This window comes from Nilaparvata lugens, chromosome X, assembly GCF_014356525.2.
Source record: "Nilaparvata lugens isolate BPH chromosome X, ASM1435652v1, whole genome shotgun sequence".
Taxonomy (NCBI): Eukaryota; Metazoa; Arthropoda; class Insecta; order Hemiptera; family Delphacidae; genus Nilaparvata; species Nilaparvata lugens.
In genome coordinates, this window is record NC_052518.1 from 80,050,189 (window position 1) to 80,122,277 (window position 72,089).

Genomic DNA, 72,089 nt, shown 5'->3' on the forward strand with positions numbered 1-72,089 from the left:
TAGACTGGCTAGTTTCCATGTGTAAACTGGTTGGCTTTACTCAAAGTTTGTAGGTTTAGAATATTTTGTTTAATTGTGGCTCTCTTTTCTGACCCTAGAATTGATTTCTCTCTCCTTTTTAATTCATTGTACTTTGCTCCAGCATCTCTTGTATCTCTTTGCGACATATTATTTCTTGAACCGTCTCTTTTTATAATCACTTCTTCACCTTGAGTATGTGCAAAACAAAATATTTTAGAGGGAAAATTTAGCCAACAAATTTTTGTATTGAAGTCTGGGGATTCATTTGATTGTATGAGTGAGCTTGATGCTTACAAATACTTGGCGCTTATGCAGACCAAACGACTTAATCACAAAGACATATGTGAGAGATTAACTAACTTGTATGTGGAGCAGTGCTTAACTCGACAATTGATGGAGGAAACACTCTCAAAGAAACAACACCTATGCTATTCCTGTTCTCACATACACGTTTAGTGTTGTAAAATGGTCTGCTACAGAGCTGGAAAACCCATAAGCTTCATACCAAATTCTGAATGTATCACCAAAAATCAGCAGTATTGCAACCGGTTTTTCAAAGAACTAAGGGTGGAAGGGGTATTGCTGACATCCACAGTAGCTGCCAGAGGCAGGTTCAATCTCTCAGGAACTTCTTTCTCATACACAACTCATTGCTGCATCAGGTTGTTGTAGCTGCTGATGATTGCTAAACGCCTGTTGATCTTTGCCATTCTGAAGTGGTGGATCTTGGATTGGATGGAGACTACATTGCTACCATTTGCCAGAGGTGGCTAGAGAAGTCTCTGCACGGACGTGCTGCCCTTGATTTGAATAATCCATATGTCAGGAATCTACCAATGCTTGGCTCATTTGGGGGGGCATCTTTGCAGAGACTGACGGATTCATGGGGTCATCCATGATCATTGTCTTGCTACCAGGAACTATCCAAAATATATAGTTCGAGAACATTATACATGCTGCAGATGCCACCTGGCATCTGAAACAGTCCAGCATGTGACAAGTGCATGACAGGCTTTGGTAGCAGCTGACTATCTTCACTGGCATAAGCAGTGTTATACATCAGAGCTTAGCATGCCTGCACAACCTGTTGTCAAGCTCAGTCCCATATTTTCAATAAACTCCTAGTGCAGTTTTAGAGAATGCTACTCACAAGCTGTACTGGGATCAGTTAGTTTCCACAGACAAAACAATAGCCCACAACAGACCGAACACCATATTCATAGATAAGCAAAAACAGTCTACCTCCCTCATAGACACTGGCTTTCCAAATACACACAATTGAAACAGTAAAATGAAGAGAAAGTTGTCGAACCTTTGGCAGATAAGATAAAGCAGCTGTGGAGGTAGGAAAATGTAACAATTGTGCCATTATTGATGTCAGTGACAGGGGTCCAAGGTTAAGGTTCTAATAAGGTTAAGTAAGGCTAGTAAGGTTAATAAGGTCAAGGATCTAAGAAAGTTTATATCTGAGGATCTGGCTGGAAAGTTGAAAAAGTTGGGACTGTGAGCATGGGAGTTGAATCTAATGCAAAAAGTAATCATACTTCACACAACATTAATTGTTATAAATTTTTTTAATATTCCACAAAAGAAAAAAGGTGTCATTCTGCTTAATAGCCAAGTAAAGTGGGAGTTGTGCAATGCAGTGAGGAAATCTGATCTAGGATATACCTCACTTAATCTCTCTGAACAGCTCAATGACAATCTAAAAGCAGATAGGCAACATGAGAGTGAGATCCTTCAGCACTGGAGGGTAAAAAAGCTGCATGGAAGGCATTCTTACATTTTTGGACAGCCTGGGGTAGATGAAGATGCCTTAAACCCATGACTGAGAAACATAGATCTGTTTATAGAGGCTGCTTCATAATGGCTATTCAAGATCGAATGATAGCTACAAAGAACTATATATTGAAGCTGCCTTTGAATGATGACGTTTGCAGAAGATGTGGCATGATTCCCAAAAAATTGTAGCCCATTACTGTTTCAAGTGATCAGACAAATGGTTTCAGCAAATCTCAACCATCTTGTTACCTCAGTGAGTGCGAAATATGGAATCTAGAAGGCAGTTGTACTCAGCATGGTATCAATTATATTAGATCCTTCTTAAATATGACAGATTGAAGATTTACCAAAGTCTTGCCAATGGCTGACTTAGGTTATTCCTATTTATTTCCACTCCTTGGAAGAATATTCTTTTGAATCCGTTGATCAGCTGACTTACTGGATTCAATATATAATTATGTGCATGTACATTGACAGATACAACATAGTTGTTTTTGAGATTCAACCAAGCTGAAGTAGACTGTTCGTTTTGCTTTCAGAGGCTCTCTCACTTGGTAACACCTATGTGTCATGTACCATAGTTTATTTCTCAGCATCTGCGAATGGGTGTGCCATTTCATGTTTGTGTGTCAAAATGCAGTCCAAGATATATATATATATATATATATATATATATATATATATATATATATATTCAACTGTATCTGAGTGTTCTATCTTCTAACAGTTACGTGGATTGAGATTAGAGAAGCTTCTAAAGTTATGACTTTTCATTCTATTGTTTGAGTCAAGGATCTTTAAATTCATTTTTGGGTATTAAAATTCTACCGGTATTGTTTTTGTTTTTGCTCTGTTGATAAGTATATAGTTGTGTAAGTATTTTGTTATTATGTCAAATATTTTTGTAAATTTTCAGCTGCAGTTGTTGAACTATTACTTGCAAATAGCATAATGGTATCATTCACATAGTTGTATACTTCACCCTTAAAATTTCAGTTTCTAAGATCACTTATACAGTGTGGGTGAAATTCAGAGAATGGCTTAATATCTCATACACAAAGGCTATTTGATGGTGGGAGTGATTGGGGATCCTACTCTAATTGAAAATACTACTCTACTATGACTTTAAAAATCTGGTCTGCCATCTTGGATCCACCATTTTGAATGTAACATTATTTTTTTTAACTAGGAAGGAGGTCATGTGATACATGATTTCAAAACGAAATTTCATGAATAAATGAATGGCAAAAACCTCACATTCATATCTCAATTGTTTATTGTTTTCGAAGGATCTCCTACACAAAGGCTATTTGATGGTGGATCAACCAAAGCTTATTGTGTTCCCAAGTAGTATGTTAGTTAGGCAAACCAATACCTATGTCGAATGAAAAAGACTATGAAATTGTCAAAAAACCACAGATTTATTGATACTTAGAAAGACCGGTTTCAGTTATTACACCATTGTCAATCTCTGATAAACTAAAACTAAATACAAGAGCAGCAGAATTTATACTAGTAGGCGAGTACTGCTATTGGTCAAGGGCATGAACGCCTGCCATTGGCCCAGCTAGACAGTCTCCTCCTACTCAAAATGGTGGCTTAAGCAACAGAATCGCCATGATAAGAAAATTAAATTTAAGTACAAAATAAGAGCCAAGAAAACAAGTGTGAAAGATAATAAAACAAATATGTAAATGGAAAAACTATTGACCAATGTATGCTTACAATTCTATGATAAAACTAAATTCGTAGTGTTGTATTGGTTAAAATGAATCTGGTCATTTAAACTATATATTCCCCATTTTGTTTATTCCAATCTCTGATGTGTTCTTCAATTCTACTTTTGAAACTTCTACCAGTTTGACCCACATAACAAGCATTATAATCAACACATTTAAGTTTGTCTTTTCTCCAGTTAAATAGACTATTTAAAATCGGTTTGGTCTTGAAAGCAACATGGAATCCATTCCTCTTCAATTCCCTACCTATCTTATCAGATACAAGGCCTGAATATGGGATTGTTATCCAAGTCTTTTCCTCACAGTTTGAGCCTACAGAGCTAGAATTGATTGAAATTTGTCTATTAATTTTACTCAATAATCTGTCCACCATACTTTCTTCATACCCATTTGTGACAGCTATCTGTTTAATATTTTAGTGATCTCAATATCAAAATCATGATGGCTCATAGGTATTGTTAGTGCTCTACAGACCATGCTATTGAAAGCAGCAAGTTTGTGAAAAATAGGATGACAGGAATGAAGAGGAATGATAACATCAGTAAGGGGTTTTCTGAAAATAGAAAACTTGTGAAAACCTGTGCTATGATCTATTCTCAAATCTAAAAAATTCAATACACAATCCTGTTCTACCTCTATAGTGAATTTTATACTCTGATGTAATCCATTCAGATAGGAAATAAAATTGTCTGGTTGTCTGTTACTTCCTTTCCATAAGCAAATAATATCATCTACATAATCGAAACCAGTAGACAATTTTATCTTTAAAATTACTATTTTCAATATTTCTACTTTCTAACTTATCCATGAATAATTCAGCTACGAGTGGTGAAAAAAACTATGTCCTTTACAAGAACCAAGAGTTTTTCCATATACTAACATTCGATTCACCACCTGGTTGCAATCCTTGTCGCAATCCAGTGTGAAATGCTTGGCAGTCTCTTCAGACTGATTAGTCCTCGTGTTACACTTCTGGCCTTCTTTGTAGGTCCTTCCGCTGAGGAAGGGGCGGCCAAGTTGCCTCTAGGGCGCCCGGCCACCCTTGACTCAGCTCTTGACCCACATTTGTGCCTGGTTTTTTACCCATCACTGGTCTCTTGGGTTTTTTCTTTTTGCCCCTCCAAAATTTCACAGGATCAAAATCCTCACCTCTCCCAAGAAGTTTTGCTTGAATGGCCTCCCTTCTTTGAGTATTGGTGAGTTTTGGCCTCTCCACCCACAAACTCGTGACCTATGTGAGTTACACTCCTGGCCTTTTTGTAGGTCCTTCCGCTGAGAGAGGGGACGCTAAACTGCCTCACCACCTGGTTGCAATCCTTGTCGCAATCCAGTGTGAAATGCTTGGCAGTCTCTTCAGACTGATTATTCCTCATGTTACACTCCTGGCCTTCTTTGTAGGTCCTTCCGCTGAGGAAGGGGCGGCCAAGTTGCCTCTAGGGCGCCCGGTCACCCTATTCTCCGCCTCTTGACCCACATTTGTGCCTGAAGTTTCACCTATCTCTGGTCTCCTTGGTTTTTCTTTTTACCCCTCCGAGACTCTGCAGGGTCAAAAGTCTCACCTTTCCCGAGAAGTTTTGCTTGAATGGCTGCCCTTCTTTGAGCAGTGGTGAGTTTTGGTCTCTCCACCCACAAACTCGTGACCTGACTGTGGGTGGAACAGGGTGATTCACCCTAATTGGCAGTGCCTTAGGCTGGTATTGCCTTATGACTGCTCAAAGCATTAACAGAACTGAAATATTTGGGTGCTCCTAAGTTAATATACCTTACTTGAATTTGGCCTTTTTTTCAAATATAAGATTGTTTTAAAATGAATTCATAAATTAATGTATTAATAAATAGGAGTTTCATGTTTATATATATATTCGTGTATATATATTTTGTGGTACTGCATTAGGTCCTGGACCAACCTTACCTGCAATTAAAAGTATAAACAATGCCGGACAGTCGGTAGAACGCCGCAGGGTGTCAATCCAATTCCTAAGCAATCCACAAAAAATAAATCTGACAACTTTCGTCTGAATAGGTCGCAAATGAATATTACGAATAATTAAATTTATAATTTTCTAGGATACTATTTCAACGAAAGCCACCAGATTTTATTGTGAATCACCACAGGAATTCAGCAATTCGCTGAGGCAGATGATCTTGAAGTTTGCTATTAATTCTATCATAAGAAGAATCTAATAATAATTCAAATAATCTTTTACCTGAACCATGGAATTTTCCTGACTGAATAATTCGTAATAGAAATTTGAAATTTGTAAGGTTACGATTTCCAGTTATATCATTCGGTCGGGATCCAAGTGAAAAATTTGCTAAAATTACCACACTGAAACTGGTATTTAATAACCACCAATAAATCAACACAGTCATGAAATACTTCAACCTCGAATGATAACTTTGTTAAATCAAAGGGTTGACTTACTGTGAATTCGAACAGTATCAGTCGGATTGAATTAATACCAGATCAATATCATTGAGATATCCAAATAATTAATAGAATCAAATACTCTGTTGCAGAATAGATAGAATAAGATCATCACCCAATCAGCATGGCTGAAGGTGGGATACAAAACTCCACAATTCTTTATCAAGGATACAATGAAATTTATTAAACTGCAATTTGCAATCACTAAACTGTAATTCTTATCAATGATAAAAATAATTTTCGACTTACTGAACAAATTGAGCAAAGGGAAAATCATAAAATTCAGATTGTAACAAACAGGTACATTTATTACCTAAAAGCAAAATAAATGATGCCTCACACGAGGATAAATCAAAATTATTAAGATAATAAATATTCCAAGAGAATAGTTGGTACCATAGCTACCAACTGTTTAATTAAATTGAAATAAATTTCACAGCTATCAAATATATATATATTAAATGTTCAATAAAAATGAAAAATAAATTCCATTCAAGTTCAATTCTACATTTCCTTTCTCCAATTTTAGTCTAATTCTTTTTTGATTTCTAATTTTAAATCTCCTCTTTTCTATCAATTCATAAGCAACTCTGTACTCTGTGGTCACACAACCGTTGGATTCAAAACTGCAGTCTCCTTGGTTGAGAAAGGAGACACAGTCTCCGAAAATTACCCTCATTTCTAATGTAAGTTTTTAAGTGTTTTCAATCAGGAGACACGATATAAATAGATTGAAAACACTTAAAAACTTACATTTGAAACAGAAATTTTCGGAGACTGTGTCTCCTTTCTCAACCGAGCAAGCAGTGTGTGGTACAGTTTTAAATCCAACGGTCGTGACCACAGAGTACGCATGGAGAGTCAATTGTAGCAGCAGAAACCACTGATTAAGCGGTGCAGACGGTTGGAGAGAAAAAGGGTAAAGATTCAGGGGACATTATGGGGTATTTAGGGGGCGGTTACAAATGGGAGATTTAAGATCTGAGTGGGTTATGGATAAGGAAAGTTGTAGGTTATGAATTGATAGAAAAGAGGAGATTTAAAATTAGAAATCGAAAAAGAATTAGACTAAAATTGGAGAAAGGAATTGTAGAATTGAACTTGAATGAAATTTATTTTTCATTTTTATTGAACATTTAATATATATTTGATAGCTGTAAAATTTATTTCAATTTGATTAAAAAGTTGGTGTAGAGTTGATAGCTATGGTACTATTGCTGTCTGTTGAGACCAGGACTGGAAGCAGCTCCAAGCACCCAAATAAAAGCCAATTCTTTCATCTTGACATCTGTGGAGGGGTCTGTGGGAGGGAGAGTGGTAAGGATTTTGACTTTGAAGCATTGGTCAAAGTTCTTGTTGTGCTCAGAGCCAAGGGTAGGGATGGGTAGGGAAGTATTATTTTTAAAGGAAGCCCTGTGATTGTTGATCCGGAGGTTTAGGGCAGTGGTGGTTTCACCTATGTAGAAGACAGGACAGAAGTTGCAGGAAAGGAGGTAGATGCAATTTTTGGAGATACAATTACTGGATTGATGGATTTGGTGGGTGTAGTTGGTGATAGGACTGGTAAAGGAGATGGAAGAATCAGTGATAGGACAGGTTTTACAGCGGGGGCGTTTGCAAGGTAGGGTACCAGGTGGAGTTGGGATTTCATCAGAGATTTGTTTTTACTGAGAATTTTCTTGAGGTTGGGAGGTTGCTTATAAATGAGGGTGGGTGGTTGCTGGAAAAGGTGTTTGGTAGAGGGATTGGAGGAGACGACATGGAACAGATCTTTAAGGACAGGTTTGAGGTTTTCAATTCCAGGGAAGTAGGTGGTACAGAGCTTTGGAGTTTGTGGGATTTGGGAATTTCTTGTGGTTGGATTAGTGCCAGTTTTGGAGGAGATTTGTTTCTGTAATAACCTTTCAGGATAGTTACATTTCAGGAGGGATTGGTGGAGTTTTTTGAGGTACTGGTCAAGATGGTGGGGATCACTGCAAATTTTTTGGCCTCGGATTGAGAGGGAACGTGGGAGGGATCTTTTGATGTGGTAGGGATGGCAACTCTCAAAGTGTAGGAACTGTTGAGTGTGGGTAGATTTGGTGAAAGTATTGGTGGATAAGGTATTGGAGTTGGAAAGGATTACATTGACATCTAGGAAGTTGATGGAGGATTCAGATATATATATATATTGTAACAAATAAATGGAATGATGGGCGATTGACGCCTTCACCAAATGTAACAAATAAAAGAATGAAGAGAAATGACCAGTCTAACGAAAAGACTATAAGTGTTTTGTTATGTGTTATTTCATCATCTATTTATGTTCTTCACATTAATGTGATTTATTCAAATAATCAATTCGTTAGTAGGCCTACTGATCGATTGTATTCTTCTTAGTGGTTAGTGCCTCTACCAGTGTTTGGTAAAGCACACTACCAAAAATTATAGGATCTTTAAATTTGTGGATAATTGAATGAATTAATCCCCAGATTCCTCCAAATCGTATGGGTTTCGATCAATTCATTCAATTACCTCACAGGAACAGGAACGCCTCCACCAGTGTCTTTTTTTATATAAAGAAAAAACACAAAAACTTGGAAATTTTGATAATAAAAATTTTGACTCACACAAGGTGTTTGAATTTTTGAAATAGGATGAAAATAGAAGAAGTAAGAATTGGAAAAGTAATTTAGTTTTTATTGACACAAAGTTCTTATCAATTTTGAACAATATTTAAAAAGATACAAAAGGTTGAAAATCGGTAATACGGATAATTAAACAAAACAAATCCCACTTTAAACAATTACGCCCTTTCTTATGAAACCGTTGGCTTATATTTAATTATCTAAAATGAAATTGATTCCATTTAAGAATTTAAATTTATTAAAAAAAATATGTTGAGGAAAACGTTCTATTATTGTTGTTATTATTATTATTATTATTTGAGATATTACTGTTTGAAAGGAGGAGAATGAATTTTTGAAAGAAAATTAAAGAAAAAGAAACTTACAGAAAATATGGAACTAACTCTCCTGGGTAAACCTGGACTCATGGTCAATACCGCAGTTGAACGAGAAGCGAGTGAGTCTTTTTTAGGAATGAAAATTTTGTCAGCGCAACTGCTGAGTTCGTATTAAGTTCTTAGCCAATGGCGTGGAAGCTTTGCTAAGACATTTTTATTGAATAGAACGTTTTCCTCTCTTGCTCTGCAGTTTAAGATGAAAATGAATTTGTTTAAATTATACTATATTTTATAACATTTAAAATAATTGAAAGTACTGTATTTTATTAAAAAAAAAATTATAATTAAATTATTTTTGAGACACGGTTCTGTCACTATCATGACAATATATATATATATATATATATATATATATATATATATATATATTGTTATAATGGTGACCAGGACGCCAAGTCACTGACCATTAGTCAGGCCATCATTGTTGACCGTGACCTACGTGACTTCCACTCCTGGCCTTTTTGTAGGTCCTTCCACTGAGAGAGGAGACACCAAACTGCCTCTAGGACGCCCGGCCACCCTCAACTCAGCCTCTCAACCCACATTTATGCCTGGAGTTTCGCCCATCTCTGGTCTCTTGGGTTTTTATTTTTGCCCCTCCGAAACTGCCCTGATGGGGCAGATCCCGTGGGTTTGAAGGCAAGGCAACTTCTGGAGTTGCCTTGAGGTCCATTTTAGTCACCTTCTACGACAAGCATGGATACTGTGGGTGAATTCTGGTTTTAACATATTCTTGAGTACGATGATTGACTCAAAGCTCCCTCAACCCACAGGGGGCACCATATCCTGAACTGTTTCAAAGATATTTACTATATTAATCAATACTATGCAAATTAGAAATGAGATGGTTTATATCTTCAAAATAGTTTGAGATTGTCTTGAAATTCAGTATCAAAATTATATATCACATGACAACCTTCCTTTTTGAAAAAATAAAGTTACATTCAAAATGGAGGATCTAAGATGTTGGACCAGATTTATAAATTCACAGTAAAGTAGTATTTTCAATTTGAATAGGATCCTCAATCACACTCACCTTGAAATCACAATTTTTTATGACATACGAAGCTGTTCTCATACTTTTTTCTTCGTTTCTACTTTGAATGGTAGTAATTAATAATGTGAATATCTTCGAAAAGGTTTGAGATATTGATGTGCGGTTTTCGCCATTCTTTTTTTTTCTTGAAATTCCATATTGTAATCATACATGGCCACCTTCCTATTGAAAAGAATCAAGTTACATTCAAAATGGCGGATCCAAGATGGCAGACTTAGTGATCCAAAATTTTTAAAGTCATAGTAAAGTAGTATTTTCAATTTGATTAGGATCCCTAATCTCACCTACCAACAAATTACCTTTGTGTATGAGATAATAAGCCGTTCTTGGACATTTCACCCACCCTGTAATATAAATTAAAGATTATTTCTCCATCAACTCCAAATACTCTTATCTTGCTCAACTTCTCCATCTGGAATAGGACCGGAGTTGGAAAAGGAGTGGTGCTACTAGAGTCCAGTGGCACAAGACTACAGTTGCCACTGTATTACCAGATGGTGTGAGGGACATGGGTACTGAGCGGCCACTAGGACCCCATGAAGCCTCTGTATAAGTCATCCTGGACTTGCTCAGCCAATGCTGTAGCCACACACCAAACGTGAAAATTCTACTTTTCACAGGCATGTTTATAAAGATGTGTGTGACATAATGTATAATCACTACTGAATTTTCACATCCCAATTCTACCTATTTTGTGATGAATATTAATTATTACCTATAAAATCAAATAATTGGTGTGAAAAAGAAATAATATACTGTAATTGTTTCAGTTGCATGCAGAAGCCGGAGTGCAAGCACAAGCAGGAGTGCAGGGACAACCTGGAGTACAGGCACAAGCGGGAGTGCAGGCACAATCAGGAGTGCAGGCACAATCAGGAGTGCAGGCACAAGCAGGAGTGCAGGCACAAGCAGGAGTGCAGGCACAATCAGGAGTGCAGGCACAATCAGGAGTGCAGGCACAAGCAGGAGTGCAGGCACAAGCGGGAGTGCAGGCAGAATCAGGAGTGCAGGCAGAATCAGGAGTGCAGGCACAATTAGGAGTGCAGGCACAATCAGGAATGCAAGCACAATCAGGAGTGCAGGTACAAGCAGGAGTACATGCAGTAGTGGAAGTAGAGGCAGAAGAAGGAGAACTGGTGGAAGAAGGAGAACTATTGGAAGAAGGAGTACTGGTAGAAGAAGGAGAACTAGTAGAAGCAGAACTACAGGCAGTCGGACAACCGGTGGCTGGTGCTGCAGAAGATGGACCCGATGAGCCGGCCACACCAGATGAGCTGGTCGAACTATCGGCCAAGGTTATAGAGGCCTACCGCCGCAACCAAAGGGGCACCTGGCGCAGGCGTGGCGGTCGCCTGTGGACGCCGCCATCACCCAGAAGGTAATAGAAACTAATTTAGAAATTGTATTAGGACAACCATCAATGGGACACGTTTCATCTGCTGGAAAGGCAATTCTAAAATTATTGTGTGTTTTAGAAGATTATTACTCTCCTAGTAGCCAAATGCCTCGTCATCTAACTAGTGACACACATGAATGGATTAATGAGATTCTCACTGTCCTTATCTAGCAAAACCACTGCCAAGGGAACCACTGCTTATCCTATACTTGAAAAGGCAAGATCAGAATAATTATTTGAAGTTCGCTAACTGTTATCCAATCAGGAAATTAGTCAAGAAATCTTGTTGATTTGTTCACGTCAGCAGATTCTGGGTAGCTTGCATACTGAAATGCTTTCAACTCTAAATTCTGTCAATAGTTGTGGTGATGCTTGCTGGATGACAAATTTACAGATTCCGCTTACTCTCTAGCCCCTATATTTTTTACTGTTTGCACACACCAATATTTTTAGTTTTTAAAAAAAGTTGGTGGTAGACACACACTATGACAATTGAATACCAGAATTTCAACTTTTAAAGAAGAAGATTGATTGCCAATAACAATCATTTATCCTAGTTATTATGTACCTATTCATTAAAAAGTAATGTTTCAATAATTGATCAAACATCAATAATAATACTCGTACTCATTTCAGAATCCAGCAAACCTTATAATTCAGTTATTGACTGTGGTGATTATCTAAAAAGTTCAATTCAAGTCAATCTCCTATCTTCTGCACTTCTGAAAAGCGAGGTTTCAAACAAGATCACTCTTGAAAATAACACCCATATTGCATCTTTCTTTTTTTCACTTTCTGAGTAGTTGAAATTTTAAATTTTGTTTGTTATCCTTACTGAATAAAAATACTAGATATTGGGGATGTTTCACAGAGACAAGTTCTCACAGAGACAAGTAGGCTAGTGCTTTTGAACGATATTATTGTCACAGAGACAAAGTTTCATAGGAACATACAAGTACTTCTATAAATTTCAGTCTCACAGGAACAAGTTCCCACAGAGACAAGCAGTTTCATAGTGACAAGTCTCCGTCCAAGCTAGTAGCTCTATAAATGGCAGTCTCACAGAAGCAAGTTCTCACTCAGACAAGCAGTCTCACTGGAACAAGTTCAGTGTCGAGGAGACAAGTTGACAAATGTAGGAAGAAGTTAGGCGTGTTGCCTACATCTGAACTTGAAGGCATTCCACTATTTGTTCTAGTAAATTGAATGTCTGCTGTTTTTTAATCATGTAGGTATATGATTATGATTAAAGGTTTATCATTTAATATAGGGATGGGTTGGTGGGTTGATAACCTATTAGAATTGGATAGAAGATAGATAGAATTATGAAGATAACTTAAATAAATAAATTGAGTTCTATGTAAATGTAATATATTTCTACCAAAGTCCAAGAAGATAGATAGAATTATGAAGATAACTCAAATAAATAAATTGAGTTCTATGTAAATGTAATATATTTCTACCAAAGTCCAAGATAACTATTCAATATATCTTATAAGTATATATTAGACCTTCAACCCGAAAGAATAATCAATATGAATATGTAATGGAATATATAAAAGCCAAATATCCTACCACTGACCTATTCATCACCGCTTTTAAAAACCACATGGCCAAAACGGTTTTTCAAATTTGGTAAAAATGGTCAATTGATGCCTTGGACGTGTTCTAAGGAATGGTTTTTAAATTATACCAAAAATACGTCCGAAATAGACAAATTTCGAATTCCTAGCCAAAGGTTGAAATATGGATTTTTTGTTCAGTTGAGTGTCTGTAATGTAGAAATACATCTAGACTCAAGGCTGTAATGTAGTCTAATGTAGTCTTTACTGTACTGTAGTCTACTGTAATGAAGTCTTTGGAACCCAATCCAATGCTTTTGCAAGTTTGCACTTTATCAAAAAATAAGTTTCTACTTCCAAAAATGTCAACTGATTGTTCTTCTAATTATATTACATGTTACAAAAAAAAATCCTTTCCAGTTCAAAGTCCCCACAATTATAGTTACCTACTTTTGGTGAGTCTTTGAGTATTAAAAATGAAAAAAATACCTTATTCATTCTCATGGTTGAAAAATATTTCACATTACTCCATTTACACACAATACACTCCATTATTAAAACACAATTCTCACAGTTATCATAGAGACACAATAGCATAAGTTGATATCCCATGGCATAGGGCGTTTATGTCGCAACTCTTACTGTTATCTCAAGCCGATAGTTCATGTAATTCTTTCCCGTGAAGCTGTGTGACACTGGTAGTCTCTCATATTGTGCCGTTTATAGACTCTCACCCTCACAAAACAGTGAAATTCGACAATAATCAACAGTAATCGGCTTGAGATAACAGTATAAGTTGCGACATATATAAACGTCCTTTACCATGGGATATCTACTTCCGCTATTGTTTCTCTATGCAGTTATTCTCTCTCCACACTCTTTTACCGAAAAAATTTAATCAAACCCGAAAAGACTTGATAGCTCCAAGAAGCCACTCGAATAACAATCTTGAATAATTAATTGTTATGAATATTTTCGATAAACATCCAGATATCTCCATAGCAACCAATATCCACCTGAAAAATAATTATCCTATTATATTAAGCAAGCAATTTCAACTGATCTTAAAAACAGCTCTAACGATTTTCACGAAATTTGGAAAATAGTAGGTTTATGATATAAAATTCGATTGCACCAGGTCTCATCCTTGGGAAAACTCGCTGAACGACATTAAAAGGATAATTCATCCTTGGCTGAAACATCTGAGACTTTCATCATCTGTGGATAGTAAAAAGTGAGCGAGTGATTCTGTGGAAAATCAAAATATCGCATCCCCGAAATTCATAAGCTGACGTATAGACAGCTGTGAAATATAAACACGATCATCTTAGAGGATATTGTGTTCTGTCTTATCTAGAGTAAGTCACTCCACTTCTGTTTATCAATAAATAAAATTAACGAGCGAAGCTCGGTGCCCCGATATTTATATAATTATATGAGCTAATCATTGTCTTCTTTTTCCGAGCTGCGGTCGCGAATTGTTGATTCAAATTGATAATATAAACTTTAGGCAGTCACAGAGTAAAGCTGCGTTAACACCAAAGCTATTAACAAAATGTTATTAATAACTTAATCCACATAGATTCTATTAGATTGAGCATAACTTTTTATACACATGATGAACATATGTGTTTGTCAAGTTCCGTTCAATCTAAAAGAATCTATTAAGGATTAATTTATTAACATTTTGTTAATAACTTTGGTGTAAACGCAGCTTTAGATGCCAAGATATCATGGCGCTCCGAGTTACAAAGAATAATGTCAATTAATAACTTCATTTCCCTCATAAAATCTTTCCCATAAAAATTTTAACAGATTGATGTTCTACAAGCATTTCTACATGTTACAGAATAGAAATCTCAGTGAAAAACTAAAAGTGCCACTTGATAATCCCCAAATCATCTTTCTAATCGTAGCTCTGATTCGACTGAGCAATAACTTTCTGAACTTACTGAGTTAATAAAGTAACATTTAAAATTATCATAAGCGCAATGGGACAAGTGGATTCCATCAATTCAGAATAAGTATCATACCGGTATTCACTTTCACAGGATTGAAGTAGGGCAACATTTAGATTTGCACACCAATAGATTTTATTTGCAACGAAGTTAAGTTCATCACTTTCATATCAAAGTTCTAGTTTTTCCATTATGATGTAGTATATTGTCGACAACTGTAAAAGGATGTCTGGTAGCCCTGGTAATGTAATGTAATGTAATGAAATGTGATTGTATGGTTGATTTGAAGTCTCCAACCAGCCTGATCAGATTTCTTAGTGGAGCCATTGCCAAAAAGCCCTGATATAACAATGCCTTCATTTCTAGTAGATAGCATCTCTAGTTGATAGCTGAATATTTTCGTTACCGCATTGCGAAGGATGTTCAGTGAGGTCCACTGTTATCTGGACTACTATACTCTATCCAAAGAACCATGAGCGCTGGATGATTAAGCCGACCCTCCTACAACTCACACACACAAGCGCAGTTCCTGTTTGTGTGTGTGTGAGAAATGGGACGGTCTGCCCAAGAATAATATATAGGTATATACTATCCTTGCGGTCTGCCTACCTGCCAGCTAATGATTCTTCCATGAATCACCTTGTGCTGAAAAATATATTTTTCCAACTGTAAACTTTACTCAATTTGTACTCCAATTACTAAAACTGTAAATATTATTCCTTTCAAGATGAGTCCAAACACGATACACTTGTGACAACTTTAAGGCTGGTATTACACTATAATAGTTCTATGCCATATATCAAATATAGGTTGGAATATAATAAGTTATACTTTTTTTAAAATTAAAGACTTCTTTATTTTAACAGAAGTAAAATAAAAACAATGAGAAATATATTTTTCAGTGTGACTGTTCAATGACTTGAAATAATAAAATAAAACAATTTACAATATTTACAAACTTAAACAATTTTAGAACATAAAACTAACACAAAAATATTTACATAACCATTCTATATGTTACAAAGGCTTCTTAACAACTGTCCTAATTTTTTTTCTTGATTTTTATAGCACCTAGTTAAAGACTAATAAGATATTCTATTTTGACTTAAATTGATAAGAATATTGTTTGTGAAGGTAAAACCCATTGGTTAAGCCTTCTATATTGGTCAAGGATTAAATTAAAGATTATTTTTAGCATAAAAGGATACAGTATTCTGCCTTTGCACTTCCAATTGAACACTTTAGCACTAAACTAATTCATGTGGCTTTCTGGGTTGTAGTCTTCTCACTCGATGCACGTTGAGCAGCTGGATTGCTTCCACGTTCACATGCTGATGAAGTCTTTTCTCATGTTTTTCTGCAAATCTTTGGATTTGACTGATGACTGTTGCCACTCCCAGGTCGCGGTGATCAGAGTTCCTGATGTACCAAGGAGCGTCTACACAACTTCTGAGTACTTTATTCTGGAAGCGCTGGATGATGTCGATATTGGATGGTCGGGTGCAGCCCCACAGTTGAATTCCGTAGGTCCACACCGGCTTGAGAATCTGCTTGTAGAGAAGCAATTTGTTATAATTAGACAACTTTGATGTCCTCCCAAGTAGCCAGTACATTTTCTTGAATTTTATGCCAAGTTGTTCTCTTTTCTTATTCACATGCTCCTTCCACCTAAGCTTGGCATCCAGCGTCATGCCTAGATACTTTGCAGTGTTGGAGTAGGGTACAATATTCCCATTGAGTGTTAAGGGTATATTGTAAAATTGACTTGAACTGACTTTGCTTTATTCAATTTTATATGCCAGTGTTTTGTCCAAAGTAGTGGTGTTTTGAGAGAGGTGCCTATCCAATAGAAATCGAGGGGTGTGGCCTCCCCCCTCCACCCCCCCTGCCACAGTCGGCCATTTTGGCCCCGCCCCCAGCCAATAGGAATCAAGGGGCGTGGCCACGCCCCCCTCCACCCCCCCTGCCCTAGTCAGCCATTTTGACCCCGCCCCCCTCCACCCCCCCTGCCCTAGTCAGCCATTTTGGCCCCGCCCCCAGCCAATAGGAAGCAAGGGGCGTGTTCAAAATGGCGTCCCCCTTCCCTAGTGTAATTTTGTCCCCCACCACCCCAACCAATAGGAAGAGGCGACGGCCATCTTTGTTGTAGCAGGTGTCAAAAACATCTGTCATCTCCCACCAAAGTCCCCAACCAAGAGGTTCCCCTACCCAGGAAGTGCCCCCGACGGCGGCGGCCATCTTTGTTGTAGCAGGTGTTCTGACATCTGCCCCAGTTAACACCTGCTTAATTTGCATATTAAAAATATCCCCACATTTAAAATCTTTAAAATCTTTAAACTCTCAAACTACTACTAATCTATTTCCCAGTCATATTTTTTTCTTTTTTTCCTGCATCACTTGGTCGCCTATCACTGAACATTCTTTTCAAAAACAACTCTTGCACCTGATCAGAATTCAAATTATGTTGTACAGCTTCACTCATGTCAAAGATGTACCTCTTTTTTACATATTGTGCAATCAAATAGTATGAAAAGTTGAACAACTGTTCATTTAAATATTTCTGAAAATCTTCACCTTTCATAATCATCTGCATAATGTCATCTTTTAGCTTTTGGTGAGAAGCTAAATTTTTTCATCAAGTTTCTTTTGCACCTCAGCCAACATAATATTGAATGTTGATTCTAGATCAACTACTTTCAAATTATAATCTTGCCTGTTAATAAAGTTAAGTTTATTTTGTGCAAGTAGATTGTCTTTTAATTCTTTCAATTTAGTTTCTAGCAAATCTGTATCAACATGTTTTAAACAATTGTTTTTACTTTGTTGTTCACATAATGTCTTCAATTCGTCTGATTTCTGATCAAACAACGATCTACTAACATACTTTAGCTCAATATCATCACTAATTGATTTAGACAATGTTTTCAATTGTGAATCGAAATACTGTTTTTGTTGTGCTATCTCCTTCAATATATCAGACATTGAATGCAATTTACTTTCAAACACTTTTTTAGTAATTAAATCAGACTGTAGTTTTTGGAATATACTAGTTGATATTGCAAGTAATTTGCTGTCTAAATATTTCCTATCTACTAAATCAGATGATTCAGTTTGCAATTTAGTGAATATATTTGTTGATATTTCAAGCAATTTACTGTCCAAGTATTCTTTGTTAACTAGCGGTGATGATTGATCAGACTGTAGTTTTTGTATTATACTAGTTGAAACTTCCTTTAATTTACTATCCAAGTATTCTCTGTTAACTAGCGACGGCGACCACAATGGATCAGACTGTAGTTTAGTGAATATATTTGATGATATTTCAAGCAATTTACTGTCCAAGTATTCTCTGTTAACTAGCGGTGACAATGGATCAGACTGAAGTTTATTGAATATATTTGATGATATTTCAAGCAATTTACTGTCCAAGTATTCTCTGTTAACTAGCGGTGACAATGGATCAGACTGAAGTTTATTGAATATATTTGATGATAATTCAAGTAGTTTACTGTCTAAATATTCTCTACTTGCTGCCACTAATGATGATGATGTTGCTTCTGCTGCTGCTGCTGATTCACAACCACTGTTTAAAACTAATGGTGCTGTTGTATTAAACACATGATGTGTCCTACCAAATCGATCTATTGTACTACTCACTGCAGTGGTGGCGGCGCTACTGCCCGACATCTCTATTCTTGTCAAGTGTTAAACACATACTAACGACTAAAAGCAACATTGCCACCTAATATAATACCACTTTCTTTCAGTTCTTCAATAATAGAAGCTATTTCAACTGAATGTGATCTATTTCCCGCCTGCTGTGATGAAAGCAGAATATCTAATCTGTCTATCAGTTCATTTGGATTATCCCAGTAGACATACTGTCGACTAGTAGATTCATTTCTTATAAAACCCATACCACTAACAGCTGCTGCCGCTGCATCATCAATCCTAGATCTTTTTCTTTTCCTACTACTACTCGATGGAAATAAAGATTGAATAATTTGTGATTTATAGCCTGTATTTCTCTTTACATAACCGCGTCTATCTAAATGAGCAGCGGTAAGCTGCAATATATTACGATATTTTCTTAAATCACGTTCTGTGTACAGTTTCTGGTCAGGCTGTTTTTTAAATAGAAGTTCACACAAACCAACTGTTAAACGATACTTATTATTATTGTCGATAATTAAATAACCATTGGCAATACTAATATCCTTTACACCCATATAGTATTCATTTACTTTACTATCATAACATATACCATAAGATATACAATTATTCATTTTTTCATTATGAAATTCACGTATATACTCATCAATAAAATCCACTGTTATTGTTGTTTTATTCAAAATATCACTTACATTAGATCTATTCAAACCCTCATCCACATCCATTTCCTTGCCCGTATCTTTCTCCTCCTCCTCCTCTCCTCCTCCTCCTCCTCATCCTCCTCCTCCTCCTCCTCCTCCTCCTCCTCCTCATCGTCCTCTGATTCTTCTTTAAGTCTGCTACTAGTGTGTGCATGTTGTACAAGTGTATCTTTCAATTGTTTTAGTGGATTGATAATTGGTTCTAATGATTTTTGTCTAATCGAATCATTTTCCCTAATCATACTAGTTAATGATCTATGTTTATTAATAATTGACTTACGCAAACCTTTTATCCTGTCAATTACTTTACTAGTATGACGATGATGATGATCACGTTGCACTAGTCCTCGTCTTCGTCCTCGCCGCCCTCCTCTTTGTTTTTTTCTTTTTAATTTAATTTTACGCATATTGCTAGTAGTAGTAGAACGATAATTAGTTCTTTCACCTACACTGGCTCAACAACAAATGATGAGAATTGACACATGTCAATTGGTGCTGCTATACACACTTGGATCAATATACTTACCAAGACAATTACGATATTTACCAGCATCTGGTTTACACTCAGTGAAAATTGAAATAAAACTATGATTTCCGCCGCTTTGCCATACATGTGAACATAGATTTCTGAATGCAACAAATGTCATATCAGTTCCAACAAAATCTCTAAATATTAGTTTTAAATTGTGCATATCCATTTTAAAAATAATCAGCATATTTGCATTGTCTCTGATATGATGTTTTGAAATTGCGCCATAGCTTTGAATTAAGTACACACAATCTATGCTTTTGTGTCTGCCCATTGTGAAAAAATTACGTATTTGCGGCACACGTGTAACATTCAAATCGTCAAAAATTATCAGTGAATGAGTGTCGATATCATTCGGTTGCGGTATACATTCAATATTGTCAGATTTATAGTAGTTTACACACTTGAGTTTTGAAAAAACAACATCCAATAGTTTATATTTTTCCTGATACAAAGACTTACTGAACAAGTATAGGTTTTTGAATTTTAATCCATTTTTATCGAATATTAAATTCAGCAGTACATTTGTCTTTCCACAATTTGATGCACCGCAAATTAGAATTCTAGCTGAACTTGGCAAAAACTCACCATGCTTTTTTCTATCTAGACAATTTTTGCCCACTTGTTTTGTATCTACAATTAGATTATCAAAGTTAACTATTGCTATTGACTCTTTTGCTGTCGTCATAATAATAACTCTTGCTGCGTGCGCGCTTGCTGTTTACAAATGCGTGTCTACAGTTCAACTATGCTGTTAACATCGCTACATCCGATGTGTGTGTGTGTGTGTGTGTGTGTGTGTGTGTGTGTGTGTATACTACAAGCGGATTATGAATGAAGAAAACACGCACATACAATGTTCACAGTTTATTAAAAATACTAGATACATACAAATTTAGCAGCAGCAGCTAAAACAAGTGTATCTTACAAAGTTGACAATACATAAAAAGTTGAAAATACATACATTAGTTGACAGCTGCATACATAAAAGGTGAAAATATACATACAAAGTTGACAGCAGCTGCAGTAAGGTAAGTGGCGACAAATCTAGTGATAATACATAGACAAAGTTGACAGTGTTAATATTATAAAAAATTGTAAATTATTACAAAGCGTGTGTCTTTCACATAATACAGTATAGCACCAGCGTCACACGCATTAATTAAGATTAGCCATTGACATGCAATAATCTAAAATATAAATTAATATCTTTTCTTTCTTCTTATCATCATCATCATCTTCATCAACATCAGCTACATTAAAGTCTATTGATTTAATTTGCGAGTAAAGTATGTTTAGTTGCATAGAAAATTGAGCACAGATACAAGTATCTACTACATCAAATACGCTGCTTGCATCTTTTAAAGTTTTATATGAACATATACTTAAATGAAACCTACTATCATCATCATCATCAACAACAACAACAACATCGCTGAAAAATGTTTTTTTACATAAGCCAACTAGAAAGCATTTTTCAATATCAACACGTTTTACACACATCGCTTTAAGCGTACACAAAAGATCAATTATTCTTTTAATAATACTACACGCATCGTTACCATTCAGCAAATAGAACAACAGTGGCGCATCCATAGCCATTGACATTATGTTTATATCATATCTGAAACAATATGCAAATAAATTTAATGATTTTTGCGCGTTGCACGCAGTTTCTTCTTCTGTTTTACAGACGGAGTAATAATATCACTCTTATCTATCCAGCTAGTTTTATCAAAGCCTAACCATTTAACAAGATATTTATTGTTTGATTTTCGTATTATTCGTTCAACTAAATATGTATTTTGTTCGGACGGTGTTAAGTTTGTTTTCATCAATTGTTCACTATAAAATCTACCTTGTATGATTTCATTGTTAAGATCGCGAATTACATAGGTTGGCGGTTGTGTGGGAAAAACACCGTGAATTATAAACAGTTCTGGCGACCAATTTAATCTAAAACTTTTATCAAAAACCTGACGAAACTTACTTATTCGCACTACGTCGCCTAATGCAAACTTTGGTCGATAAACTGTACGCGGCGATTGTTTTGTCTTTTTCAACTGTAACATGATCAAATGCTTTTCATGACGTCGTCTAACACTGGCCGGTGTCATGCCAATCGCTGAATGAATAGTGTTATTATATTGATAAACAATGTCCGGCAAAATGTTTAACCATTTTTGCGTGCCGTTAGCAGTTAGTCGTTCATACAAACGTGATTTCAGTGTTCGGTTCAATCTTTCAACAAAAGCTGCCTTAATTTCAGAAAATACACTGTAATGATTAATGTTCAACCTATCGAATAGTTGTTTAACATCCTTATTGTAAAATTCGCGACCTAAATCGCTTTGCACATTTTTTATACCCTTATTTAACACTAATATTCGCGCTAATTTTCGTTCAACTTCTTTTCCTGTTTTAGTTTTTAATGTTTCAGCAAAAGCATAACGTGAAAAACAATTAATTGCAATCAAAACATAACGATAGCCATTGTTTGCTCTAGCAAATTCTGGCAATTCAATTAAATCAATTTGAATGAGGTCTTTTATTCCTTTTAATATATATTTACGTCTGTTGAATTTTCTTCGCGCTGGACGGTGTAATTCCTGAGCAATTTTCTGTTGCAAATCTGACATATTTGCGGTTTCATTCTCCCCTACACGAATATGCGCGTGCGCGTGTGATTGTTTTTGCTAGAGTTCAGTCACACCTGCAGCACTGCTCCGATGTCTTCAACAGCGATCTTTCTTCGTCTTCTTCTTCTTCTTCTTTAGACGGATGTTGTTTCTGCCGCCTTCTTCTTCTTCGTGTTCGACACTGAGCTGTGTCGGAGCGGTGCTTGTTGAACTGGTTTCACTAATAGCTTCTTGCTCCTCGCTCTCTCTCTCTCTTTCACTCTCACTGCTGCGATCAATCTGACGTAACACCAGTCCCGCTAGCCGTGTTGCTGCTGTTATCAATATCTTCTCTTCTTCTCTCTTCTATTAAATAATGACCCCACGCTTTCGTATCTATACCGTTTGATTCAATGTATCTTTTTGTGTCAAATGGTGATAATGCAACTTTGGCACACGATATTTGATAAATATCATGTGAATAACTGCGTAATTGTGAAAAGCATTCACGTTGAACTAATCTATCTGTCAGGCATTTCATGTACATGTCATATCTTAGTTTATTGTTTATAATTGTTCTTGCTACGCCTTTAGCTGCGTGCTTGCTAAATTTTTCATAAGAACTATCCTTAATACTAGTACTATTACTACTACTACTACTGTCACTGCCGCTACTAGCACTACTGCTTAGTACATATTCAAAACTGTAAAGTTTTGCACGAAGACCGCAAAAAGTGGTAATAATGCCAGATTTTAATTCATCTTTAAATGTGCCAGGCACACCATGGTTCAATTGACTATAACAACAATGTGTGACAGGATAAGCACTTGTGTCAAAATGTTGAAGATTTTGTTTGATAACTGCATAGATATCGTCCGATTTGATATGATATAGCAACGAGTCTGTATCGCTCATGCATAATTTAACACAGCTTGGATCGAACATTTTCAAGAAAATGTTGTAGTGGAAATTGAACATTGTAAATTTACTCAAATCAAGAATTGAAAAACCAGCATAAATTGGACGATCTAATTTTATTTCTGTTTTACACATTTGTACAGCGACAATGTCTTTGTCAAACACAATCCATCGTTTACAGCTTGGTTTTGCAATCAAACTTTCCAATTTTTTCTGACAAGTAATTAGCTTAAAATCTATTCTTTTCCTATTATTCTCCATCAACTTTCCGAACAGACTATTTGAAAGAAATTTAAAGAGGGTACGTTCAAATGAATTTTTTGCTTCCTTTCTCAGTTGCGCATTCAAATCAATAAACGGTTTAAGCCAGTACGACTGATGAAAAGCGATTACTCTATGTACAGCAGTCAATTTCATGCCCAAGCTTAAATAAAGTTTCAAATTTCTATAGTGGAGTACATATCGTTTACGATTATAAAGGGTGGCTAAAAGACGTGATGACGCGGTGGCGGCGGCGGCGGCTGTGTCGGGAGACGGGCGGCGCGCGGCCGCTTCTCTGCGCAGAGCAACAGTGTTGTCTGTTTGATATGGAGAGAACAGGTTGTAAGGCGGCTGATCTTTTAATGGTGCCAGGGGGAAGCTGTTATGTAATTCGTGTAAATTAACTGGATAGGACAGGTCTGCTTCAATTATATAGCCAGTCTCGGCTTCATCGTGAATGCTTGTAAAATCGTCTAAAGCTGTAATTTCATCTTGTGATAAAAATCTGAAATTTGATTCAGGTAGCTTGTAGGCAATCATTGTATGTGCGTATAAGCTTGTACAATCAAGATAGAGCAAAAAACTATTTTCAATAGCTGGGTTATAATTTGCGCCCATATATTTATTGTTTGCGACTGCATGACGGTGGGGAATAACTGACAGACCACCGCGTAAACCAGATTCTATGAGCAAGTTCATATCAGCATTGCTAATTAATTCTAAACGTACTTTAGTCAAATATAACATTGCATTCAACGAAAAATGCGGTAACGATACAAAGTGTGATACATCCAGTTTGTAAATTGCAAAAAATACAGTCCTAAAATTTTGAAAAATATCTGCCAGCAGTAAGCAATCTGACAAAAGGTAAAGATCATGATATTCACCCAATGAGTTTATGTTAAATTCGCGCCAAACTTTCTGTGCATGCTCGTAATCGTCTACTTGCAATGCTGTATTACTAAGTGTACTGTAAAATGAGTCAATTGCCGGCAATTGCTGTTCTTCAAATTTTTCAGCATCTGTTATGTACTGATACGGGTACACGCCTTTACGTAGTAAAAGTTTTTGTTGATTTTTATCGTTGAATATTTTACACATTACTTTGAAATTAGTATCAATGTTTTCTGTATCACTTGCAAGATTGGCAACAAGTGACTGTAGACTTGAGCTTAAGAATTGAAAACTGTCAAGGAAACGTACTCGATCTATTGTAATTGTGAGGAATTTTTCCGATGAGTTTGCAATACAATCAATTTTCTCCTTTCGTCCTGCTAATGCCTTAACAATGAAATGACTATCATATCCGCGAAAATTATGAAAAAAACAGTTTAATAGTTTTGGTGCTTTTGCATTTAAATTACATGACTTGTGCGTTGCACCGAGATACAAGCCAGTCGTATGAGAATGGTGCCTAATACGAATTTCGTTGGCTTTAAATTCATCGTTGCACAAGAAACATACTGTACTATTGTTAAAAGCTAATAATTGTTCTTCATTTAATTCAATCATGGGCACTTCTTGTTGCATATCAATGGAACAGTTTCGACCTATGGCAATGATCTCATCAAGAAATTGTTCAATAATTTTCTCGCCAACACTTGTAGCTCTATAAACGCGTGGGCCGTAGAATATTTCACCTGATTCGTCTAAAATAATAAACGCATAGCCGCAAGCAACATGTTTTTGTGTTTTCCTTGTAAAGCTATTTCCTATATCAGTTCCGAGCAAATCATCAACATTTTCATCGTCATCGAGCTCACCGTTATTTGTTGGTACAATAAAACTTTCAAAATCGGCAAATGCAATGTACTTATTTTTTAGTGTGTACGAAAAATTTTTAAACTTTAACATTTCACCCTGTTTAGGAAGTACTGTTCTTTGTATTGCAAATGTTGAACACAAATCCATATGTTTTTGTAGATTGGTTTTTCCATCGCAATTTGCATGCCGGTTAGTTGTAAATTTGTTAAAACAATATGGACAAATGAACACTTGACCATTATGCAAAGACAAGTGATGACTCAGTAGCCGTGACAATCCGTTATACCCTTGACACGTGTTTATCAGAACATAATGCCATTTTTTCGGCGTTGTATCATTTGACAATAGTAGAAGATTGATTTTATGTTCGCGTTGTCTATAAATTGAACAACGGTACGGGAAAAACTTTTTTTTAGCAGCATCATTTTAAGCAATCACTGTTATAGAAATGTTTAAATTTTGCACTTCAAATTTTTTAATGTCATGCACTGTAGTAGGAAACTTAATACCGGTCAAATTTAGATTATTTTCAAATTGCATCAGATAGTCAACATTCATATTTCTACGTCTGTAATGAAAATAGCTAAGTACACTCCATACAAAACATTTACTATCATTTGTGTTTTTTACATTTATAACGGCTCTTTTTGCTTTTATAAAATCAGGTGTTTCAATGTATGTACTATTTCCGCCAGCTAAAGGATTGTAACGAGTAATATTCAAATCAAATGAAATGATTCTAACTACAGACCAACCACTGCCGTACCTAATAAATTTATCAAGCGTTGATTCAATTTTCTCTACACCACTAATAAATTGGTCTTGCAAAATATCTAATTGTTCATCAAGATTAATTAACAATGACGTATAACTGTAAAACGATGCGTTTGTCATGGTTTCAACGATTTCTTCTTGTTGCGATTGATCTCTGCTGCCGCTATCAACATTTACTTTTTTCAATTGAACAGTTGTAACAAAATACCATTTAATATTTTTGTCAAAATTATCACTTTCTTCAACAATTAATTCAATTACTTTCGGCTTTAAAATTTGCAATAATGTTTGAACAACATTAATGAATATTTTTCTAAAAACAAATCTGTAGCGAACTGCACTCGAATTTATGCTAGTACTTCGTTCAATAGTATAATCCATAGTTTTTCGATTTTGCTAGTAGTAGTAGTAGTAGTATTAGTAATAATAGGTTTTTGCCGTCTTACCGCTTTGAAGAGCTTGTTTCCTGCGGGTCAATGTTTTCAACTTCGTTGTCAATGTTAGTAGCAGTAGCGTTCACGATCCTCGGTTGCAATGAGTTTGTCACGTCTAGCAGAATCAGTGATGATGATGATGCTTCAGCTTGCTGACCACTATTGCGACTGGACTGTTGCAATGATGAGTCCGCGCTCACACCGACCACATCAAATTGGCGGCCTCTGCCCTGAGCGATGACGCGTCGTTGATCGGCAAAATAAATGCCGTGGCCCCAACCGCCACGTTTTGGCGTATCGCATGCTGTGGAAAAGTGCACACGTTTTGCCGGCGGCGATTCGCTGCTGTCAACCACGCACCATTCCTCACTTGCCATTTCCACCTCCACCTCCTTGTCGTGCGCTATCGACTCAACCAGGCTGAAAAACAAACATATAGAATGAGATAATTGTATAGAATAAAATGACTGTGTGTGTGTGTGTGTGTGTGTGTGTGTGTACATTTATTTGCAAACGCACAATGATCATAAATCAGATAGTATATTTTTCCAGTTTACTTCAAGCACAATTATTACCTCCACAGCCACCATATTTGTTTGCAGTTGTTAGAGCAAGACAATTGTTTTCAAAATTTACATTTATTTGCAAATGCACGAATGATCATAAATCAGATAGTATATTTTTCCAGTTCACTTCAAGCACAATTATTACCTCCTCCTCCTCAGCCGGCATATTTGTTTGCAGTTGTTGGACAATTGTTTTCAAAATAGAAATTAAAGTAGTCAAATTGTTTACTGCCGCTTTTTCAGTTTGATTGTTAGAGTATAACATTTTAATCATATTTGTTTTTCAATCAGCCGATGAAAACGTGACAACACTCGCAAAACTTGTTGCTAATTTTTTACAGTTTGTAAATTAATTTAAAAAAATAGTTCATTATACTTACGTGTTGTTTGCTGGTGTTACTGCTTCTTCGCTTGTTGCTGCAGCTGCTGCTTTATCGGATTGTTGCTTGTCCATTTGCACTGTGCATGAAACGTCACACTATAATCGAATGCAAGCAATATCATGTCGCTCGATGCTTTTATAATTTTGAGCCACTCGGTACCATCAACTGTCAGTTTGTTATCACGCAGAACATGTGGGGGTTGCAATAATTATATAAGTATGCATGTGCACTGCACAATGAATAAATTAATATCTTTCACTCAGCTAGCAGATGTTAAGTCCGTTACAGAGACATGCAAGGTGCACACATTTTGACCGTTCCTTAAGAAATTTGCAAACGTTTCCTTATCAGTGTTCCGCACATCTGTACTAAATTTTGCATACAACATATGCACAAAACAGATATACTTTCTTTGAACTTCTTACCATCTATATTCATCAAGTTGATAATATATAATGACGAAAAACTGTGTCCTTCTGTTAGTATCAGTTTGAAACTCCAACAACACTACGACGATGTCAGCAGATCAATCCTCGCCTATGGCAGCGCCAAACAACAGCGGAACCAATGTAAGTTTATTTTCCATTTACTCAACTAGCAAACTGACTTGAAATACATTCTTCTAATCCAACAGTAGTTTTCTGTTTGTTGTCAGTTTTCTTCTCATACAAATTTAGCAAACTAATGTTATCAGTCTTTTTCAACTGAATACTTCTATCATACAAATATAGTTCTTCTAATGTGCTCCTAAAACTGATTAGCTCACTCTAGGTGGATGTCTTTGTTGTTCTTCACACTTAACTGCTAATTAAAACACTGTCATCCCTTTGTGCAATCAGTCTTTTTTTCAACTGAATACTTCTATCATACAAATAACGTTCTTCTAATGTCCCCTAAAACTGATTAGCCCACTCTAGGTGCATGACTTTATTGTTCTTCACACTTAACTGCTAATTAAAACTTTGCGCAACTGGAATACTTATCACACACACACACACACACACTGCTAATAGGTTATGTCTTTATCATCATCTTCTTCTTCTTCTTCTTCTTCTTCTTCTTCTTCTTCTTCTTCTTCTTCTTCTGCTTCACGACTTTTTTTAACAAAATCACAATTTGGCGATGATTGAATGTGTAAATCCCTCAATTGGTATTTATTGATCGATGTGTCTGCCTACATACGACAACCACTGCAAATAAGACCAAATCCATTCGAATTTGAAAAATCAATACCATAATAAAATCCCTCACTTGCTAACTGTTTGAAATTTTTCGGCAAACATTCCATTTTCATAAATGAATTTTCACGTTCGTATTGTTTATTGTAGTCTGGGTTTTTCTGAAAAGTTGACGTTGTACGAATATTACCAACAAGATAATTGTTTATGAAGCCGCACTTCGGTGACCATTTTTTATGTTCAAAAATAGCATAATCATATAGGTAAGAAATCACCTTGCTATGCTTTCGGCGATGCAATTTCAGCGACCCCCACTCCTCCTCCCCCTATCACATGACCTTGGTTCCACCCATCACTGCTCTTATCCTGGATGATGTCACATTGGATTACAACCTTCTCTGCTCACATTTTCCACTATTTACAATAGCTTAAATTAAATACAAAATACAACTCTTTCCTTATGTCTACTGGGGTTATACTTTAGAACATCTAGCTTGATTCTAATTTTATAATTCAAATCAATGTTAGAGCTCTCAAATTCCTCCTCCAACCAATAGTTTGACACATACAATTCTTCCAGATTTTCAAACTGTAAAATATACCGAGTATTGTTTCTATTGTACACTCCTTTTATTGCAATAATGACTAATTCTGTTCCTTCTTGTAGATTCTCTAATCTTTTGCACTGACCTACTTTTACTTTCCCTTTAATTTCCAGCATTGTGATGTTATTATACTGCTCCACTTCTTTTTGTGTGAAGGGAGTGTCTTCCAAGTTTTTCCATACATCTGACAGAAACTTAAGTGATTCTATTCTAGGAAATGTATGACCATTATAGCTTGACATACCATTGACTGTAATTACACAAATTTTCTCTTCCCTTGGTAGACAAATAATTTCTTTTTTGTCAGTGTAAGGGATTACAAAATAACCCACTTTCTTAAGGTCTTCTATTGCATTGTATGCATTTATAAAAACATTTTTATGGGAGCCCTTTACAAAGTAAACATTTTTCGAACCTTCCTTTTCTCCTAAAACACCTACATATGGAAATTTTCCTTTATTATTTACAGAAAATGCAGTCACATTATAAACTCCACTAGGCTCAAAATTTTGCCAATGTGAATGGAAATATGGCTCAAGTTCCTCTCTCAAATTTTCTATTTCTTCCTCAAATTCTTCTAGCTGCTTATGCTGTTTCCTAAATGACTGCGCGGCTTCAAAAAACTCAATTTTCCTCTGCTTTAGATCAATTTCATCCAGTTCTAGCTTACGCTTCTTGACTGATAGCACTGAGATAGGAGACAAGGGCTGTATCTCTTTAACAGGGTGCGGGAGAAGCTTACAGGTTATGTTTGCTCGTTTTCTTAAGACTTGTGGTATCAAGTTACCTGTTGCTACAAGACCCAACTCATCTAGGTCAACAACTTTAGATATGGTAGAGAAAACTGTGGTTGACTTGGAGAAATAAGTCTCTCCACTCTTAATATAACACTTTTGTATAAAACTAATATTGTCCTTGTTGTCTGCATCCTCGAAAATTTCCACATAATTAATAGGTAGTAGATTAAAGCTAAATGCGGAGATTACATAGGATATTATTTTATTTCGTTTTTGTGGATTGGTAGGCAGATTTAATTGTACTCCAGTCAATTTCTTGGTATTGCTATTTCCCCAGTAAACATATTGTAAGAGATTGTTAAAAACCAAACAACAGCTATTCTTCAAATTGTTTGTTAGTTTAGTCCACATTTTAGCTAAGGATACAGAAAATATAGGAGCATTTTGGAAATAATTCTTACTGTCATTTAAGAGTGACAAGCAATCTTGAATAGGGTCAAATTGATTAGAGCTATAGTTATTTCTAATGCTGTAGTTATAAATTGTTGCTTCCAAACATGTAATACCATGAATTTTAGCTGCATCAGAGGTAAAGGTTTCCCGTAATCTTGTATCTGGACAGGCAATAAAGTCTACAATATGGTTACCTAACTGCTTATTTACACCAGGGCTTGTGATTTGACATACAAACTTATTATAAATTTTTACCCTCACATTACTATTAACCCAAGTCAAGCAATCAATCCCAACAGTTTTATTGTTATCTACTATCACATTATAGTCTTCTTTATATTCTCCTTGGAAGCAGAAACAATGATTTGTAGTTAGAAAGTCACACATTCCATTCTTGTTAAATATTCCAGCAAAGTCCTGTGTTATGTCCAAGTCTAGTAGATAGAAGTGCTCCTTTCTCAGCTGCTCCAATAATCTCGGTAGTTCTTCTATCAATGTAGCAATTGGGACATCTGCAAGCTCCACTTTGTAAGGTATCCCTACTGGTTTCTGGTATTTTTGTTTCACCTCGTTGTAATCATCTTTACCAAGCACTTGTAGAATCTTTTGAGTCATATCACTTCCACTGTCCAATAGGTAAGGGAGCTTTGCTTTGACTCCATGTTTAGCTGACACCATATTAGAGAATTTTCCTCTCAAATATAAGTTGAATGCACCACATATATCCTTTTTTAGAACAAAACGTCTCTTATCCATTGGCTCACAATCATCCAAAGCACAGATTTTCACAAGCATTATATTGTCACAGAAAGGTTCTGTAATAGGCACAAGATTTGAGTCATCCTGCACCAACAGTTCTTCTCCAGCAGTGTAATCAATTTTCCCAATGTCTGTAATAAGGTAGTCATTGCACAGATTTTCTGTCAACAGCCACAAACCAAACCGCTCATTGGTAGGCTTTATTTTATTACCACAAAGCTGAGAGACACTAAACACTTTGGAAGAAGCCATGTTCACTGTTTCGCTGTTACTATCAAACTGAGCGAATGTCAATTATTCTGGAGTATTTATAGGGATACAGCTAAGGAGAAGGATACTGCGCATGCGCAATGATAACTAGATTTTGTGTGAAGGGAGTTTCTTCCAAGTTTTTCCAAATATCTGAGAGAAACTTAAGTGATTCTATTCTAGGAAATGTATGACCATTGCAGCTTGTCATACCATTGAGTGTAATTACACAAATGTTCTCCCTTCTTCTCCGCATTCCTCTCTAATTTTTTCTTTCCTGCTAAACGAGTGGAGGAGGAGGACAAAGGAGGAGGAGGAGGACAAAGGAGGAGAACGGAGGCTAAGTTTGCAGTGTTTAGACATGCAACTGAATGCATTCATGTATGACTAAAACGCAATTGCGTGTGTGCAGCTATGCATGACTTCGACATGTCTGATCATGTCTGTGTGAAGTCATTAACCTTTGACTATAAATATGAATACTAAGTGACTTAAATGAATAATAAGTGCAATAATCAACATTTACATATATAATTTATTATAATTGAAGAAGAAGAAGAAGAAAAAAGAAACCTAATCCTTTAATTCAAATTGTGGCAATTTGAATTAAAGGATTAGGTTTCTTTTTTCTTCTTCTTCTTCTTCAATTATAATAAATTATATATGTAAATGTTGATTATTGCACTTATTATTCATTTAAGTCACTTAGTATTCATATTTATAGTCAAAGGTTAATGACTTCACACAGACATGATCAGACATGTCGAAGTCATGCATAGCTGCACACACACAATTGCGTTTTAGTCATACATGAATGCATTCAGTTGCATGTCTAAACACTGCAAACTTAGCCTCCGTTCTCCTCCTTTGTCCTCCTCCTCCTCCTTTGTCCTCCTCCTCCACTCGTTTAGCAGGAAAGAAAAAATTAGAGAGGAATGCGGAGAAGAAGGGAGAACATTTGTGTAATTACACTCAATGGTATGACAAGCTGCAATGGTCATACATTTCCTAGAATAGAATCACTTAAGTTTCTCTCAGATATTTGGAAAAACTTGGAAGAAACTCCCTTCACACAAAATCTAGTTATCATTGCGCATGCGCAGTATCCTTCTCCTTAGCTGTATCCCTATAAATACTCCAGAATAATTGACATTCGCTCAGTTTGATAGTAACAGCGAAACAGTGAACATGGCTTCTTCCAAAGTGTTTAGTGTCTCTCAGCTTTGTGGTAATAAAATAAAGCCTACCAATGAGCGGTTTGGTTTGTGGCTGTTGACAGAAAATCTGTGCAATGACTACCTTATTACAGACATTGGGAAAATTGATTACACTGCTGGAGAAGAACTGTTGGTGCAGGATGACTCAAATCTTGTGCCTATTACAGAACCTTTCTGTGACAATATAATGCTTGTGAAAATCTGTGCTTTGGATGATTGTGAGCCAATGGATAAGAGACGTTTTGTTCTAAAAAAGGATATATGTGGTGCATTCAACTTATATTTGAGAGGAAAATTCTCTAATATGGTGTCAGCTAAACATGGAGTCAAAGCAAAGCTCCCTTACCTATTGGACAGTGGAAGTGATATGACTCAAAAGATTCTACAAGTGCTTGGTAAAGATGATTACAACGAGGTGAAACAAAAATACCAGAAACCAGTAGGGATACCTTACAAAGTGGAGCTTGCAGATGTCCCAATTGCTACATTGATAGAAGAACTACCGAGATTATTGGAGCAGCTGAGAAAGGAGCACTTCTATCTACTAGACTTGGACATAACACAGGACTTTGCTGGAATATTAACAAGAATGGAATGTGTGACTTTCTAACTACAAATCATTGTTTCTGCTTCCAAGGAGAATATAAAGAAGACTATAATGTGATAGTAGATAACAATAAAACTGTTGGGATTGATTGCTTGACTTGGGTTAATAGTAATGTGAGGGTAAAAATTTATAATAAGTTTGTATGTCAAATCACAAGCCCTGGTGTAAATAAGCAGTTAGGTAACCATATTGTAGACTTTATTGCCTGTCCAGATACAAGATTACGGGAAACCTTTACCTCTGATGCAGCTAAAATGCATGGTATTACATGTTTGGAAGCAACAATTTATAACTACAGCATTAGAAATAACTATAGCTCTAATCAATTTGACCCTATTCAAGATTGCTTGTCACTCTTAAATGACAGTAAGAATTATTTCCAAAATGCTCCTATATTTTCTGTATCCTTAGCTAAAATGTGGACTAAACTAACAAACAATTTGAAGAATAGCTGTTGTTTGGTTTTTAACAATCTCTTACAATATGTTTACTGGGGAAATAGCAATACCAAGAAATTGACTGGAGTACAATTAAATCTGCCTACCAATCCACAAAAACGAAATAAAATAATATCCTATGTAATCTCCGCATTTAGCTTTAATCTACTACCTATTAATTATGTGGAAATTTTCGAGGATGCAGACAACAAGGACAATATTAGTTTTATACAAAAGTGTTATATTAAGAGTGGAGAGACTTATTTCTCCAAGTCAACCACAGTTTTCTCTACCATATCTAAAGTTGTTGACCTAGATGAGTTGGGTCTTGTAGCAACAGGTAACTTGATACCACAAGTCTTAAGAAAACGAGCAAACATAACCTGTAAGCTTCTCCCGCACCCTGTTAAAGAGATACAGCCCTTGTCTCCTATCTCAGTGCTATCAGTCAAGAAGCGTAAGCTAGAACTGGATGAAATTGATCTAAAGCAGAGGAAAATTGAGTTTTTTGAAGCCGCGCAGTCATTTAGGAAACAGCATAAGCAGCTAGAAGAATTTGAGGAAGAAATAGAAAGTTTGAGAGAGGAACTTGAGCCATATTTCCATTCACATTGGCGAAATTTTGAGCCTAGTGGAGTTTATAATGTGACTGCATTTTCTGTAAATAATAAAGGAAAATTTCCATATGTAGGTGTTTTAGGAGAAAAGGAAGGTTCGAAAAATGTTTACTTTGTAAAGGGCTCCCATAAAAATGTTTTTATTAATGCATACAATGCAATAGAAGACCTTAAGAAAGTGGGTTATTTTGTAATCCCTTACACTGACAAAAAAGAAATTATTTGTCTACCAAGGGAAGAGAAAATTTGTGTAATTACAGTCAATGGTATGTCAAGCTATAATGGTCATACATTTCCTAGAATAGAATCACTTAAGTTTCTGTGAGATGTATGGAAAAACTTGGAAGACACTCCCTTCACACAAAAAGAAGTGGAGCAGTATAATAACATCACAATGCTGGAAATTAAAGGGAAAGTAAAAGTAGGTCAGTGCAAAAGATTAGAGAATCTACAAGAAGGAACAGAATTAGTCATTATTGCAATAAAAGAAGTGTACAATAGAAACAATACTCAGTATATTTTACAGTTTGAAAATCTGGAAGAATTGTATGTGTCAAACTATTGGTTGGAGGAGGAATTTGAGAGCTCTAACATTGATTTGAATTATAAAATTAGAATTAAGCTAGATGTTCTAAAGTATAACCCCAGTAGACATAAGGAAAGAGTTGTATTTTGTATTTAATTTAAGCTATTGTAAATAGTGGAAAATGTGAGCAGAGAAGGTTGTAATCCAATGTGACATCATCCAGGATAAGAGCAGTGATGGGTGGAACCAAGGTCATGTGATAGGGGGAGGAGGAGTGGGGGTCGCTGAAATTGCATCGCCGAAAGCATAGCAAGGTGATTTCTTACCTATATGAGGATTTCAACAAACAAAAACTCTATCTGAAGTGTGTACAGCGAGAAGGTAAATCGCCTCTTGTTCTTCTAGAAGAAGAAAGGAATATATGAAAAAAATAAAAAATAAAAAAATAAAAAAAAAACCATTCCCATCATTGATTGTGCAATAGGCCTAATGTTGATTAATACTTTGTATTGAATAACTAAGTGACATTCAATTAGAGTTCTCTCAATATGGGGATAGCACATTAAAAAAAGCGCCACCATTCCTTTTACAGCATAGTGTGGGAAAAATAACAATTCTCATGAAATGTAATTTTTTTCATTCTTCCTGTGGTGGTGGAAAAAAGGAACATGCACTATATTGTTGTGCAATAGGCCTAATGTTGATTAACACTTTGTAATGAATAACTATAGTAGTATGTAGAATAGATTAGCCTATCTATTCTACATCCTATTATAGCAACATTCAATTAGAGTTTTCTCAATATGGGGAAAGCACATTAAAAAAAGCGCCACCATTCCTTTTACAGCATAGTGTGGGGAAAATGACATCTCATACAAACAAATATGAAATGTAATTTTTTTCATTCTTCCTGTGGTGGAGGAAAACAAGGAACATATTATTGTAGTTCAATTTGCACCAAACTTTGAACGCTAGTAGTGTAGTTTGAGAGTTTAGCGCTAGTAGTGTAGTTTGAGAGTTTAGCGCTAGTAGTGTAGTTTGTGAGTTTAAAGATTTTAAAGATTTTTAATATGCAAATTTGGTACCAAGCAGGTGTTAACTGGGGCAGATGTCAGAACACCTGCTACAACAAAGATGGCCGCCGCCGTCAGGGGCACTTCCTGGGTAGGGGAACCTCTTGGTTGGGGACTTTGGTGGGAGATGACAGATTTTTTTGACACCTGCTACAACAAAGATGGCCGTCGCCTCTTCCTATTGGTTGGGGTGGTGGGGGACAAAATGGCTTACACTAGGGAAGGGGGGTGGAGGGACGCCATTTTGAACACGCCCCTTGCTTCCTATTGGCTGGGGGCGGGGCCAAAATGGCGGACTAGGGCAGGGGGGGTGGAGGGGGGCGGGGTCAAAATGGCTGACTAGGGCAGGGGGGGTGGAGGGGGCCTGGCCACGCCCCTTGATTCCTATTGGCTGGGGGCGGGGCCAAAATGGCCGACTGTGGCAGGGGGGGTGGAGGGGGGAGGCCACACCCCTCGATTTCTATTGGATAGGCAGCTCTCTCAAAACACCACTACTGTCCAAACATTGATTCTGTTGACTGCCACCTGCAATTCCTCTGTAGAAACTTCAACAGTTTCACCAACTGATAAAACTGCTGTGTCATCAGCAAATGTTGCTACTGTTACGTTTTCGGGTTGAGGAATATCAGATGTGTATAGGAGGTACAAGAGGGGACCTAGCACACTTCCTTGAGGAACTCCAGCCCTGATTTCTCTGAGACATGAAAAAGCATCATCCTCTTCTATCCTGAAATAACGGTCTTGAAGATATGATTTCAGTATCAGACTGTATTCTGTTGGTAAGAAATGGTTCATTTTGCTGCACAATCCTGAATGCCATACTTTGTCGAAAGCCTGTGCTACGTCAAGGAAAATTGCATAGCAAACTTTCTTTTCCTCCAATGTATTTTCAATAATATTTGTTATTCTGTGCACCTGATCTATTGTACTATGTTTATCTCGAAATCCGAATTGATGGGTTGGTATTAATTCATTATTGTCCAGATAAGGCTTTAATCTTTTCAGTAGAAATTTCTCAAATAATTTTGATATTACTGGCAGTAGTGAAATTGGCTTATACTAGGTTACATCAAGTGGTGGCTTTCCAGGTCTTGGTATCATGATGACATCGGCTACCTTCCAGAAACTTGGCACATATTTCAAACAGAATGAAGCGTTGAAGAGATGGCATAGCTTCACAATAATTGCTTTTCTTGGGAGCTCCTGTAGAATCTCTCCAGCTATTAAGTCGAAACCTGGCGTCTTCTTTCTTCTCAAATTTTCAATCTCATATTCTACCTTCCTTGGCGATGTTGGAGTGATAACTCCTGCTCCAAGATGATGAGGATTCTCATCTATAATTGTTTCCTCATGAGGTGAGAAAACCTTTCCCAGATGATCAGCAAACCAATCAGCTTTCTCTTTATTGCTCCTTGCCCAGCAATCTTGATTCTTTGTTATTGGTGTAACTTGTTCAAGAGGTCTCTTCAGTTTCCTGGTTGATCTCCATAATGAAAAATTTGTAGTAGACTCATTGGTTAACTCTTCTAAGTATTTATTGATATCATGTTGTTTTTTATCCTGTATCATCTTTCACAGTTCATTAGTAATTCTATTAAGTTCTGTTTCAATTCTTGGATTTCTTGTTGATTGCCATGATCTTCTTGTTCTTTTTTCTATCAACTCTCTTACCGCTACAGGATAGCAATTACCTTTGAAAATCCTGCTTTGAAGTAGTGGTCTATTTTCCCATGCACATTGTTGGATATTGATTACAAACTCCTGGAATTCACTTTCTAGTTCATCTATAGTTTGCAGAAATGTCTATTTTAGAGTTTATCATATTTTTAAAAGTATCTAAATCTGTGTACCTGTTGATGAGTCTATGTGGCATTTCTTTTTTAACAGCAGCATTGTGCATTGTCAAAACTATTGGCGAATGTTCAGAGTTGAGATCAAACTCTTCTTCAACTTCAACACAGTTTGGTGAAATATTTTTTGTGATGAAAAAATCTATCAGGTCTGGAATTTTTGTTTTGTCTGTTGGCCAGTAAGTTGTTTTCCTTGTTGAGTGAACATCGCAGTGGTATTCATTAACAGCCAGTAATAGCTCCTTTCCTTTAGTTGTGGTCGGTCAGGACCCCCACTGTGTATTCTTTGAATTGAAGTCTCCTCCGATGATAAATTTCCCTGTGAAGTTGCTTAGGAAATCAATATATTCTATCTACTTCAAATTGAATCGTGGTGGACAGTAGACGGCTCCAATTGTGATCGTACCAGATGGTCTACCGATAAGTTTGACTTTGATTGAAATCGACTGGAACTTCTGCAATTCTATCTTCTTGAATTCGTGATGGTTTAGCTCTTCTCTTACAATAACCGCACTTACGCTTCTAGCGCTGTTGTTGGGATGTATGGTATGGTACGTTTTGAACCCTCTAATTTTAAAGTAGGATTCTTTGGTGAAACGAGTTTCAGAAATGAGACAGGCATCTATTTTATGCTCAATTAGAATTGCTAATAGATTATCTTTGGGCTGTTGTAATCCATTAGCATTCCAAGTCATAATTTTGAATCTATTTTCCATGCTTCTTATGAATGACCTCTGGTGCTGAAATATTTTCCAGTTTTTCTAACCAACTTAAAATTGATTTATTGAAGCCTTGTTGCACAACTAGTTTCTCAAGAATCAATTTAAGTTGAGTTGTAATGCTCAGTTCCAAATCTTTACTCAAGTTGTAATCTTGCAGTATCGATCGAGCAGTCGTAGTGAGCAGATGTAGTTTTTTTAGTGAGAGTAGTTGAAATAGTGTATGCAATAGTTAAAGTGCTGAGTTGAGTGTTTTATTTGGTGTGCGCGAGTTCAGTGCCCTGCGCCGAAAAATCAGTTCAGTGCTGAATTATCATCTAGTCCGGCTAAGGAATGTAAAGAATATGAGGAATGTCGACTCCCAAAAGATTGCCAACCTTCCTCGTGCCAGAGTTCGAAGAGGAGGAGGAAACAGAGGACGACGCAACTATGAGTCAACTAACACCAGCTAGGAGCGTTGAACCAGCGTCAATGACTGGAAACGTCAACACTTCCCCAGAATCGTTTCTAAGAACGAACCAACTAAAAACTGCAATGGAGCAGTTTTTGTACAATGCATGGAAAGAAGTCACTTTCCAACAGAGTGAAGAGAGAGAAAGAATGCATAAACTGGAAAAGGAGTTGGAGAGAGCACGGTTGGAGATTAATCAGCTGAAAGAGATATTTTCATCAGCATCTACAACCACACAGAATCTTCAATCTTCAGCTTCACATATAATGCAACCAGCATCTTCTAGAAGTAGCAATAAAAGTTATTCACCACCATATTGGGAGGAAGAAGAGAAAATGATAGCATCAGAGACTGCATGGATTCTCCCTAAACAAAAGAAGAGAAAAATCCGTGACTCACCAGAAAAAATAAGGCCTGCAACTGATTCTACAAGTATGAAACCGACAGAAAAGAGAAACAAGCCACCACCAGTCATATTAAGCAATATACAAGAGTATTCGAAAATTAAAGAGGCATTGAAATCGAAAAATTGAATGTTGAAACTGAACAAGAATACAGAGATTTAACTAAGATGTTGAATGAAGCTAAATATGAATGGCACACATACGAAAATAAACAAACTCGTCCAATTCGTGTCATGGCTGAAGAGCTTCATCCATCATGCGATCCAGAGGATATAAAGAACGATCTTCTAAGCAGAGGCTTTCAAATAATCAGTGCTGTCAACAAAATGAAAAAAGTGAAGAAGATGGAAAAAAACACATTTTCAGACTTCCAATGTTCATGTTAACATTCAAGAATACAGAAGATACAAAAATAATATTTGAAATTAAACATATTTGCTACATGGAAGTGAAAATTGAATCAATTAGAAGTAATAAAATGATTCCACAGTGTAAACGTTGTCAGCGGTTTGGTCACACACAGACATACTGTCAACATGAATCTGTGTGTGTGGAGTGTGCTGGAAAACACTGGACTATTTTGTGTACTAAGGCTAAAGAAACCCCAGCCAAATGTTTCAATTGTGCTGAGGCTCACCCAGCTAACTACAGAGGCTGTCTCATCGCTAAAGAACTTCAGAGAAGAAGAACTGAGAAAGAAAACCTAGTTAAAAGAAGTAGCGAAGTACCACATACAACTAAACAGAGAAACTTCACTTCAAAAAAGTACACTGGAGAAATATCCTATTCCCAAGTAACGAAACCCACTCCAAGCCTACAACAGGAGAGCCAACCAAAGCAACAACAACAACAACAACCAGTTGAAGTCAATAAGGTTTTGCAGGAAATCTTGAACAGTTTAAATATTCTTTCTGGATGACTTGACAGCTTGGAAGGGAAGAGTAAGAGTATTGAGAAGAAAACTAGAAAATGAATATTGCGAGCCAACAAGATATAAGGATTGCTACCTGGAATGAATAATATCAATAATAATAGAAAACAAGAAATAGAAATATTTCTAAAGACACGAAATATAGATGTTTGCCTCATCTCTGAAATCCATTCAACTGAGCAGACTCACTTCAAAATCAATGGATATAATGTTTACGAAACTATTCATTCTCAAAATCAAGCAAGAGGTGGAAGTGCTGTAATAATGAAGGAGAGTATTAAACACTATGAAGACTTCAGTATTCAAAGTAATGAAATACAGCTAACTGTAGTTGGAATAGAGTCCATGAACCAGAAAATACTTGTTGGAGCTGCATATTTTCCACCACGTTACAATTTAAAGAAAAATGATTATACAAATATTCTTCATCAGCTTGGAGATAGATTCATAGTGGGTGGAGATTTTAATGCCAAGCATAAGGATTGGGGTTCAAGACTCACGACTACCAAAGGAAAAGAACTCAGAGAGGCTATCCAGGAGCTGGGCTGCGAATTCCATTCAACAGGGACACCTACGTATTGGCCAACAGATTTGAATAAAACTCCAGATCTTCTAGATTTCTTCATAACAAAGTGAATATCCAGTAATTTTATCGACATTGAAGAGAGCTTTGACCTGGATTCTGATCATTCAGCTGTAATTCTCACACTTGGTGAACGAATAATAAAGAAAGACCAATGTTAGTCAAACTGGGAAGCTTTTAAAGTGGATTAGGAGAATGAAATCAACTTGAATATTCCACTTAGAACAACTGAGCAGCTAGATGAAGCCGCAGAAAATTTCATGTGGCAAATCCAGAAATCAGACTGGAAAAACACCAGACAATATACCAGGAAAACAAAAGGATGCAATTACCCACTTGAGATTCGACAACTTGTTTTAGAAAAACGAAGGGCAAGAAGAAGATAGCAACAAACTCGTGATCCTGCTGACAAAAATATCTTGAATACAGAACACAACAATTGAGAAGAGAGATAAGGAAAATAACTGAGGAACCCATTAATAACTACCTTAAAAATTTGACAGCTGATGCCAGTACAGATTATTCATTATGGAAAGCAATAAAAAGAATTAAGCGGCCAATATTACAATCCCCTCCAATTAGAAAACCAGATGGTACTTGGGCAAGAAATAACAGAGAAAAGGCAGATTTATTTGCTAATCATCTAGAAGAAATCTTCCAGCCAACACAACATTCAATCTGAAATTGATCCTGAAGAAGATATAATAGATGATTTAGATACAGAGATTGATCCAGTTTCTATGAATGAGGTTCAAGAAGAAATAAAATATAATCTGAATACCAAAAAAGCACCTGGGTTTGATCTGATTACAGGTGAAATCTTGAAGAAACTTCCAAGGAAAGGTATTGTCAAGCTAACATACTTATCCAATGCATCACTCCGATTACAACATTTTCCTACAATTTGGAAGGTGGCAGAAGTCATTATGTTGTGAAAGCCTGGGAAATGTCCTCAAGAAGCAAAATCATACTGCCCAATATCTCTTCTACCTGTAATTTCAAAGCTTTTTGAGAAATTGCTAATGAAGAGATTGACTCCCATCATAAGTAGCAGGAATCTGATACCAGCCTATCAATTTAGTTTCAGGCAGAAGCACTCAACCCTGGACCAAGTACATAGAATCACCAATGTAATAGAGAAGTCATTGGAGAAAAAATGTATATGCTCAGCAATCTTCCTTGATGTGGCACAGGAATTTGACAAAGAGTGGCATGAAGGACTGATCATTAAACTTCTCCCCATTAAACTTGTAAAACTTTTAAAATCATACATCAACAACAGATTATTCAGAGTAAAACAAGGTGACGACGTCTCCAAATTGAAGGAAATAAGGGCTGGAGTTCCACAGGGTAGTGTTCTTGGACCAGTTCTTTATGTGCTGTACACAAGCGATCTTCCTGAATTGGATGCAGTGACAATAGCTATTTTTTTAAACTTTTAAAATCATACATCAACAACAGATTATTCAGAGTAAAACAAGGTGACGACGTCTCCAAATTGAAGGAAATAAGGGCTGGAGTTCCACAGGGTAGTGTTCTTGGACCAGTTCTTTATGTGCTGTACACAAGCGATCTTCCTGAATTGGATGCAGTGACAATAGCTATTTTTGCTGATGATAATGCAATACTGGCAGAAGGGGAAACAGTACAAGAAGCAGCCACAAAACTACAGAATGCTAGCAACAGATTCAGTGACTGGACCAAAAAATGGAGAATTAGATTAAATGAGATGAAGTCTATTCATATCAACTTCACAAACAAAATTATCAATGACCCGATTCGAATAAATCTGAATGTGAATGTAGTACCACACAGCAACACAGCAAAATACCTTGGAATGACTCTTGGCGTCAAAAGTTGAAATGGAAAGAACATATCAAGATGAAAAGGAGTGAGCTAGGACTCAAATACAGTAAACTCTATTGGCTGTTGGGCCGTCAATCACAACTCTCATTGGACAACAAGTAATTGATTTACAAACAAATTCTAAAACCTGTCTGGACGTATGGAATTCAGCTTTGGGGCTGCTCTAGAACATCTAACATCAGTCAGATTCAAACATTCCAAAACAAAGTACTGCGGAACATGGTGAATGCGCCCTGGTACATAAGGAACAGCGATTTGCACCGAGATCTGCACATCCCCTATGTGACCTGTGAGATAAGACGATTGGCAGCCCATCATGAGTCACGTCTTCATCAACATGACAACACCGAAGTCATCCAACTACTTGACAACACTGAACTCACTAGGAGGTTGAAGAGAACAAAGCCCTTCGAATTGGTGTAGTGCTAGTGGAGTGATTAAAGTATATTGAATAAAAGTTTAGTGAAATAATTCAAAGTAGTGAAGTTATAGATTGGAACTGTAGGCTTCACTGGAAGACTTTAGCAATAAAAATTAATTTAGGATAAGAAATAACAGAACAAAATTAATGGTTAGTCCTAGTGACTAGTTTTAATAGAAATAACAAAAAAAAAGTTGTAATCTTGAAGACTTGACGTTTCGTTACTGTTGATAGGTACTTTATTTATCAGCTTATCAGCATAACTCTGGTTCTCCTTAACTCCACTTCCATTCCACAGCTCTCTGTGGCACAATATGATCATCTCTTTTGTTGACTGTCGAAATAGATTTTATTGCTTTTTTCTTATTTCGAAGTGCCTGCAACTCTTGTGCTACAACACATCCTCTATAATTGGCAGGGTGCTCCATCCCACAATTGTAGCATTTAGACTTAACTTCTTTACTCTTAGTACAGTTGATGTTTACCACGTCCAAAATTTTAAATGTGGGGACCAGCGCATTTCATGCACCTAGGCTCCTTCTGGCAGTATTTTTTAGTGTGTCCCTAGGTTTGACAATATTTTTACATTGTGGTAGAAATTTCGATTTTTTCAGGGGGACTACTTCAACCTTCATACCCAAAATTACACATATTTCATATGAATTCTATTTATGCTCTCTGTGTTTTCAAAAGTTTACATGAATATTGGGAGTGGTTCTTTTGTTTTCCATTTAAGAATGTTTACCACGTCCAAAATTTTAAATCCTTTTTCCTGAAGTTCCTCTTTAATTTCCTGTGGATTGCAAGTGCTGTGCAACTTCTTTACAATTACTCTAATGGGTCTCGTTTGCTTTTTTTCATACAAAGACCAATTCTTTTTTTTGTCATTCAGCAATGATGAAGCTAGTCTATAATCATCCTCAGATTCAACGTTGAGTTTTAAGCTACCATTATTCAATAGTGTGATCTTATAAGAGTTTTTTATTTTTCCATTCAAAATCTTATACACTACTTGATAGTCTTGGATGTTGTAGAGTATAATTGGAGGAGGTCTCTTAACTTGTTTGATACTAAGAGTTTTTTTTGGCTTAGCATTCTTTTTTAGTTCAGTTTCTCTACGTGAACTCACTTTCTGATTATTGGATGATTGTGTTGGAGGTGAGTCAGATTGTTCTCTCTTCCTCTTTCTTTGCTTTTGACGAATCCATTCTGTTTCAGTAGATAATTCTTCTTCATCGTTATGATAATTGTCCGTATTTTTTTCTTCATTCTTGGATTTAGTCTCTAACGCTGATAATCTAGTTTGAAGCTGCTCAAGTTGAATTTTAAGTTCAGAACTTATTTTTTCTGATTACTGGAGTTTTGTATTAGCTTCGTTCCAAGCTTTAAATAAAAGTTTTTCGCATTCTGATTGAATTTTATCAGTTCGAACCTTGTAGGAGACAGGTTTATTTTCTTCAGTTATAGTAATAATAAGTTATTATTGTATTATTATAAGTTGTATTATCGTCACCGCTCATAGCTACGATAGTTCAGTTCTCACAATAGAATTACCGATTCAGCACTCACCGAAGCAGCAATATCCGAGCTCGGGTACAGTCATAGTTGCTGAAAACGCGCGCTCGCACGCACGCACACACACAATCACTCACTCACAATCCGGCAATGCCGTTTTCACTGACACAACAGTTTGATGGTATACTTTTAGAACAATTACATGAATTTCACAAAACAGGTCTACTCGCTTCGGCTTCTGAAAGCTGACTGAACTGTCCTAAATGAATCTGAATAATACTATAACATGGAATGTACATTGAAGTGAAAAAATATAAAAATAACTACAAGTGTGCGAGATAGCACAATGAGAACAACGGAGGACTGAGTTCATTAATTTTCAAGCGATGACTGTAAAACATAGGTGAGAAAACTTACGGAAAATTGAGTTGAGAGTGTCACGGAAATAGCCATGTACTGGCGAGATGACACGATGTTGACATCATAACATCTGGGCGTATACTAGACTGGCTCGCACACAGCCAAGGTCAAGAAATGAATCGGAAAGGAGGAGAGAGGAATGTAGTTACGTTTCAATTATTCAAGTAGTTAACACAATCACTACTAGATGGCATAGTAATTCTTAACATTCCACCCACCTTGAAATAACATATTTCAAACAGAAAACGACGAAAAAATATGAAAAATTTACTTGACAAATGACAATAACTTGAAATGCGTGAAATATAAACAAACTATATACAAAGGGGCCTATAACTCTTCTAGTTGATAGACAGAATAACGAGGCGATTGACTCCTTAGTTTCCAATTATAGAGATCAGAAAATAAAGATTCATTTTGCTGCAATTATTTACTGAAACTATGACGGATGATGAAGACGGATGAAATGATTGCCAAACATGATCAACAGTTGCTTCACTCACACTAGGCCTGCCACTTCTAGGAAGATCTTCAACGCTGCCTGTTTCTTTGAACCTGTCATACCATCGCTTTATTGATTTAACATCAGGAGGGCTGCATCCATAAGAAGCCCGAAAACTATGCTGAACACTGATGGGCGATTTCATTTCGTGAAACCAAAGCACACATTGTTCTTTTTCCTGATTTGATGCCATTTTGACCGCAACTAACGTGAACTAACAGACAGCGTCATTGTTTAGGGCCTCTAGCGCCATCTATTGGTCAAAAAAACTACTAATACTAACCTATGTAACAGCGCCAGATTTAAATTATTATGTCAAACGGTTATTCTGTAATAATTTTTAAAATCAGGGCAAGACTTTATGCTCACTCTGAATTATATGCTATATGGTGAGTGAGGAATAATAGTGTGTCCCTTATGCAACACTCTAGGTATATATATAAATATATAGTACTAAAACCATATCCATAGATTTTGGAAGCGGCATGTTCTCAATCTTTTGAAACAGAATTTATTGTCTAAGGGTGGTGAAAGAAGTTTTCTGCATTCTATAACAACAATCTGCAGACTGACGTTCCGAGTATTAGACCCCAACGGCCTTGTCGGTCTTGTTCAGACAAAGCTAGTGGAAGAAGAAGAAGAAGACGACAGGAGGAGAAGAAGAACAAGCGAGAAGCCGAAGAAGATAATAGAAGAAGGAGACAGAAGAAGAAGAAAATGAAAAATAATAAGAAGAAAAATATATAGATATAGATAGGAGATGATTATAACCGTTGAATACACTATTTTATCTATGACCACTCTTTTGACGAATTGAAAACTTATAAATAATTACTGTTGGTACTCCCATACAGTAACAGTCAGGGGTGTATTCAAATACCGTTGGATAACATCTTTCCAATATTGTTTCATTCATCTAGAAGTATATAATCTTTCTTACATTGATATCTCTTATGTATAAGTCAATCTTACTGCAGTATCAGAATTTGGCCTTAACCTGAACAATTAAAAGTCACATTGAAATAGTTATTTTGGAGTTTGGTAGAAATACATTTACATGGAACTCAATTCATTCATTAAAGGCTATCTACATAATTCTAATAGGTTCTGATAACCCATAATGATAAAATAGGTGTTCAATGAATAAATGAAGCCCAACAACTTGAAATATATTTCAAATTATTTAAGATTAAATTGATTCTACTCGGTGCTAGTAAGCTTTACATTTGTACATGTATCTTTGTATTGAATTATTAAATATTTGATGATTTTGGTAAAACGACATTTTAATCCTGGACTAGTAGTTCTGTGAACAGTAACCCTCGCGCAGTTATAAAACACAGTCTCGTCTCATACTGTCCATAAGAGTAAATCCTGTCTGTATGTCGTGTCGGCAAGATGTCGGTGTGAAAACGGCTAATGGCTGTTGGGGTTAGTGTATCAAAAATATGCCAACATCAAAAGCTAATCTCCTTTAACACACTGGCAACAGGTCAGCCAGAGTTGAAAGCAGAGAAAGGTCGAGATAAAATACTATGTTTACTTTCCGTTATTAATTGCATGCGTCATTGCATGCAATGAATAGTCAACACGACCGCTGATTTTTTACTAAGTTACATTGAGATATCAATTGCATGCAATTAAAAATCCACTCGACAGCTGATTTATGATGAATGATTCTATATTGATTTTTACTGTAATATTGGCGTTCGAAGGAGACTCCATTTCCTATTGTAATAACCTTAAAATGTAAAATCTCCAAAAACCTTGTATATACGTCGAGGCACAATTTAAAAAGAAATATACCTCAAATTTTTGTCATATATGTTCAAATGTAAGAAATATATGCCAAATTTCATGGTAATCTATTGATGCGTTTCGCCGTAATTGCGGAACATACCGTATAAACATAAAGAGAAATGCAAAACCGTCGACTTGAATCTTAGACCTCACTTCGCTCGGTCAATAAATCGAAATTTTAAGAAACCACAAATATCCTGGATGAAAAGGGGAATCAATTGCTACGTAGATTTGAATCTAAATGTCTAGGTCCACTACACAGTCTACTAAATTCATCATTTTTTCTCCACAGGAGAAACGTTTAAAGCTGGCATCAAATGATGTCACCACATTATTTACATATGTAAATTATATATTCATATATGTATGTCACGTAGATTGAAGGAGCATTGTTTGTCACGTTGTTTGTTGATTGAAGTAAGATTCTATTTTACTATTAAAATAAATCATAATGTAATTTACTTATCCACTTCGAAATTTACATAGTGATAATAAGTAGGAAATGAAATTTATAGCAAACACTTCAGTTGCTATGTAGGCCTACTGTATATTTTAAGTATGTTAGTTTATTTTATTTTTTACTACAGTGATGGAGTAAAATAAAAAAAACACTATTACTCAGCATTGTTATGTATTATTTTCAATGTCATTTTTTCTCTTTCTTTCCAATAATTTAAAATTTGTTGTTATTTTAAATAAGTGGATATTTTACTATTGTTTGTTTTTAATCATATTATTTGTATTGTAATAATACTTGATAAAGAGTTGAGTGTAAGAGAGGGTCGACTGCGACCTAACTTCGCTCTCTAGGAAAAATAAAGGCAGTCCATACATATGACTCACTCTGTATAATACCAGCAGGTAACTCGTGCTTTACACCGAGGAAAATTTTGTGTTGTGAAATGCAATCTCTCTAAGTCTAGGAAAGATAAAAATAGAATAATTATTTATTACATTTCATAATTACGTGAATGATCTTCACCAGAGTTGAAAATTCTCAGCAAAAAAAATCTGGTGTGGTACACTCACACAACTTCCCTTGCTCATTGAACTGTAAGCCTCTAAACGAGAATAGTTTAGGGGAATAACATAATGACGATTGGCGGCAACATATTTGAAACTACGATCAGACTACTGTGTATATGTGTATATATAATTGTTTTCAGAGTACTTTTTCCTTTGTGTAAATTGTGAAATTTGATTATTTTTTTTAAAAGTCGTCAAAACAGCAGTTCTACAGATGAAATATCGACTATGTGTTCTTTTTATAAACTGCTCTACCTACCTACCTCATGCACGAGAAGGAGGTTACAAGGTCCATTTCTCAAAGGATGGGGTGGGCTCCCCATTTGTTTCCCAGGAAAAAGACTGATGCCAGTTGTTAGAGCTGATAAATTACTATACAGTCTATGAATTTGAAAAAAATCGGTCTAGTCATTTTTGAGAAAAATCGTAAAAACATGGTTTTTTAGTAACTATCTGCCATTTTTCTCAAGAATATTACGGAGCTTTTGCAATTTTCCCAGAAATGAGACACATGTCAGTTGATAGGGCTTATAAAATAATAACTATCCATGGTATTAATTTGAAGAAAATCGTTGAAGCCGTTTTCGAGAAAACCGTGAAAAACATGATTTTTAGTCATTATTCGCCATTTTTCTCAAGAATATCACGGAGCTACTGAAATTTTCCCAGAAATGAGACTCATGTCATTTGATAGGGCTTATAAATAGCTAGCTATCCATGGTATAAATTTGAAGATAATCGTTAGAGCCGTTTTCGAGAAAAACATGGTTTTTTAGTAATCATCCACCATCTTGAATTGAATTTTATTGAATTTCTTGTTGTCGGATCCTCATGGTATAAGGACCTTAAGTTTAAAATTTCAAGTCAATTGGTTAATTAGGAATGGAGTTATCGTGTTCACAGACATACACACACACACACACACACACACACACACACACACACACACACACACACACACACACACACACACCACACACACACACACACATACATACATACACACACAGACCAACACCCAAAAATCACCCAAAATTTTTTTGGGGAAAGCAATACTTCCCTTACCTATGGTAATAGGGCAAGGAAAGTGAAAACAATTGATCAGTCTCGAACCTGCAACCACGGAGTAAAGAACACTTATTTAGACATATACATAACTCATTGTTATGTATTCTATGTTGCAACCTTCCATTCTTGGGTCAAGCAAGCTACCAATTACGCCACGGGATCACTTGTAGAATGCCCTGTTTTGTTGGACTTTTGGCTTTTATCGTTGCGTAAACTTTGAATCACAAATAATATTGAATAAATATGTTCCGATGAAAATTGATATATATTATAAGAATGAAAATAAGCCTATAACCATCCTCGGTGAATTCAGAATCTTAATGCAAAATTGCAAGTTCATTAGTGATAATGGGTCAATCGTATATTTCCTATCCCTTACATGTGTAAGCCAAGTCTTCCCTTCATAATATTATAGATAGATAGAAGATATAGATAAAAGAAGAAGATAGAAGATAAAATCTTTGAATACGCTATTTTATCTATGACCACTTAAGCAAAGTATCACAAACTGGAAACTTGACAAATAAAAACTTGAAGATATTAAAAATTTACATACTGGAAGCAAGCGGTGTAACGATGGGGACTTCACGGTTCCAGGCTATGAAAACTTTATGAATTTCAAACTAGACGAACCGAGAACTGGACGTACTGAAAACTTGCCAAACCAAAAATAGGTCTATAACCATCATTGGTAAATTGAAAATCTATAATATGCAAAATTTCAAGTTAATCAGGTCAGTAGTTCAGACGTGATGATGTGTCAAACATGTATTTCGTATCTCGTATAAGCCAAGTCTTTCTTCATAATATTATAAATAATAGTAATGCTATCTTGCGGCAACATTTTTATTTGGACGTGCGCGACTTAAGAACGTACAGTATGAAAGCGAAATGGCACTGATTCATTCACTCACCCACTCAAAATTACACCAACGATTTGCCCTGAATAGGGATTGAGAGGAAATGTTCAAATTTGGTACACAAGTTTAGCTAAGGTACACAAAATGTTGTATTGAAAAGTGTTGTTGTGTTGAATCTGCGTTTTCTTTTTGAATGCAGATGAACAGAGAATTTTCGAATTTAATTAAGATTTTCAGAGAACCATAGTAGAAAGTTTAAAACTTGTTACACTGGTTCAACTAAGGTGTACGAATGTTTTATTGAGAGTTCTTATTGGAAATGCAGTCAAATATACGCCCAAAATTGGTGTGTTTACAGCGACGGTTTTTTGTCGAATATGAAATAGACGTTTAAATCTGTTACAAAGATGAACAGTCGAATTGAATTGACAATGAATTAAATGTTTCTCAGTTACACTATTTTTTGTGAAATATTGGAAGACTGAAGTTGTTTGAATTTTTGTTTTTAACTACAGGGTTGCACCTCAAGTCGATCCACACATCCCCCCAATGGATGACCACCCCCCTACCGAACATCAATTCGCAATGGCCAGTCTTGGTCGATTGTTACATGCTAGTGCCACTCGGGCAAGAGGGCATCCAATGGGCGACGTCGAAGTTGAAGAGGATTTAGGCAATGACGCAGATATTCCTGACGACTAGTCAATAATTTGTAAATAAATACCGTCCCTGTGAATATTACTAATTGTGGATAAAATGTACAAATTTAACTTATCTTTGAATAAAATACATATCTGTGAATAAAATGCATATCTGTGAATAAAATGCAAATATTATAATGATTAATCTTGTATTCCTTTATTTCACATTTCACTTACTTTGATTCTCAGAACTATACAAATATCTGTACACTACACATCTCAGTAATCGTTTGACCAAAGGTACTGCTCCACAAGCAGTATTTTTTTACTCATTTGGTTGTTGGTTCGACAGAACCTAGGCCCCCCAAGGATCAAACAAATAATGTAAATGTGGGCCTATCAATTTAATTTAATAATTCTATTGAAACAGCAGTAGTATTATAATTATTCCTCTTACAGTATCAACAAATTTGCTGAATAGCTTTGAAAGAATTGCCAAGGCTTGGATAGAGTAGGTAAAATTGAGGCACAATCAGAGAGGTATGTGAGAATTATCAAGTTGAACGGAGCTACAGTGGAAGCAGAAGAAAAGGCAAGCAAAATCAGATATCAGACAATCATTTATGTATGTACAGAGTTGATGAGAATTATAGAAACAGTTCAATGCTTCTCTAGTTTTTTTTACTAGTTTAATCACCAATCAAATCTACTGTCAAATTATCATTGTAAAATATAAATAATGCTTTTTTTCATGATTCTCACCAACTCTGTACAACCGAATATCTACTTCTGGGCCACTCTGTATATTCAAGATACATATCCAATGCTACACTAGGTACTTGTTAATAATGACTAATATATTTGCATTGAAACTTTAAATAGAAAAATTAAGCATATAATTACTTCTTTCAATGTAGTGTTTTGGGGAAAAATCTCGGACCCCATTTCCTTAGAGATGTATTTTATATCCATATCCCCCCTCCTGGTGTTTGACCCCCACCCCTAACAATTTCGTGAACATCTTATGGCTTCAAATCAAGCATTTGATTATTGATTATTCAACTGAATTTTAGCAACAATGGAATAGATCCTAGCCACTACACTCTAGCTTTTATTCAATCAAACCATTGAGTGAGACCAAAACTTTATTTTGTCCTAAATTTAGCGTTACCGGTAAACTTAGTTGAGCATTAGACTCTAAGGGAGGCTGAAAACATAGTATAGCGGCGAGGGTGGAGAGTAGCGGACCTATGAGGGTTTAAAAAAGTTGATTGCTTAGACAAACCGAACGCCCACTACCATAGTAATAAATAAAATTGTATTATATTTTATATCTATTTGATACCTATGAGAGTTTGAAAAAGTTGAATGCACAGACAAAAGGAACGCTTCACTACCTCGAATTACATACATTGAATTGTATTATGTTTCCTATTTCAGTCATTTTATTAAAATTCATTGTGTATTCGTACTGGAATTTTAGGCACCCTTCCAGTGAATTTGAACTGAACATTTGCAAGATCTTCCACTCCTACTCCACGCAACTCCATCGTGATCATTCTCCTCCTTCTCCTCGTCCTCCTCAACATCATAATCATCATCTTCTCGTGTCTCTTTATCTTTTTCCACTTCATCTTCTTTGTTTTCGTCTTCTCCTTCTCCTATGTAGTCCCAAATATCGCCAAACTCTTTTTCTTTTACTATTAATTCTTGTAGAAATACTTCATTATCTTCTTTTCTTATTTTTTTATCATCACCTTTAAAAGTATCAACATTTTCTTCATTCTCCTATTGAATCAAGTGATTTTCCTTCTTCTTCAATCACAGCATTCTTCTCTTACATTGCCCGTGCACTGTTGTCATCTGCCTCTGTCTCTGCCTTCTGCATCTTCATATTCAATTTCGTTATCCTTTACAATCAATTACTCTTCCTGAATTTCTTCTTTTACTCTTACTGAGCCAGCTCTTATTTCTTCTTCTTCTTCTTTTTCAACTGCACTGGGAATTTATCCCTTTCTTCATTGAATTCTTCTTTCCTCACAGTCACAATTTCTTGATTAATTGTCTGTTAAACGTCACAATTTTCACGAAACTTGGCCACATCACTAGCATCCATCCTCTTCTCTACGGCTGGATATTCTGAAAATCACAGAAAGTCATATCCATTCGAATAGCAGGTAATAACACAATACTTTTCCCTCAAAACTGTTAAATGAGAATGGAAAACTGTCAGCACTCCTTATGTAATAGCATAATGATTCTCACCAAGTAATACTGACAGTAAAATAATGAATTTTGCTTTATCAAGTACATCAGTGGAATTTCACCAGACTAACTCAAACATTTTGTTAGAAAACCATTGTCAGAATAGCATTCAACAATAGGCAATGGAATGCTCACTTTACTTTAGTTGGCTCTACAGTCATGGACCTTGGCCTCCTCAACACAATGCCTCCAATCGTCTTCCCCGCCAATCTTCTCCAGGATCTTTGCAGCCAATTGTTCGAAACGTCCAGCATCTACCTCGTTCTTGGCCCTCCTTTGTTACTCGTCCCCATCATAACCCCTCCATCACACACTGGTCCCCAGATCCTCCGATACATCTTTCTCTCAAACGACTTTAGAACTCTTTTATCTCTGCTCAGAAATGTCCAGGTATCAACTCCATAAGTTACAAACCGTCTTACTAACATCTTGTGCATTTTAACTTTAGTTGCTCTTGATATCTTACTCGTAAAACTCCTTTGATTGGCAAAATATGCTCGATTGCCCATCATAGTTCTGTTGCATATTTCTTGGCTGGTCTTATTGTCAGCATCACTGCTGTCAGTGTTACTCCAAAATAAATCTTCAAATATTCACTGACGATACTGACAATATTCAATGACACAATCATCTTGATAGTATCAAGTTGTCTTCTTGCCTTCTTCTTTCATTTGCAGACATTCTCATGGTACTTAGTCTTTCCAATGTTAACTTCAAGACCCATCTCTCTTGCTTCCTCTTCCATTTCACTGAAAATCTCCTTCAACTTATCAAAATTCCTTGTTATCAGCACCAAATCATAGGCCAGTCAGTATTTGACTTGTTCTGCTGAGTATTGTATTACCTACCTTTTGAAGTATTGTTTCAAGAATCAATTGAAGAAGGTTGCTGACAGTGCATCACCTTGTCTAACACCGGTTGTGACATTGAATGAGCGGCTCAGTTTGTTTCCTATCTCAACTTACGCCGTCAAACCACAAATTGTCAACTTTATGAGACTGGTCAACTTTCTTGGGACACCCATCTCATTTAGCACACTCATCATTCTGTCTCTCTTGATGCTATTAAATTCTTGGCAAAAGTCGACAAAAATCATATTACTGTATTCAAATCTATATCATATTCATAACATTTCTCCATTATCTGCCTCATTACAAATATTTGGTCTACAGTGATTTTTTTGTTTGATACTCTTCTTCCTCCTTCAGAGTTCGTTGGCTACTTTCCGACTATCAGAATATTTAGCACCGCTCCTCCTGGTATATTTCTACACTATCAGCTTTCCATCCTCATTTTTCTGTTTTATGACCTCCTTGCACTAATCATCATACTTCTTTCCCTTCTCCTCTTCAGAAGGCTTCTTTGGGCAACGTCATTTATTGTATTCTTCGTATTATCACCCAATTCTTGCACCTCTCTTTCATCACCTTCATCAGGGATGGGTCTACCCAGTTCTTCCTCGTCCCTTCTAGCCTTCTCTTCATTTCTAAGGCTTTCAATGTCTATCACACACCTTCTGACACCTCTTCCATATCCGATTCTTGACAGCCTTTCTCTTAACTTGATTGATTGATTGAGTACTTTATTTATGTAGATTAAAATATATACTGGCTTATACACTTATATACAATAGCTTACAATACAGCAAAATTATAGATGAATTTACATAATATAGACCAAGAAAAAAATTATTAAACTGTATGTGATATGAAAAAAGCAATTTGTAATAACTATAGATAATTATATTGTTATGCATCTACATAAATTGGCGGAGCTTTGGACATATCAATGTCCATTCTTCGGAAAGAATATTAAAAATATCCTCCCCACTAACTCTCTACCAAAACGTTAATTTCGTTATTTGAACAAAGGATTTCTTTATTAATGGAAATATTGTAAAAGTTTTATTCAATATGAATATTAAAGAGGAAAAAACATAAAATTGATAAAGTAAAATAATTATATAGGTAGATAAGATGAAATAATTGATTAATAAAATGAAGTAGGCTGAAAGTAGATCAGGGTTATCAACTTTCAGTAATATACAGCAGTATGCAGTGGATAATTAAAATAACATGAGTTTATATAATATATATATATATATATATATATATATATATATATATATATATATTCGTTCTATAACATGGTTTAAAGGTTTATATTGGTGGAATGGGTGAGGGATGGTTGTCATGTGATCGTTCTAGGGCCGGACAGTTTCGGTCATTTGTTCCAGAATATGTTTTTTTAAAGTCAGGATGAAGCTTGCTCGGCTCTCGATAGACCTGATAGAAACAGGAAGTGTATTCCATGCACGACAGGCACTGACTAAGAAGGATTTTGTGAAAATAGTAGTTCGATGATTGGGTATCTCCGGTTCTAGTATGTGAAGCATCTATCCTCCTACCTTCAGAGACAAATTTGAAATCATCTTTAAAATAATTTGGATTACCATATTTCAAAATATTTCTAACAAGCTTGACTATTCAAAAAAGCCTCTGATCGGGAAGCTTTAATGTTGAACTAGCAATGTGGGCTGGGGTGATATGATCATGGCATTGGAGAGAGTAGACGAAATGTAGACAATAATTTTGGCAATGCTGTAGTTTATCATTCAGAGTGACTTGCATATCGTTAAGAACAGAATTACAATACATTAAATGTGGGAAGGTGAGAGATTGAACCAATAATAATTTAATGTTTCTAGGGAGGATATCGTGCATTTTCTTCAATGCATGAATGGCTGAGAATACCTTTTTACAAGTTTTGTTCACTTGTTCTGACCAGTCAAGAGTATTATTCATAATAATGCCTAAATTTTTAACTGCGCTACAGTAAGGAATGTCATTACCGTCTACACTAATTTTGTGAATCGATTCAAGGTCAATATTGTTTATAAGACGAGAATATCCAATTATTATGGGTTGTGTTTTGATGGGATTAAGCTTAAGGCCATTTTTCTTTGTCCATTCCACTATCGAATTGATATCCTGATTCATTATTCCAACTGTTTCATTAATTTTTGTTATGGGACAGCTTAAATAGATTTAAAGGTCGTCTGCATAAGTATGGAAACTGGAGAATTTGATAATGGAAGAAAGGTCATTAGCATACAAAGTGAAGAGGAGAGGGCCTAAAATTGAACCTTGTGGTACTCCATGCATAAAGTTTTTCCAAGTTGACTTTTTGTCACCGACAGATACACATTGTTTCCTACCTAATAGAAAGGATTCAAACCAAACTAAAGAGTTGTGACTGAAACCAAGAATAGCCAACTTATTCAGAAGGACTGTATGATCAACAGTATCGAATGCTTTAGAAAAATCAAATAGGGTGAGGATGGTGCATTTTCTTTGGTCCATAGCTAACCTTATATCATCAGTGACACGAAGCAGAGCTGTCTCAGTTGAATGGAATTTTCTAAAGCCTGATTGAAAGTTATGAAGCTTACTATTGTTGTCTAGAAATTTTACAACTTGAGCATGAATGAGTCTTTCTAGCCCTTTGGACAATGCCGGTAAAATACCGATTGGTCTAAAATCCTCAACTTTATTGGGTGATGGAACTTTATTTAGAGGGCGAACCAGAGCAAACTTCCAGTTCTCAGGGAAAATGCCTTCTTCAAGTGACTTGTTGAAAATATATGTAATGGTTGGTAAAACAGCAAATAACATCTTCTTGATAAATTTAATAGGAATTTGGTCTACACCTGTAGCATTACTATGAATATGTTGAATTGCTCTGAAAGTGTCTTCTTCTGAGATTGGATGGAAATGAAATTGATCAGTGATTGGTAAATCTAAGTTTGTAACCTGCTCTTCAAGATCATCGATATGATTAGCAATGACAACTTCGTCGCGTTGGTTAGAGTGTGAAACGAAATGGTCATTTATATTATTCAATGGTAAGTCAATTTGTGGATTCGATTCCTGTTTGCCAAGCCCGAATTCTTTTATTCCCTGCCAAAGTGATTTAGAGTCTTGTCTATTGTTTGTCATAAACAAATTCAAGTACCTAATCTTTGAGTTCCGTAATTCCTGTTTAACCCTATTTCTAAGGCTCCTATACTCTATCAAACTGTCCAAGTCAAATGTCTTTTTAAATTTCCTATGTGCTTTGTCTCTACGTCCCATCATCTTAAGTATGTCTTCAGTCATCCATGGTACTCGTCATTTTCTATTAATCCTCCTTGTCACATAAGGTGCATGTTTGTCATACAAAGTCAAAGTCCGATTCTCGAAAGTCTTGACCATGTCATCAACTGAGGGTAATGCTTCAATTTGATGCCATGGAGTCTGAGCCACATCAGTCAGGAAGGCGGCTTCATCAAAGTTTTTGAAGTCTCTATAAGTGATAATTTTCTGTTCTGGCTTGGATATCTTATGGGAAAGTACACAGTAGATCAAATCATGTCTAGAAATAGAGTCTTGTCTATTGTTTGTCATAAACAAATTCAAGTACCTAATCTTTGAGTTCCGTAATTCCTGTTTAACCCTATTTCTAAGGCTCCTATACTCTATCAAACTGTCCAAGTCAAATGTCTTTTTAAATTTTCTATGTGCTTTGTCTCTACGTCCCATCATCTTAAGTATGTCTTCAGTCATCCACGGTACTCGTCATTTTCTATTAATCCTCCTTGTCACATAAGGTGCATGTTTGTCATACAAAGTCAAAGTCCGATTCTCGAAAGTCTTGACCATGTCATCAACTGAGGGTAATGCTTCAATTTGATGCCATGGAGTCTGAGCCACATCAGTCAGGAAGGCGGCTTCATCAAAGTTTTTGAAGTCTCTATAAGTGATAATTTTCTGTTCTGGCTTGGATATCTTATGGAAAAGTACACAGTAGATCAAATCATGTCTAGAAATAGCTGGGACTGAAATTTGGCCTGCTTGAACAACCTCATTGGGATCACCAACAATGAGAAGGTCAATGAGTGTGTCTGATTCATTAGTATGATGAGTTGGATCGAGAGGTAAAATAGTCATGTTTAGGCATTGGAAAATTGTAGTCAGTTGAAAGTAGTCAAAGTTACGATTTGTCATGTTCAAGTCAGTGTTCATATCCCCCATAACTAGTATATGGTTATAACAAGGCATAAGAGAAAGCAAGGCATTTTCGAAATCTGTGAAATGACCTATTTTTGGTGGGCGATAACAGATACCAACGAGTAATTTATCAGTACTAGATAAGGATAATTCAAGTAGCATAAACTCTGGTCTGGAACAATACTCTTGTTTAGATGTGATTAAAATTTTGTTTTGATACCATCTTTCACATAAATTGCTACACCCCCACAAGCTTTATTTAATCTATCATTCCGGAAAAGATTATATCCAGGCAATGCAACAAAATTTGATGAAATACTAGGCTTCAAAAATGATTCGGAAATTCCGATTATATTGAAGTCCTGAAAACGGAAGATTGCTCTGAGTTCATCAATGTGGCAACTGAGGGATTGTACGTTAAGGTGAGCAGCCTTGAAAAGTTTTTTGAAAGAGTGGAGCTTATTTGCTAGAAACATACCTGCGTCATTATTACTATTATTGAAATAATCATACCTACTTGAGGGCGAGTGAGCTGACGTGTCAGTGAGAGGCATCATGGAAGCAGCAGACCAATTGTGAACCGACCTCAGAACAACACATGCCGGGGAAAATGAGGATGAAACTGATAAAACTTAACCTGAATGAAAAAGTCTCTTGATTCGAGTGCATTCAGTATGCCTTGACAGTTCGGTTCCCTTCACTATTTAAAGCCCTAGTTCAAAAAATTCACTAAACACAATAAGATGTAGATGTGATGAATAATCCTAATGGTGAATAAGATGAAGATTGAGGAAGAACTGGTAGTGGGAGATCTGGTCCAAGTGGAGATAGAGCGAGTAGGTATCCAGTGGTGGAAGAATCGGGTCCAAGTGGAGGTAGAGCGAGAAGGAATCCAGTAGTGGAAGATCGAGTCCAAGTGGAGACAGAGAGAGATGGAATCCAGTGGTGGAAAATCGAGTCCAAGTGGAGATAGAGAGAGATGAAATCCAGTAGTGGAAGATCGTGTTCATGGTGGAGATAGAGCAAAATGGGATCCAGTAAAAACTGAAAAAGAGAAGAAAAAGCCAGCAGAAAAACGAAAAATCTTTGAAGAAAGTTATCAATAGAGAAAAGATACAGTCATAATACAACTGATAATGAATAATATTCACATAAAATTGAAGAGGAATAGTATGATTTAATTTGGGAAAGAATCGAATATTATTTGGATAAATATATGGATATTATAATATAATATATTGATATTAGTAGAAGGTAATCAGATAGAAAGAGAAAAGGTAGAAAGATAATAATAGATATAGAAAGAGAAATAAACATTTGAACATGCTGGATAGCTAGTGGAAAAATCACAGGGAAAATAATTTTATTTATTTTATTTATTTATTTATTCAATCATTCAAAATTACACAACTTTCAGAAGAGTACCACAGGCTTATGCCCAAAACGGTTCCAATTCTAATTTATACAACAGTCCAAATGTAGTTAGGTTATGTGTCACTCATTCTCCTATTACACACTCAATTTATTTATTTACAATTCAAAACACACAAAAATTATTTTCAAATTGAAAATACTTCAAAATTGAATTAAATCAATCACAATTAATTAAAAAATTCCAAACTTTGAAAAAACTATAAAATTTTGAGACCGAAAAGACAAACACATTATTTAGAACTTATTTATAATGATAATAATAGGGAAGAAAAGAAGGAATGTGCACAAATTGCGAAGAACTTATGAAACTGAACTATAGAATAAGAAATAGAACATCGTATTGTGATCTTGAATTAATCAAGGAGAGAAGAAGAAGAAGAAAAGAAAAAGAAAGAGAAGAAGAAGAAGAAGAAGAAGAAGAAGAAGAAGAAGAAGAAGAAGAAGAAGAGAAGAAGAAGAAGAAGAAGACAAACAAGAAGGAGAAGAAGAATAGAAGAGATTACTATCTTTACCTATAGATTACATCCATATCTATAACGTATGTTAATCATCCAATTTATTTGAAATTCAGCATTTCGAAAATTATTAATTATGGAAATAATTTTGGTAAGAGATGTAATAATTATTAGTAAGAATAGAGATAATGATTCTCTAAGTACCCTTTGGAGTATAGTAGTTGATGCATTGAACATAGTTTTGGGAATTAATATCAAAATAAATTATTAATCAGTAGCTATTAACAAATGTGGAACTCCTTAGTTTGAAATAATTGCCTCATATATAATTATTATAAATAGCAGTGGGAAGATTCATTTATAGAACAGAAAGCCAGCTCATGAAAAATGCCAAGGTATATCTACTGTGAAATGTATTAATACGAATTTCCTATTATTGTAGTGAAGGGCACCTTAGTCATTGAATCCTGAAATGATTTAATTTACCTTTATTTTTTGAAGGTCGGTCATCCTCTCGACTGTGTGGACCCTCTTGTATCCTCCCTCGCCGATAGAGATCTTGATCCTCCCGTCCGATGACCAGACATTCCTATGCCCATGACGGTCGGCCGCAGCGTTGAGGATCTTGAGACGCTCCACAGTCAGATCCTCGCGAATGGTGATGCCGGAACCCTTGACTGATACAAGGAAATGGTCTGAGTCGCAGTTTGGCCCTCTCTGTGATTTAACATTCATAATGGATGAGGCGTGCCTTTTGGATGTCAGCACATGGTCAATTTGTATTACTGTTCCTGATGAGGGTGATGTCCAGGTACCCATATATATATCCTTTCTACATGCACTACTGATGACCATATTATTTGCAACTGCAAATTCACTTGGCCTAATACAATTTTCATTTGAGACATCATGCATGGTGTTCTTGCTGTCTATATTTGTCATGGAATCTTTTCTAATCTGTGCATTCATGTCTCCTAGTACAATCAGCATGTTATATTGGGTACTATTTTACATTATTTTTCTAATGCTTCATAAAAACTATTCTTATCATCCTCATTCACATCCTCAGTTGACGCAAACACAGATATTATTGAGATGTTCTTGAACCTTCCTTTAATTCTGATTCGGCACAATCTATTACCTACCGTTACTGGACGATATCCAAGATCTATCCAAGAATAGATAATTTCAGCCGCTTTCCCATCATGAGCCTACTTCCCCATTTCCAGTTCTATCTTCTGGTCCACTATATAACAATGAGAAATCCTTTTTTTTCTTTGTGTTTCTTGGAGAGCAACCAGCTCTATTTTGAACTTTGTCATCTCAATCTCTATTTCCATCATTCTTCCTGCTTCCATCATTGTCCTTACATTCCATGTAGCAATACTCCAGTCCATCATCCGTAATCATTTCTTGTTTCTGTTCCCTGGTTCATTTGCATGATGGAATGCACTCAGCAGATATTTTCAATACTGCTACATAATTTGACTGTTGCATGTGAAAATAAGAAGGTAAACACATTGCAGACAATTATTTAAGTAAGCAAATGGAGTAGGCTACTTTCGATCGGCAAGCGTGCATTTCCATCAGGGGCGATCGGAAATGTTTTCTTGGTTAGGAAGAACATGGGGATTGAGTTGTATTATATGGTCAAAAATTTTATTTCATTCAGATATGTATTGTTTTTCTTTTTTTTGTTTATGTTTGTTGATCTGTGTGCTGCGGAGTACATCACATTGTCTATGGTTTCTCTTGAAGAGGAGGAGGACGACATCAACGTATCCCTAGTGGAAGTGATCAATAGAGATCAATAAAAAAATGTATTGATATCAATAGGTATTTGGGCCAATGGATACCCATGGATATCAATACATAACCAGCTGTATTGATATCAATACACATCAATACATTTCCATGGATATGTATTGATGTGTATTGGCCCAAATACCTATTGATACCAATACACATCAATAGAAATCCATGGATGTCAATACATAACCAGCTGTATTGATATCATTACAGATCAATAGCCATCCATAAGCAGTCTGTCCCCTTTTTAGAAAAAAATCCTCTTTTAAATCTAGGAGAGCAGCTTAGGACGAAGATAACATTTCCAAGGATTAGAATATTCTAACCTAGCTGCAACTAGCATCAGACAAGAGAGTATACCTGTTTAATTATCTATAATTAATATAAGTGAATTGGATTCAGTGAATAGATGTCTATTGACATATTGATGAAAAATTAAGGAATTAAAATAGTTAAGACATAAATAATGTGAAAAGTTGTTTATTAAAATAACTCATATCCATGTTATCTATCTATTCAGAAAGGTCCTTATTGTGGTGCTCCAGAATACTTTAATCTCTTCCTGTTTAAAGTAGCAATTTTTTGAGCTACATACTGGTTTATGTTACTGCACCTCAATTCAATCTCAATTTTTGAAGCATTCAGATTTTCCTCCAGGATCCGGTGTTTGAACATTTCTAGAACAAATAACAGTTCAAAGTATAAAATCTTAACAAATTAGAAAATAAGGATTTTATTTCCTGAATTAATCTGCTAGCCAATTTATTTAATAACCTAAAAATGTATTTAAATATGCATGACTCTCCCTCTCGTGAAAGTAAAGTCCAAGATAACACAAGAGCGTTTTTTTCACGTGAAAATTATGACCTCCCAGTTTTACATTATAACGTCATATTCTGGTGGAAAAGTCGAGAGAACCCCATTTTTTTCACTTGAAAATGTTTCAACTTCTCAGGTGAAAAGTACGTGAAACTGAGACTTGAAAATAACTTTTTTTTTGGTTTTTACATTTTCACATTATACTGGACATGTAAAAACTCTCAGAAAAGAACATGAATAGAACGTTTTTTTTCTACATTTCTTGTCCCACATTTGGTCATTTCTTTTGCATTAAAATTTCCAGAAATTCACATGAAAATAACGTTTTTTAAAATACATTTTGTAACAAATAAATGGAATAAAGAGAAATGACCAGTCTAACGAAAAGATTATAAGTGTTTTGTTATGTGTTATTTCATCATCTATTTATGTTCTTCACATTAATGTGATTTATTCAAATAATCAATTCGTTAGTAGGCCTACTGATCGATTGTATTCTTCTTAGTGGTTAGTGCCTCTACTCGATGTTTGGTAAAGCACACTACCAAAAATTATAGGATCTTTAAATTTGTGGATAATTGAATGAATTAATCCCCAGATTCCTCCAAATCGTATGGGTCTCGATCAATTCATTCAATTACCTCACAGGAACAGGAACGCCTCCACCAGTGTCTTTTTTTATATAAAGAAAAAAACACAAAAACTTGGAAATTTTGATAATAAAAATTTTGACTCACACAAGGTGTTTGAATTTTTGAAATAGGATGAAAATAGAAGAAGTAAGAATTGGAAAAGTAATTTAGTTTTTATTGACACAAAGTTCTTATCAATTTTGAACAATATTTAAAAAGATACAAAAGGTTGAAAATCGGTAATACGGATGATTAAACAAAACAAATTTTATTTTAAACAATTACGCCCTTTCTTATGAAACCGTTGGCTTATATTTAATTATCTAAAATGAAATTGATTTTATTTAAGAATTTAAATTTATTAAAAAAAATATGTTGAGGAAAACGTTCTATTATTGTTGTTATTATTATTATTATTTGAGATATTACTGTTTAAAAGGATGACAATGAATTTTGAAAGAAAATTAAAGAAAAAGAAACTTACAGAAAATATGGAACTGACTCTCCTGGGTAAACCTGGACTCGTGGTCGATACCGCAGTTGAACGAGAAGCGAGTGGTCTTTTTTAGGAATGAAAATTTTGTCAGCGCAACTGCTGAGTTTGTATTAAGTTCTTAGCCAATGGCGTGGAAGCTTTGCTAAGACATTTTTATTGAATAGAACGTTTTCCTCTCTTGCTCTGCAGTTTAAGATGAAAATGAATTTGTTTAAATTATACTATATTTTATAACATTTAAAATAATTGAAAGTACTGTATTTTATTAAAAAAAATTATAATTAAATTATTTTTGAGACACGGTTCTGTCACTATCGTGACATGTCCCCTCCCCTAGGGGAAGAGCCGACCCTGGCTCTACAAGTGCAAAGCAAGAGACAATTATTGAACAATAATTCACAATACACATTCTGATTGAGAGTATAACATAATAATTACATTAACAGTTCATTAAATCAATATGGTAACATAAATTTGATAAATTCCTTCTTTCTTGTCAATAGTTTATTCAGTAATAATCATCTTGGTCGTGGTAGCTTGAATATAGATATTTTTTCTTTTACATTTATAGAATTTAAAAAAAATGTTATTCAAAGAATTCAATAAAACAATGACTCTTCTCGTTAAAATACATATATACCCAATGATAATACAAATAATCCTACTAACTATGAAAATGTATTAATAATAATAATAATAATAATAATTGTTTTTCTTATAATTAAAAAATGATAATTGAATAATATTAATTAATTAAGTTGGATCTTATTCCATACTAATAAAGAAATCAATAATGCATTAATAATACCGATAATAAAATAGACAAAAATTAAAATAGGTTATTCAACTGATATAATTGGAAATCAATGAATTAAATAATATTAATTAATAATGCATAGACATAATAAAATTATTTTCTTAAATCGAAAACAAATGAAAAATTAACAATTATTTAAATAATATTAATCAATAATGCATTCAAATTTTATTATATTTAATACATACAAGACAAATGAAAAGTCAATCAATAATGTATTCAAATAATATTCAATAGGTAAATCGTGGAATACAAATGAAAAATCCAAAATTAGAATAAAAATTGTAGCCTATTCATAAGTAATACATTAAAATAATATGCAAAAGGTCAATCATACTATAATACTAATGAAAAATCCATAATTAGTAATAAAATAATATTCTATGTATTGTGGGTTTTTCTTGAGCCTTTTTTAGAGTCAGTAGCATGTGAATCTTATTTATGAAGTACAGTAATGCCAAAGTAATCAGTGCTAACCATGCATAAATAAAATAGAATGCCATGGAAGTAGAATTAAAAATATCATACCAACTGTTTGGAAGTGTTACTTTTTCAAATAAATCTGGTGCTATATTGTTATGAATAAACAATGTTGGTATTGTTACATTCCAGTCATCTTTCAAAATATCAGTAAAATTATCAAAATGAGGATTTCTATGTGGTTGAAAAGAATCTACTTTTAATGATTTAATATTTAGCCAGTGTAAAGGTAAGAAGTGTTGAATATTTGGAATTAGAGGAGCACGGGAGTCACAAGGAAATGTCTTTCTGATAAGTGTTTTGTTCTTCTCCTGTAGCTCACAGTTGCACGGGATAGATGTTTGAATTGTTCCTGGAAGAGTAGTCGATAATAGTTGTTCTTCTCCTCCTTCACATTTAATTGATGTCCCTGGTTGAATGTTGGTGACATAGAATACCGTAGGTGACATTTCTAGAATTTGGACGGCATCCGTGTTGCTTGTACAGGTGAAAACGCAAAATTCTTGTAGTTGTTGTAACGTTGATGACATAACGAGATGCTCCGTACATTTTGATGATAATTCTCCTGAATGCTGCTGTCTAGGTAGATAGCAGAGCTTTGTTTTGGGTACTTGGCAAAGCTCTAGTTGTTTTCCGGCCAAAACTTGAATGGTGTTTCCGCTTTTCGCAATGATCATGTCTTCTCTTGGCAGCCAACACGATTGGTTTTTCCAGCTGAGTGGGGTGGGAATGTACTTGAATAAAGTGAAGTTCGATGCTTTCGTGACAATTGGAATCTTCACCGTGATTGTAACGTCTTCTTCTGTGACTCGGCATGTTGTTATTGGAAGTTGATATAGCTGCTGATAATTTTTGAGATCGACCGCCAACTGTTGATTTGTTGTTGAATTCATCTTCTCTTGTAGCTGAGAGAGGTCCTTCAATAACAATTCTGGTTTGATGACGTTTGCTGGTATTAATTTTTGTTGGCAGGTTTCTTTTATTGATGTGATGAAGTTTCGTCTGGCAATGAGGTATAGATGTGAGTATATGTGAAAAGCGTATGCAATCATTTGAGTGTAGAGTTCTTCATCTGCTGCTACTTGTGATTTTTTGAAAAGTTTGTAGGCTGCATGGAACTGATTAGAGATGTTGTTAGTGAAGAGGTTTAATTCTCCCGTCACTTTGATTAGATCTTGATGGTCTTCTTTCACGAGACTTTGGAAAGCATTCAGGTGGTCTGTGATATGCTGCTCGTTGAATTCGAGTCCATGGAGCTCTCCGTCTGTCGCTGTGCCGCAGCAGAAGTGTAGGAAGTCTCCTATTGCGTCGATCGACCGAGTAGTGCGACTCATTTTCGAGGTTTTCTGGTGATCATGTTTGATGATTTCGTTTGTTGAGTTGTATAATTGCTCAATAACTTTTTCGATCGAGCAATCAGAGTGTAGTGGGCATCTGGGTTGGAATACTTTGTCCGCTTGGAGAAGAGTCATCTGCGCCATTGGAAAGTTCGTCTTGTAGCTGATAGGCACAGAAGCTTCATAAGCGTGTACGTGAGGAATTGGTTGAAGAATTACTCCTGAGAACACCTTGACAGCTGCTGTTTCCATACACCATATCAGAAATAGTAAGGGAAGGGCTTGAGGAAACATGACTTACCGGGTGGGTTCTGGCTTCTGAAAAGTTAATAATAATTATTTTACATCGAGATATTAAATTTATTATTTGTTTGGCATTTAGATTCACTGCTACATATTATTGATTGAATATTCGCTACTGTAAATTAAAACATTTTACTTTAATTTATAGATCTTTATTTTTGTGCATTTTAAATATCAATATTATCATATTATATTTGAATCAAAATTTTATTACAATAGTTTACTCGTTGTCTCTCTTTGTGTTCTATATACACAAGTTATTTTGATAAATTGATTATTTACAATTAATTTGATTACCTACATACAAAGTACATAAAAATAATAATTGCAGTAGCATACTAAATTGTCTCTTGAATAGTTCAATAATCAATGTATGTATGAATTTTCTCAAATTACTTTTTATTTACAATTTATTCAACAATAAATTCATTCAAATTATTCATTATAAATTTATTCAATTATTATAGATTCACATAAAAAGGTACTTTATTCACATAAAAAGGTAATGAATGCTCTTATCAATTGTTGAATAATGGAGATGCTATGAATATATCTCCATAATATTAATGAAAATAATGAATAGGCCTACTCAACTCAATTTGACTTCAAATGAATGCAAAGAAATTCGGGTTTTTAAATGTCTCATCAATAATAAGTGATCAGTTATTCTTTCTCAATATAAGTTGTATTGTATTGATAAGTGAAAAACAAAAATAAGTATTGAAGTATAATAATTTAAATAGAAGTAAGAAAATAATAATTGATGAAAATGAGAATTTGATAAATCAACAGCAACAAGCTCATCTGATCAAATTTTTCCAGAATTGTAACAGCTTAAAGAAGTGTCAATTTTATGCAAAATAATATTCAAGAATATACAATAATATATTCTGAAATTATGCTTGTGACAATTACATTAAAATGAGTGAAATTATTGAAGTATTTGTATTTTTCAAACAAAATCTTCAATTATTGTAAACGTAATTTACAATACGAAGGTTTTTTTTCTTTCTTCAGTTGAAGTGATAAGGTTTTAATTTACATTTATATTCTGATGAGTATATTTCAAAAATACTTGAATATTAATCATAATAATGGAATCTTTTATCTACTGTAAAATTTCTTCATTCTACGGACATGTATTACTTCTGGAACAAATTGACCTCTTTTTTCTAAAATTACTTCGTAGTTGTGATCTGAAATCTTCTTAGAAATTGTATAAGGGCCTTTGAAATGACTATTGAATTTTTTACAAGTGTCAGGCTCGTTTGGTGGATACGATACAAGCACCTTGTCTCCTACTTGAAATTCTACATGTTTATGTTTTTCATCAAAGCGAATCTTTTGTCGTTGTTGGGCCTTTTGTATTATATTCGGTAATTGTGACCGAATTTCAGCTAGATCGTGTAGCACTTGAAATCGATCTATTTCAGCTGATGGGGGTAAAAATGCTACATCGAAAGGGCTGAGTGGATGAAAACCATGTACTAGATAAAAAGGTGTGTATCCTAGAGATTCTTGATATGAAATATTGTAGGCAAAGCACACATACTTTATGTTGGAATGCCAATTGTTTTGCTTTTCATTTATGTAACATTTCAACATAGTTATTAGCGTATGGTTATATCTTTCAGTTATGCCCTGACTAGTTGGCATGTAACTGGAGCCAAATTTTTGCGTCACTCCTAGTGAAACACAAAATTGTTTTACTAATTCTGACCTGAAATTCGTACCATTATCTGTATGTATGACTCTCGGTAATCCATACGTAGTGGAAAAATTTGTGAAGAATTTAACTGTTGTTTTTGCATCAATGGAAACTACTGGTTCACAGAAGGCAAACCTTGTAGCTCGGTCTACTGCTACTAATATATACTTATAGCGACCTCCGCTCAGTGATAAAGGGCCTATTGCATCTATACATATGGTATGAAATGGTTGTTTTGGAATTTCTATCGGCTTCAACAATCCTGCTGGTTTTGTTTTTGCTGTTTTTGTATTTTGACAGGTTGGACAGGATTTAACGTAATCAATGATGTCTTGTCTCATTGTTGGCCAGTGATATTTTACTCTTATTTTGGAAATAGTCTTTTCTATTCCTAAGTGACCGCCAAAATGAACAGACTCATGAAATTGTTGTAGGATTTGTGGAACTAAAGATTGTGGAAGTGCTAAAATATGGAGAAAACTTGTTTTGTATTGAGAATCTTTGTAATATAGAATATCGTCTTTAAGCAAGTAACTTCGGGATTTTCTAGCAAATTGCTTTTCTGCTGCATTTAGGTCATGAATCGCAAGATATATTTTATTTAAATATGGGTCTTGTTTCTGTAATAAGCCTATATTTGCACATTGTATTGTATTGATTTCTTGCCATTCATTCTCAATTGGTACATCTATGGGAGCTCTTGATAATGCGTCTATGAGCTGGAGATTTTTCCCTGGCTTGTACTTAATTTCAAAATCATAATAGACTAATTTCGCTGCTAATTTAGCAAGACGAGAGTTTGGCTCTTTTATGTTTCTATAATGTTGGAGGCTACTATGATCAGTTATAACTGTGAACTTTTTATTCAAGAGTAAGGGTCTGAAATGTGAAATGCAATATACTACAGCTAACATTTCTAAATGAGTTGCTGGCCAATTTTCTTCATTTTTACTCAATCTTCGAGAAACGTAAGATACTGGTTTCATAGCTCCGTCGTCATCTAACTGGCATAAACATCCAGCGATTCCAACACTACAAGCATCTGTCATAAGGACTGTCTCCCTATCATCTTGATAATGCAAAAGTACAGGTTTTGTCATAAGACATGATTTTAATTCTTCAAATACTTTTTGATGGCTGTCTAACCATTCAAATTTCGCATCCTTTTTTGTTAATTGAGTTAGAGGATACGCTCGTTTTGATAAATTCGGAATGAATTTTCTATAGTAAGAAACAGCTCCTAAAAATCTACGAACATCATTCATCTTTGTTGGGATCGGATATTCAGCTATAGCTTGAACATTTTCAGGTAATGGAGAAATTCCGGTGTCTGATACTGAGTGTCCTAGTATTTTTAATGATTTGAAACAGATCTTTGATTTTTCTGGGCTAAGTTTGAGACCAGCTTTTCTTAATCTAGAAAATACCTCTTCAATTTCAGAAATGTGTTCTTCCAAGGTAGAAGACATTATATACAAATCATCAATATACAGTAAAAGTGTTCTATAAAGTTTGTCTGAAAACAAAGATGTCATTCCTCGCTGAAATGAATTTGGACTCACTGCTAAACCCATAGGTAGTTTACGAAATTTGTAAAGACCGTCAGGTGTTATGAACGATGTGAGGTGTTGTGATTCCTCAGAAATCGCCATTGAGTAAAATGCACTAGTCAAATCCAATGTAGATAGATATTTTGCGCCACTTAAAGCTTCTAAAACAGTACTTGGGTTGGGCAATGGAAATTTGTCTTTTACTATCTTACTGTTTAATTTTTTGTAATTTACAACCATGCGAGGTGATTTATCTTTATAGTGTACAAGAAATGCGGGTGCTGCATAACTTGATTTCGTAGGTTCAATCACTTTTGCTTCGAGAAGTCCTTCAATTATTTCATGTAAGCTGTCCCTCTCAGAAGGAGCTAACTTATAGGGTGGTGAAAATATCGGGGTTTCATCTACTACTTTGATCGTTACGGGTGGTAATTTTGATATTGGTATGTCATATTTGTTTTTAGCAAAAATGTCAGAGTGAGTTTCTACTAACTTTGCTAATTTAGCATAGCTTTCCGTTGGCAAATCTTTATTTATAGCAACATTTTTGTCATGTACAAATATATCTGGTTTTTCTGCATTCATTTTTGTGATTTGATAGATTTTATTCATAGTGTTTTTTGTTTCAATATGTCTTATAGGCTGCTTTATATTTAGAACTCCTATCTCTCCATGGATTAACAAAACTACTTCTTTTTTAGAAAAGTTGTAAGCTTGAAATATTATTTCATGAGGAGTTATTTCGCTCAAATAAAAAGCTACTTTCTTTCCATTTAAATACTGATTATTCTGCACGAATTCAACCTCATCAATATTTTCTATAGAGAATATATTTCTCACAGATACATTTTCAATTATTTTTGGTTTTAATGTCAAATCTGTCGTTAGTTTTATCAGATTATTTGAAATTTGATCCTTGAAATTAGTGGGCTTGAATTTATTGATTAGATTTTCTGAATTTTCATTCAATTCGCAGTGAGATATGTTTCCTAGCGTCTCTCCTTCATGTATAAATATTGGTTTGTCTGACGAATTAAGAATTTTTAAACTGAGTTGATTATTATTATTATTATGCATTTCAATTGAATTGATCAATGAACAATTTGGATTGATTAGACTAGATTGTAGGTTGAAATAGCATGATGATTCATCATTTATTTTTGTTAAACAAAACGTATCAATTTTTGCTACTGAGTGTGGTTTGATGATCATATTATTACTTGACAATACGCTATTAGCAGATTGAACTGACATTGATAATTGATGACTAATTTGGTTTAGGAATTCGTCGTCCATCGGAATACTTATTACGTCAAATTCTGAATCTACAAAGATAGTCTTATTTTTAAAATTGAGTATGACTCCGTTTTTTATGAAAAAATTATTCCCAAGCAATAAGTCTGCTGAGAAATTTTTCATTACATAGCAATCTTGTTCAAATCTATTATTTTGAATAGAGAAAGATACTTTAGACATTCCTACTATTTTAAGCGGCTCTCCATTAGCGGCAAACAATTGACAATTAGTGGGAGCATCGGTTATTGTAGAATCATCAATTACATTTTGCCGAACTATACAGACGTTGCTGCCGGTGTCGAACAAAAGATTTACATGCAACTCATTTATTTTCCCTGGTATCTGTAGAGCTAAAGTTTTTTTCTCATGATATTGTTGAGGAAATGAATCTGGTAGGCAAACAGGAAGCACACGCTCATTTTTATGGGATTTTGAAGAAAAATCATTACCTTGCTTTTCAATAATCTCAACTACAGTTTCCAATCTAATAATTATCTCAGGCTTTCCCTGCATTGTGATGAAAGGTCTTTTATTTTCAATAAATTCAAACATAGAAA

General features: G+C 35.3%; 1 protein-coding gene across 1 annotated transcript; it reads left to right on the forward strand.

Moving 5' to 3' along the window:
- Positions 1 to 2,020: 2,020 nt before the first annotated feature.
- LOC111062708 (cilia- and flagella-associated protein 91) lies at positions 2,021 to 51,252 on the forward strand. Its single transcript, XM_039442071.1, has 4 exons — positions 2,021 to 2,056; positions 10,802 to 11,409; positions 28,052 to 28,137; positions 50,958 to 51,252. The coding sequence occupies exons 1-4, from the start codon at positions 2,021 to 2,023 to the stop codon at positions 51,113 to 51,115; spliced, it is 888 nt and encodes a 295-aa protein (XP_039298005.1). The 3' UTR covers positions 51,116 to 51,252.
- The last annotated feature ends 20,837 nt before the right edge of the window (positions 51,253 to 72,089 follow it).

Excerpts from the sequence above, each read along its gene's own strand:
- LOC111062708 (XM_039442071.1), top strand. The coding sequence starts at position 2,021 with ATGGTTTCAGCAAATCTCAACCATCTTGTTACCTCA. Across the intron at positions 11,410-28,051 it reads ACGCCGCCATCACCCAGAAG|TATCAGTTTGAAACTCCAAC; the intron begins GTAATAGAAACT and ends TCCTTCTGTTAG. Across the intron at positions 28,138-50,957 it reads CAAACAACAGCGGAACCAAT|GGTTGCACCTCAAGTCGATC; the intron begins GTAAGTTTATTT and ends TTTTAACTACAG.